This window comes from Leiobunum rupestre, chromosome 6 (assembly GCF_980474605.1).
Source record: "Leiobunum rupestre chromosome 6, qqLeiRupe1.1.hap1, whole genome shotgun sequence".
In the NCBI taxonomy this organism is placed as follows: Eukaryota; Metazoa; Arthropoda; class Arachnida; order Opiliones; family Sclerosomatidae; genus Leiobunum; species Leiobunum rupestre.
In genome coordinates this window covers 64,473,282-64,545,370 of record NC_143389.1, presented here as the reverse complement: position 1 = coordinate 64,545,370, position 72,089 = coordinate 64,473,282, and the positions used below count along the sequence as shown (strand labels likewise).

Below are 72,089 nucleotides of genomic sequence, written 5' to 3'. Positions count from 1 at the left end.
CCTTGACGGTCTAACCACATTTATGAAAAGTGCCACTTACGGTAGAGATAGCTGGCTTGGCAGCGTAACGGGCGGGCGATTCGGCGATTTCGATGGGGTTAGCTTCGATCTGGACACCGGCGGAGCTCTCTTGTTTGGTTCCTGGTTCGTTGGTCTTGATGTTGGCTTGGAATCCATCGGGACCAGCGGTGTATTCGACGATTCTCTGGCGCCCATCGTCGTCGATGATGGAGTAAGAGCCGATGATAATACCGCTGCCATCAGTGCTCTCGGATCGGGAGGATCGGCCGCCGTCTAGCTCGGTTTCGTAGCTGTACGAGTATGGTTCCGGAGGACCATACTTCTCTTCAACGGCCGGCAGACCCGAAACGGCCACCAACAACGCTAAGCAGCAGATAAGCTGCAGAAACAATTTAATGTCTTTTAAAAGTCGGATATATACGTAATAGTACTCTGTTCTAGAAATGGTCTCTTAAAGGGAATGTAATCCTCGCAGAGAAGATCAAGCTTCCATCAATACTCACTCGTGGCGCGACAGTCTAAAACGTAGTTCTAAATCCTGCCGCGAGCATAGATCCTCCAACGATTTTCTATACACCTCGCAACACGGTGGTAAATTGGAAATTTCCACTACGTTCTAGACTGTCGCGCCACGAGTGAGTATTGACGGAAGCTTACCCTTCCCGGCGAGGGTTATAATGCCCTTTAAGATGCTTTCAAACTGGACGGCAAATGAAACGGAATCACGGCGGTAACTGCCGACTGGGCAATTATTTTCCATTCAACTTACTGCTAATGTCAAACTTAATGCAATTTTTTTTCGAAGACGTGATAATAACCTTTTGAATCAACTCAAAAGTACAATTCGGATAATTTTTAGACATAAAAATATATAATTTGGATTAAATTTGATTGAAAAACATTATTTCCACTTTCAATTTCGTATCGAACTACCCTGTTGTTAACAAATCTAAACTATCATAAAACACGAAGTTATTTTCGCTTATTTCAATGATAACCCATGCATGGACTAAATCGAGAAATAAAAATGGTAATTCCTATTTTGGTTCAAATTGAACTAACCAAGAGCTGTTTTGGGTGCAATCTAATTGAAAGTTTTAATCTATAAATGGTTTAAATAAAATAAAACTATCACGAATACTGTTAAAAATTAAGAAGAGATCTGACTTTATTCAATCTGTAAAAATTGAAACTTTGTATTTAGGCTTTATTAAAAATGAACGTTTGAATTTTTTTGAAAATTGGGGCTTTTTAAATTAACCCGGTACTCGCTCTTTCCTGAGATATTATCGTCCGTTCGAATATTACAGAATATCGTATAACCGAATCGAAAGAATACTCACTCGTTGCATGATGAGAGTTGAGTCGTGGGGAAATGGCTGGTGGACGATCCAGAACTTACCTGGCCCTTATATACCTTTCGAGTCGGAGTGTACCCCAGGCTGGCCGCGTATCGGGAGCTCGTGTCCTTGGACGTGAATCGACGATCGAGTCGACTTTTTTTCTTCGTTTAATTTTGTCTCATCGTTCTTCTTCTTCTTTTGGATAAAAGTGGTTTTTTATGGCATCCGAAGGTACGATTCTTCCGTGACCATGACACTAAGAAGAGGATATCACCATTCACGACCCATCCTGAGGAGATAACGGATTTCCCCCCTCTGCGCCAGCAGATACAATCGTCGAAAGAAAGTGGTTAAATCTTCACCGTTATAAAACCGTTCGAAACATAGCCCGTTGCCGCGTTCGCACCAAGCGTTGCAATTACAAGTTATTTTACAGCAAATCGCGTTTAATCATTTCGTTCATTTCTTTTAAGCAGCTACGCTTTTGCTAAAGTTAAACTGTAGACGACAAAGGCTTACAATAAAATGACGAATGAATCGGACAGAAATCAGCGGTGGCGCAAGGAATGTTGGTCAGGTAGGCCAAGTACGTGGGGCCCCGTATTTGTAATTTTCTGGAGCCCTTCAGCGAAGGATTTTGTGGTCATTTTTCACTTCCCAAGCTAGCAAATTGGAATTCCATCCGCATAATTTCAATTTCTATGCTAAATGTAGAATTTTTGAAAAATGAAACGTTATCCCCCCAATGTTTTCGCAAATTTTTAGTTTTATGTGCCCCCTTTCGTAGGATCTTTTAAAATTTCGGAGGTAGAGCATAGCAAACCTGACCTACATGATTATTATTAAAATAATAATAATCAGTTGTATGGTTACTTGTATTTCAAATAGATCTCGCCTTCTCGTCCTTCGTGCGATACTTGTTTAGTGTCCTTTAATATCTACGTAAATACCGGCATGTTTAGTTTCTATATACTCATTGCAGTCGTAGTTTTTTTCAAAATCACGTAAAATCAAAATTGGAATTTGTAAGTAATTTCGTGGTGCGTGTGAGGCGCAATAATTCCGCAACCACAGATAGTTTCCCTACCTTTAAATCTTTCTAAAGAACTAATTTTTTGTTATAATATGTATATAATTTTGTAGAATTCTAAAGGGTATTCTAGGTGTTCGCTATAGAGGCTATAGAAAATATCTTTGAAAATATCATAGAAATCAACATCGAGGATTGGGCCAATTCTATATTCATTTCTATATGTGTATCTTTATAAATCTGAAGAAATAACTGCATTTTGTCTATAGAATTTCATGACTTTTTATGGCCAGTCAAACCAGACTTTTTAATCAGTTGAGCAAGTGCAGCGTTAATAATTTTTATGAAACCATTCTTTTAATTTACCGAAACGAAAGGACTGAACCCTGTCTCCACGCGTAGTAGTAGTGATAAAATTATATTCATTTGTGATTTGCATACCTCAAATTATTAGTACGTATAAGTTAATTTATTTTCCAAGCAATTAATTAACATGAGATCGAATGCGAACAGAAACCGGTATTGCTCAAAAGCCAATAAAAAATAGTCTCGTAATTCCTCCCTCCCGACACCAAATATATTTTTTTCCCATGAGCTTAATTCTTTCGGTTAGATTTTCGAAGATGCCTATCTAGAGTAGTTAATAAGAGATTAACCGACGGTTTCGTTTCGAAAAGAAAGTGTCACGCTATGACAGTATATACCCTTTGAACTGAAAAAACATGTCATGTACTCGAGACCTGTTTTTATTCTCGAAAAGCATGTACAACGTTTGACCGATTCTTCCCTAAAAACGAATTTAACTCGTACACTAGAGATTAGATGCCCAACATTTTTTTCGTCAATATGTCGAATTTTCCATGGCAAGAGTCATAGGCATAAAGTAGCGCGAGCTTTTACTTTATCTACTTTAATTTTGGCTTTAAACGGCTAAGGTAATTAATGGAAGTACCGTACGATAAAAATTCGTCTTAGAGATAATTACTTGGTTTAGACGATCCGCGGTCAACATGGTCGAATGTACCTTTGAGGTGGGGTGGCGGAGTGGTTAGCACTTTCGCCTCGCAGCAAGAGGAGCCGGGTTCGATCCCAACTTGTGGCACTGGGTGAAACTCGGAACAACTCCTTCTGCGTTGAGTTTGCAAGTTCTCTCCCCACTGGTTTAAGGGGTTTTCCCCCGAGATCTTCGGTTTCCCCTTCCATAAAAGCTTGATGAGGTTAACGGTAATAGTTAGTGTAGGGAGCTGTTGGCTCGTACGCGTGGCATGCAGGGCTTGCCACCACCCTCCTATGCATTGTAACCCGGCCACCTGAATTAAAGGCTTTAAAAGTCGCTCGATGACTTAGGCCTAGGGTGGTGCCTTGGGTATTAGCCTAGCTGATTATTATTTTTATTATTATTATTAGGTCTATAGGTCCAATTAAAGGGGCTCCAAAGTTCGGTGGCAAAATGTGTGTAAAGACAGTAAAGTGCGAAATTTACGGTTAACTCTGCCCGCCTCTGGTAAGGCCGAGTGAAGGGTTGGGGGGAAGGAAAAGCCTGCTCAATTTTTTTTGCCACCGAACTTTGAAGCCCCTTTAAGTTATAAGGTCCTTTCAATAATGTATTTGTTTGAACTTAGGGATACAGAGTATGTTGAGGAAAAGCCTCATCGGCGTGTGCTTCAATCACATCGAAGGAAGCCAGGTTTACAGAACCAATGAGATACCTGACCGATTTGGTTTTTTTTAAGGGAGAAGAAACTTTTAGAGCACGAGAGAGATTGGAAGTCACGCTAAAAATCGTCATTCTCCCGAAGTAGAAATAAATATATTTTAAGGTATACTTGGTAGAAGTATATTTCTAGTACACATATGCTTAGGCTTCAGCGCCGTTATAGGGGGGGGGGGGGTGATAATAGCAATATTATATAGTAAACAGACGACGGGTCAAATGTGTAAAAGTTCCCACGTAGTGACGTTACGGAATAGCTTAATTTCAAATAGTTGTATATCTCCTAATCGGAGAAACGTTGCTTGTTGGTTGAAAAAATGTGTACCAAAGTTTGCTGCTCTCACGGCTTAATTAAATGCCAATTAGTTGTATGCTTTGGTTGTATAGTCTGAACGCCCCTTCTGTGTTTATTCATACGGACTATTAACATCGACGAACATTTTTCCAAATACTGTTGCCCAACACGGGTGTAAAAGCAAGTTGCTCTGTGTGGATTGAAAGAAAATTCCACAACTCTTTAGGCACACAAACCCTTTGGTTGACTACATATTGAGCAAAGGTCATACATGCTTTTCACAAAAAAAAACTAAATTTATTTATTTATTATTTTTTGGGTTCTTTGTCAGATCTAATAAATTAGCCCTTTATATTTTTGTTAAAAATTCGAATCCGTCTTGTAAAATGGCGGGAACATAAGTGATTTCCTTAATCAATTAAATACTTTTGGGGGAGCAAGTGAACGAAAATGCAACCATAAGTCTATAACAAAGGTAATTTGGTTGCCCTTCTGATGCGATTATAGGGCTGCAAAGGGGCGCAGCGATTGGCTCGGGGACTTTGAAAAGCCAGAGGCAAAGGTTAATTTCCGAGATGTGTTTACATTTCTAAATTGCCGTTGCGGTTCGAGGCTGTTCTTAATTTGTTACTGGTTGAAATCTTTAAAATGTCGGATATGTAACTGCAATATCTAAGTGTATCAACATAATCAACATTGCGATAAATAAAACTTAATAGATACAACTAAAAAGTATAATCTATCAAAAAGCTGTTTACAGGTATCCGTTCTTGTCTATTTACGACTAACTGGCGCAAGGACTTAGCTGACCTTCGCCCTGGCAGAGAGAGAGACAGATTAGTAGCTAGTATTTCGTTTTTCCGTTATCAAATTCTAACTAAAAGGGAGTTTTATATTACAGAGGTGGTTTCTTTGTATTTTCAACGTGTTTTACGAAACTAGAGTAGGAAACTGTGTTGACCAACAAAATGGGGTGAAAATGTTGGTTCGTATGAAATTTTGGCAAACGGTTTGGCTCTTCATTCACGTTATAAATAAATTCGCAAGTAGATTCTAAACAAAGATGCTTTTAAAGTATAGGCGTCTTTCTTTCTTTCTATATATTTCGCTGGTTGAATTTCTGCCATCTTAGAAAATTGTGGCCCAAATGATAAAAAAACGTTTCCATAAGAGTAGAGTTCTATATGCTGGACTACCCTGTAGCCATCTCGTTTTGGCAAAACTTTGAGATTCCAATTAAAGTGAGTATATCTTTGCAAGGAAGGTCCAGCTTCAGTCAGTACTCATTTGACAGTCAAAATCGTACAGTAGGAAAGTCAAATTTTTCATCCTGCTGCAAGGTCTATAGTAATATGGTTAGGCTATACACTCGCGTCAGGAATTTCTATTGTGCTCTAAACTATCGCGCCACCTGTAAGTATTGACGGAAGATTTATCTTCCTCGCTAGGACTATACTCTGTTTGATGCGTAGTTAAAAGATGTACCGTGGCGGAGTGGTTAGCAATTTCGCCTCGCAGCAAGAAGATCTGGGTTCGATTCCAGCTTGTGGCACTGGATGAAAACTCGGAACTACTCCTTCTGCGTAGATTTTTCAAGTTCTCTCTCCCCTTTCCATAAAAACTTGTAGAGGTTAACGGTAATAGTTAATGTAGAAAGCTGTTGGCTCCCGTGGCATGAAGGGCTTGCCACGTCACTCCTACGCATTGTAACCCGATCACCTGTTTAAGGCATTAAAAGTCACTAGATAACTTGGGCCTAAGGTGGTGCCTTGGGTATTAGCCTAGCTGATTATTAGCTACTGAAAAAGTAACAACCGTATGTATTTATTTGGAATGACGATACTTTACAAGAATACAAAATTGTAAAATCTACAACATATGGAGATATGAATGAGACTCAACCTCTTTATTATAATTCAAACACCTCTAATTGTTCAATGTTTAATTTAATATTAATTTAATTTATGCCCAAGTCCTGATGATTAAAGCTTAGAAAGTAATTAAGGCTCAACCAACGTTTGAGCTTTACTAGCTACCCACGTAAGCTCCGGAAATAGAGCTGGATAAATCCAACAATATTATAGGGAACTAACAGTTCTGCGTCACACGACGTCACCCATGCTTTTTTGAAAAAAAAACAACCCAACATGGCAGCCACAGCCAAAGCTACGGAGAGTTAGTTCCCTATTGGCGGATTTTTGAAATGCCGATAATAAAAAAGACTGCGCATTTTTTCATTGTGCTAAGCGTTCTTTATTTGAACAAACAATATTTTGTACATTTATACTTTACGGATTATATATTCGTAAAGTTTATTTATTAGAAATATAATTTAGCATTTACACGGAGCTTTTTTAATATTTATTTTCTCTGACGAAGCATTTTTGATAAATTAGTGGAGAACACTTGCGAGGAGCGTACGTAGCGTGAGAAAGTCTTCGAAAGTACGTTACACAATTTATAAAATTAAACTAACTAGACAATTGCAAAAACACTAAAAATCACTGGAATCATCGCTGACTTCGTAAAGGAAGAGCGCTATTAGGCTTAGTAGAAAGGTGAAGCGTAACGAGACAGACCACCGTAACCTCCCAAACCTCCGTAACCTCCTAAAGCGTCAACTGGAACGACAACGTATCGGCTTCTTTGTGGTTGGACGGGTGCGGGTCGGATGTAGGTGAGTGGGGCCGGGGCAATGCGCACTGGGGCCCGGACGGCCTATCAAAAAACATGTCATTAGTAACGCTTAATGACTGATTACAGATCCATTAAGCAAAAACCAAAATATCCCTAATGTATAGTGCTACATTAGGTGAAAACTATTCGCCTGCCTTAAGCTGTTCTGAGCTACACCACTAAAAACCTTTTAGATTAAGTCCTAGCAAAAGTGTAGCTAAAAATTGAACGTAGACCGTTCGGCGGAAAGCCAAAAGTATTCGCCTTATGTTTGGTTATTTATCGAAACCAGTAGACGTACTGAAATTGGAGCTGGTGCAGGGGCGGCATCGATTGCGCTAGACCTCAATTCAACATCAGCGGGGCTTTCGGATAAAGTTCCTGGCTCGTTGGTGTCGACGGAAGCCTTGAAACCATCTGGTCCGGCAGTGTAAGAAACGGTTCGGCTGGTACCGTCTGGGTTGGAAAGCGAGTAGGAGCCAACGACTGTGCCACTTCCATCGGCAGATTCACTTCGGGAGCTCTGGCCACCGTCTTCGCCTAAAGCCTCGTAGCTGAAAGAGTACGGCTTTGGAGATTCATCCTACAAAATTAAGCAACTTGTTAAGTAATTATCGGTATATCACTCGGGCTTAAGGGTGTTTTGAAAACTACTTATCAGTTGGAGCAAGGTATTTTGGGTTATTTTTTATTTGAACGTTCTAAGCCTTTATGGCCGATTTCAACAGCTAAGACTTTACGCGCTCGAAATTTAAACGATTTCTTAAAATGAAATGCAATCATTGTTCCTCGCCCTTCCACAGCTAACAACCATTTACCTTGAAAACCAAAACTCTTTTCATAGATTTGAAGGGAATTTGCTAACCCAACGATAAATTTTTAAAGTAGATAATTTGAAGGTTATAAGCCAATGTAATTATCAAAAATCGATGTGCCTTTAAACTCTTTCTGAATCGATACTTACTATAGGCTGAGCATTGATGGCTGCCAAGCAGAGAAGAGCTGCGGTGAACTGCAAATGGAAAACATATTTAGACACATGTCCGAAATTTGATAATGGTCGTGGGGGTTATCTATGCGGCCAAGATTTTACGCATTAAGGAATTAATCCTTGTATGGGTTTTATTTTTGTTGCATTAAGTCTTTCATACCTTTAACTCGTCAATGTAAAATGTTTAACCGTTCAAAATTTAAAGTTACCCTGACAGTAAAATATTTTGCCGAAGAGGCAGTTCCTCTCCTAGTGAAATATATGAACGGTTAACTTCAACGATCCTATTTCTACATTTAATGTAAAATAAGTATTCCCGTAATTTACAACATTTAGTTAAGTTTTAACTTTTTCGGAACCCAAAAATAGGCAAAACTAAAGATTTATAGTGGTAATAAAACCTTTAACTGGCATTTATTACCACGACTTAGCAATTCACGAAATCATCTATGCACGATCAGCCGATCATAACTGCGACGGCTGCCCCCTACAGCATTTCAAAAAGCGACCTTAAGCGAATGGGTCTCGGAATGAACTTATTCGAGGTTAGCCGGTAAACTGGCGCACTTAGTATCCAAAAGCGAATCGAGGATACTTGAAATGAAAACATTTCCATCGAATTTAACCGAAACTTACTCGGAGCATTTTGGAAGAGTTGGGCTGCTAGTGAAGATCCGTTTGTCGATGGAATGAAACGAAGAGTTAGTGAAATGGTGTTGGTGCGCACGGTATTTATACTAATGGTATTGTTAAACCCCCCAAAAAATGTCTGGAAAGGCGACCTTGCCAGTCCTTACACGGTTTTTCCCCCTTTGTGTCATTTTTTGCGCCTCTTTTTGTCGTGATTTGTAGAAAGAAAGCGCCGTCCGTGACACTTACCGATGACACGGCGCAGTCTCGCTGATAAAAACGGCATTTTTCTACGGATGCACGTGTTCGAATTCCGCGCGAGTAAACTACCTACTGGAATTTTTTCATAAATCCTCTGCGCGATACAGATCTTATAAAAATTGTCCCTTTTTCGTTGTTATTCTGTTTTTTATTTCGATTAGATGAACCAGTCTTTTCTAGCTTTGGGAGAAAGTCGTATATCACCCCGCGGAAAGATAGCCCCTTCCATGGCACCAGGTGCTATCTGGCTCCGCTGACGCCCCTACACTCTCATTCCGTTAACTGTTAATTTTTTAAGACGTTTCGCAATTGAGTAACGTCTTCCCGCTGAGAAGAACAACTTTTTTCTCGTCGAGAGATATATCTTTTCGGAAATTAGGGTCCTTGGGGTTTTTATGGGCTTCAACTGCTCGATAATAATAATGCGAAGAGCTCATTCCGAAATAATCAAAGCGAGCGTTGCAAGACTACCGCTGACTTTCGGAAATTTTATACAAACTTTTAATAAATTATTTTGATAACTACTAAGACCGCTATAATGATCGCGAAGAATCTTCCAATATTTCAAGGGCATCGCTCGTTTCGGTTATCTTCAACGGTATTAAGGATCAATCGACTCAAATGTCGAATGGATAAACTCTTTAGTACCAATTAATTTAATTGTCAAAATTTTTAATTATTAGGCTAAAAACAATTAAAGGAGTGAGATTCAATTTTATGTAAGAGTGGAGGTAGTTATTGATAACTTAAAAGCAGTCGGAATTTAAAACAGAAATGCACGTTTAATTAGATACAAATTAAAAAATAAGGAATAATTGTTAGAGATAGAATCGTCACGTGATGGTCGTGAGTTAATTATTTGTCGTGGTGCATTTGATTCGAGTTTATTAAAGCAAGGTTGTTTAGTCTAGGGTAAATTTCACGTAAGCCAAATTTATAAGAAACAAGCTAATTCCAAATACTAGTAGTGTCTGTTATGGGAACAAACATTATCCGGACTTCCAGTGGGACCATCTCGAAAAGTTACAAGATTGCATTGGTTGTAGGTCACACGTAGCAACCTTGAATTAATTAATCCCAGTAACAACGCCATTGCTGGAATTTCCGCAGTTTTTAATTATGTTGTCCAAAATTTGAAAATTGATGTAGCCCACACATAATTTATTTTCGCCATATTAGACAATGGAGGTTAAATCATAAGCCATCCGGAACATTCAGATTTTCACATACGTGTATATGTAATGGAACATAATTTAATGGTTAATGAAAAATTTGAGCAGCGCTGGTTTCAAATGTAGCATAATTATGTGAAATAGTCATAAACTGATCATGGAGCAGTCATTAAATGTAGGTAGCTTGGCCTCAATCACTAGGATGGGAGGGGCTTCGTTATTATGACGTTGGTCACGTTCCACTGCCCAAAAATTGTTTTGATGGACAGCGTTTTGAAACTTGACTAGTTTAATTTTCCAGTTTCAATAACATAACAGCTATCTATCGGTTTCAAAAATTTAGCACTCAATAAGGCAGCGCGTTCTTAAAATTAGTGTCGCGCAAAAGTACCATCTTTACCAATTGCGATAAAATAAAAGTGCGTGTCAAAACTATTAAAGTTGACTGTACTTGTGGTATTTGAAAATACCTTTACATTATTGAAACTGGCTAATAACTAATGGTTTGTGCAAAATCGATTCGGTGAAATTTTATTACGCATCATTTCGATTGAATGAAAATAGTTTAAATATTAACAGTAAATACCTTTATTTATGGTTATCAACTGATTTTATAGGAGTAAAGGTATTTTTCTAAGAATAACAAATAATTATCTTCGCCGGTTAAACCTTTGTGTATCGAGTTAACATCAGATGGTAGAAAGAAAAATTTGATATTCATTATAGAAGCGATTACATCCATGATGTCAGTTAAGCATAGCGTTCGTGAGAAAGTGGTCACTTTGCTTTTATTATTTTTTGAAAATATAAAATTGAATATTTATTAGATTTTAAAATGAATAATAGTTCCATATTCAGAAGATGCTTATAAAACCGGATTTAAACTCCGCATTTATAAGCCTCATCTGAAAAGGGCATAAGAATTTTTTAATCTGAAGCAAGTTAATAATTTAGTTTACACTTTATAAAATTGCTATGGTCCATCTCGATATGTCCTAAAGAATAAGAGTTTTTTTAATTGAGCCTCTCAGTAAAAGTCACTATACACATTTTCACAAAAATGTGTTGCCTAAAATAATGCAGTTACTGTAAAATAATAATGCTACTTCTTAACCACATTACGTTTTATGCTGCCATTTATGAAACAGACCAATAATAAAATGAGTTGTGTTATACTAATTTTTTATGTTATTTATGATAAAACTATAATGTATTGGAGTCTTTTTAATGATTTTGACCGCCATTTTAAAAAAATTTAATAGTGAAATAGTGTATATTTAAGAAGGTTTTCTAATAGTCGGATTTTCAGCACGGAATGCGAACTTCCAGGTTACACCAGGTACTTTCAAGCCTGCTTACTAGCTTCTGTTAAAGGGTCTCCGGTCTCGGAGCTCGGAGGCTGGAAACTGGAGGCCCGAGCCGCCGATGTATGGTTCTACTTCCCGGATAAAAAATATCTAGGCCTGAAATTCTAGCTTAAGGTACTCAGCATACATGTAATTCATTTATTTTTAAGTATGGGGTCATTCCAGGACAGATTTTCCCACTTGTTCACCGAAAACTTGTATTTAGGGTTATTTTAGCCGTAGAAGTCGATTCTGAAATTTTCAGGAAGATTGATTGAGCGGTTGCTGAGATACAGTGTAGTCACATTTTTGAAAATGACATTGAACCCTAGCATTAACCATTTTTAATCTCAGCTTCTACTTAACCCAAAAATTCGAAAGAGGGCTCATTTTAAAGGAATTGAAGAGCGCAATGTAAATAAGCACTTAGGTTCATGCTATATATAAGATAAAATACAAGTAATCAAGTTTTAAATGGTTGACCTTTGACCCTGAAAATAGTCCATTTTTAATTTTCAAAATTTAATTTTTTTCCGCATTCCCTATACGCGCTTTAGTTGCAGTCAAAAAACTGCGAAGGTAATATTTTTTGTTTTCGAGAAAAAAAATTATTTTGTATACCCCTCCTTAAAAAAATATATAGAAATTTAAAAAAATATATACATGGTGTTACCTAAAAACGATACAGAGCCAATTACTCAACATGTGTTTTAAGTAAGAATTTTAAATTTGCAGGTTACATAGAGGGTGCAGAGGGACAAATGTTCAAATTTTATCTCGAGAACCATTAGGATTAGAAAAATGGTTCCAATTAGAAATGTGTTCTACGTTTAATTTTAAGTCTAATCAACTTTCACCCGATCTAATTTGACCAATGGGAAGCCGAGAAATGTTAGACCAAAAACCATAAGGTCGTGTGTGCTATTCTAATCTTAAATTTCTATATATTTTTTTTCTCAAAAACAAAGAATATTACCCTCGCAGTTTTTTGACTGCTACTAAAGCGCGTATAGGGAATGCGGAAAAAAAATTAAATTTTGAAAATTAAAAATGAGCTATTTTCAGGGTCAAAGGTCAACCATTTAAAACTTGATTAATTGTATTTTATCTTATATATAGCATGAACCTAAGTGCTTATTTACATTGCGCTCTTCAATTCCTTTAAAATGAGCCCTCTTTCGAATTTTTGGGTTAAGTAGAAGCTGAGATTAAAAATGGTTAATGGTAGGGTTCAATGTCATTTTCAAAAATGTTAATACACTGTATCTCAGCAACCGCTCAATCAATCTTCCTGAAAATTTCAAATTCGACTTCTACGGCCAAAATAACCCTAAATACAAGTTTTCACGAAATTAGGCGATGTTCGGGTGAACAAGTGGGAAAATCTGTCCTGGAATGACCCCATACGTAAAAATAAATGAATTACATGTATGCGGAGTACCTTAAGCTAGAATTTCAGGCCTAGATATTTTTTATCCGGGAAGTAGAACCATACATCGGCGGCTCGGGCCTCTAGTTTCCAGCCTCCGAGCTCCGAGACCTCAGACCTGCCATTTCTATGAAGACTTGAGGTCTCTAGTCGGGATAGTGACCGGAAACCTGGAGACCGAATGCCTCTAGTCGGGATGGAGACTGGCGGACCGGAGACTGGAGACCCAACCTACCAGTGGAGACTGGAGGACCGGAAACTGGAAGCCCAACCTTCCAGTGGAGTCTGGAGGACCGGATACTGGAGGCCCAACCTTTCAGTTGAGACTAGAGGACTGGAGACTGGCGGCCCAACCTTTCAGTGGAGACTGGAGGACCGGAGACCCAGCCTTCCATTTATTATTTTCGGTAATTATTAATTTCTATAATTATTAATTTCGATAATTTGTAAATTAGTAATTTCGATATTTAGTAAATTAGTAATTTCAGTCACGAATAAATTAGTAATTTCAGTCCCGAATAAATTAGTAATTTCAGTCACGAATAAATTAATAATTTCAGTCACGTAGAAATTAGTAATTTTAGTCACGAATAAATTAGTAATTTGAGTCACGAATAAATTTGTAATTACTCTAATAGTAATATTAAGAATGAAATTCAATTGAGAGTATACTTCTGATATTATTCGAAAGGATTTGATTGCCTTTCAAATAATTCCAGAAATGATGTGGAGTTGCATTCTATAAGATGGCCTCGCGTTTTAGAACTTGCCAGATTTGCCTAGGGCCTCGGAAACCCTGAACTCCTACAGAATACTGATGAATAAGGTTGAATACCCTTGATTTTCGAATATTATTGAGTATTGAATTTTTTCCGTGAGTATTCGATTTCCGTTCATCGTCTAAATAACTTCTGCAAAGACTGCAAATGCCAGAAATCAAACAAACGAATACCATTGATTGTAATTCGATTACGTTTGAATACCACATGATTAGTGCCGATTCCCAGTGATTACTGGTGAACATGCTTATCGAATTCAAATAAACGATTCCCAATTTTAACAAGTAAATACCGTTGATTATTATTATTGAGGATAATTTTCGAGTAGAAAACATTCGAAATCTGCTATCTTGTATTATTTTGAATATGCATTTTATGTACACCGTCGCCGACCCGACTCATATTTTCCAGGATTTTCGCTCCACGTTTTAGCACCCGACTAAAATTTCAGCCCGTACGATCCTTTAGCAATTAAAAGATTGCATCTATTCAATGACTATAATCATTAAATTTGTTTAGTGTACACGCTTCACAATTTAGAACCAGTCAAATGAGTAATTTGAGACTTTTCGTTATCAATATAATAGTAGCTTGTTCTAAACTAGTTTTATCCCCTATTGCAATCCCTTCTGACATTAGCAGTGTACGACAGTTATATCCTAAATGAAAGATTTCATAGGTCCATGGTAGAAAAATAGCGTTTTCAATCAATATTAATCGATTTATATGACAAAAAAGTATTTGCGATAGTGTGGCACGCAAAGGCAGAATCGTAATGTTTGGACTCGAAACAAAGTAAAAATTATTTTAATTTTTTCTTGGCCTTTGACGTCCTAGTTGGAAGAACTGTATTGGAATTTACCGATATAAGTGTGTGTTTGGCTGAAAGTTGTTGAATAAATGTTTATTTACTTTATTTTATTTTATTTGTTTTTTGTTCCCAGTTGTCAATCCCTAATACGATTGCGAAGGACAGCATTGTTTTGCTTACTGGCTTAAGTAGCAGCTGAATCGAGCGGTTGTATGTCCAAAAATATCAAAGAATACCGTATTTCTGTACACAAGCGAAGTTATATTAGACCCTAAGAAATTATTTGACCTTTATAACCTTAATTTTCGACCGTGTCGAAGGAGGTCATCTTGGAAAATGGTCGCCAATTTTTAAATGCGTATTACACAAAAATAATACCTTATCAGTATTCACAAATTAGGTGTCAATCTTTTTCTACGCGTCGTATCGCCTGAAACTATAACCACGTAATTATTTTAAATAAGTCAAAGGACATTAGTAAGTAGTAAATACCAGGAAAAACGACTAAAATTATACTTTTACATGTAGTTAAAATAAAAAATGAAAGGTAGCCCTTTTTCTTTTAAATGGTACCTAATTTTAATCTTTTATATTATTTGAGTATTTATTTATTAAATAATAAGAAACATAAATTAAAAATAATCGTCCTGTTATCTCTCTTGGTTTTGCGAGAAAAGCCACTTTAAGGGGTAAGGGTACCATGGTCATTTATCCATTCGAGAAAAAAGGATAGAATTTGAATCTATACAGGGTGTTAACTGAAAAACTCAAAATGGGTTTTAGCTAGGAATTTGAAACTTTCAGGACACATAGAACGTGCAAGGGGTCACTTGACAACGGAAAGGTCATTTAAAATATATCACGAGAACCATTAGAGATACAAAGTTGGTTTCATTTGGAAAAGTGATCCCCGTCACATTTTAGGTGTAAATAACTTTGATCCTTCCTTATTTGAACAATGACAAGTCAAAGAATTTAAACAAAAACATGAAGGTCGTGATGAAAATACTGAAAGGTTTTCATCGTGGTGTTTTGCATCGCGTTAAAGACATTTAGACTTAAAATTTCAATTTACACACTTTTTAAAAAATAACGTAGGCAACGGTTTAAGCGTCCGTTTACCGTAACAGTAACAGCTGTTTTTAGACTGACCCTAGTAAACTCACAATGTCAGTGAGTTTTTTCCAATTTCATTTTTTAATAATAGTGAATGAAAACATGATTATTGTTTTCGGTTATCTTAGTCTAGTCCACAATTTACGTTTAATGATTGTTAGACAATATAAATTTTTATTAAAAAAATTATACGTAGAATTCGGTAACATAGGAATGCTGAGTATTACTATTAGCCTATAGTGCTAAAACAACTTCTCGTGTGCAGCTAAATTCTACAATATGGTGGCAGATACCAAATTTTTCAGAAAAATGAGGAGAATTCGAATATCGATCGTACTAGTTTGGGGGGCAGGGGCCCCCCTCCAATAGCTTTATAATTAAAAAAAATCATTATTTAATTTTAAGCGAAGCATTTGAATTAAGTGGTAACGACATATGGAGGGTACGATTAAATAGATATTTTGTATCATTTGCAATGCTGGGTAAAGAACGTAACTCACGTTTTACGATCAAAGACTTTAATGTCAGGTACTCAGAAAGTGAAAAAGGCGGCCGTAGTAGCGTCTGGCATCGTGTTCATCAATTTAGTTGCAGATGGATTTGAACAAAATACAATTAAAGTTATATCTATCACTGAACTCCACGCTTTGTATACTTCAAATGGCCTTGACCAAACTAAAGATGACATTATGTCAAGAAGTCAACGGAAAGATTTTTTTATAAGATGAAATACTGGGAATCGAGTTTTCTCCAAACGACGATACGTCTGCTGAAACGGTTATTGATAAATTTGCATCAAACAGTCCTAATACTGGCTGTTGTGTCAAAATAGATTTAACGTTGTCAAATGCGATTTTTTGAGAAATACCCCAAATCCAACCGTACTCCTTACAAAGAAGAATATTATGTTAGGAATAAATTTCGCCAAAATGTTGGTCATCCCCAAAAATGTTCTTAGTTCAGATACGTTCGTTGGTTCCTTGATTTCTTGTATCGCTTGGACCTTCTCTGGGTCGGGCTTCACATCTTCTGAAACTTTGTAGATGAAACTCTATGAATATATTTAACAATGAATATACAACGGCAATAGGGTCGGCTAGTACCTAAAATTAGGGTTGGAGCTTATCTAGTGACGGCATTAGTCACGTGTCCGGAAATATCAAACGATAGAAGCTCATGTAACGTTAAAAGGAACCACATATGGACTGCAAAGCAAAGGATAATAATAATAATAATAATAATAATCAGCTAGGCTAATACCCAAGGCACAACCTTAGGCCTAAGTCATCAAGCGACTTTTGAAGCCATTAATTCAGGTGGCCGGGTTACAATAGGATGAACTATTCTATTCGTTATTATTTTCATCGATAGAAGCTCATGATTTTCAGAGTTTGAAGAAGCAGTGACAAGGCTTAAGGTTGTTAAAATTGCTTTTAACAATTGTATATCACTTACAGCGACTTCTGACATGTTTCAATATGACATTTTTGAAATACATTCATCTGTTAAACTTCATAAATACCAAAAGCATATTATAGCCCGTCGAAGCTAATTCCTGAACAAATAATACCGTCTGCTATGACCTATCGAGGACTTAAAAAACGTCATTTCCTAGTATCTCCTGATTGGAGCTTAGAAACATGTAAATCGCGTCACTCGGCTCATAAGAGTCATAAGCTACCGCCCTTTTCAAAGCGACATCGTACTACGGCCATCTTATACAGTTGTATATTCATTGTTAAATATATTCATGGTTATACCATTATCTGCCAATCTTTGAATAAAACCCCTTGAACGTTGATCATGTTCTTGTATTGTTGATCCTCAAACTAAAATATCATCTTGGTGGTTGATAACACCGTTAATCCATGATAACACCTTCCAAATCTTCAACGAGAGATCGAATGCGCCTTTGATAATGCTCCTATGCTGAGGTTAGACCAAATGGTTAATGGTTAGAGACGTATCGTGCCCAGGGAGTGATGAAAGTTGTCAATGGTATCGATTCTTTGGCCAACGGAATTTGCTAATATCCATGGTTACAGTCGAGCTGGAGAAGTATTTCCCACCTGCTAGTTGACCAAGTGTGTGATAAACAGCTGAAATTTAAAATAGTTCACGCATGACCTATTTTTTGAACTCGGTGTAAACGACACAGATTCTTATGCCTCCTGACGGTTTCACTTCTACCACCATCGGCACACACCATTCTGTGGCTTTTTCAATTTTCAATATGACGCCTTGTTCTTCCATACGGTCTATTTGCTTCTTAACTTTATCCATTAGAGGAATGGCTTGAGTTCTTGGTGACGCTAATGCGTACGGTTGAGCTTCGGGTTTAAGGCTTTTTCACACGAGACAACTTTTTGACCCAACTAGATGAGTCAACTTGAGTTGAGTAAACTAGTTGGTTCGTGTAAATAAAAGTTCGATGAGTTGATCCACCAAAGAAGTACGCGAGAAAAAATGGATCACTGATCCATTTTTGCTGACTCAGCATTTTGATTTGAAAAGTTGGCTCGTGTGAAAAGATCTTAAACCCGGTATTCTTCTTTCACTTTTCCAAGTTGAAGATTAAAGGGAACTCTTTCTTGGCAACCACACTTGTATCTACAGTTACTGAATCCATCTTGGGTGCCAGTCCGAATGCTTCACATAAATTCAAACCAAGTAAAGGATCTTCTAAATCAGAAATGACGTAGATTTTTCTCTTTACTTCAGTATCGCCAAATTACACTTTGGCGTACCTCAAGTTTTTTCAATTCAGTAAGGTTCTTCCTGGTCCAAATAGTCGTCTGTCAGAACTCAGAAGTTTTTCACATTTAAACTGGGACTGGTATAGTGAATACGGAATGGCTGAAACATCAGCGCGTCCCATCATGAATTTATTCATTTACCCATGAATATGGATCAGCTATAGTGCTGTAGGCATCCTCGTCAAAAGGAGGCTGGTCTATAAACTTCGCGCCATTCGTGGCTCCGCCCCTTCTGTTACGCGTCGTCTGCTATCGCGTCTGAACGAAAATTCCTAACCTCGGCAACGATTTATAGAATAAACCGTGCCTCGGCGATTGAGTTGGATGGGTTCGAGCTTGTTCGAGAACCAATGCCTAAGAAAAATGCCAAAGTAGCGCGTGATATTGAAAATAGTTTAACTAAAATAACAAACAAGTGAGGAATCATTATCTCAAAAAGTTATGACCAGGTTAACCTTTGATAAGGAAGAAGGACTTTTTTAAAAATCCTCGACTTCAACTGGTAGAATATTTTGGTTCAAGTTCCTTGACAGAAAATGAATGTTTGACCACCTGCACCACCCATTCATCTTCAAAATGTGATAATAATCATTATTCAAATATTTTGAATGAACTTAAAATAATATTTGAAACTGAGTTCCTAGCTGTTGGTAATGATAGCAAAATTATACAACCTGATAAAAACATGCAATTTGAACCAAATTGGTATGCTTGTCTAGAAAGATTTCCTTCTGTGTTTTTGAAATGTGATTCAATCTGTGCCCTTACCAAAAAATAAGTGGTCTAGGAAATACTTTAAGTTGTCCAGATAGAGCAGGGAAAAATACTGTAGAATCTTCTCTCTTTATTTCAAATGATGATAAGCCTAGGCCAGAATGGTTACTTAACCTTGCTTAACCGAATTAGTTTTAGGTTGTTGTGAGTATCACAAGCGGTGGAAAGAATAAGTTTCAAAGGATCCACCTTTGAACATTACATATTAGTAGAGAAAACATTGAAACTAACTTTCAAACTTATTTAAATAACAAATTAAACCGCCCTGACTATAAACAAACCCGCAAAGAAAGGACGATGGCAAAAGCATTGAAGCAGACGATTTTTTAAGGGTGCGCTCTTCGAATTCCAAAAATAAAATCGTAACCTCCGATTGGTTTATTTAAAACGTTGAATGACGTAAATCGAAAGTTAGTCCCTCCTTTTGACGATGAAAGTACCATAGCTATAGCCTACGGATCCATATTCATGGGTAAATTATAAAATTCATGGTCCCATGTAGCACAGCACAGTCGGTTAGTGGTCTGAGAGTCGGATAACGATCAGGTCGGTTTACCCGACTACAACCGACACCAGCCCGACATATAAAATATCTTTTAATATTGGTCCAATTTTCCTACTCTTTCCCCAAAATAAATAAAATTCTTAGAGATTAGTCGGGCATTGTTATTTTTTCAATTAATAGTCGTATTAGCCGACAGCTTCCCAGCTTCTTTTAGGCTTACATTATACAGTCGTTATTACCAACTTCGGTTTCGTTCTTGGTACAACTCGTTCCCGTCAAACTGTCAAAGGTCAATTTAAACGGCTCTATGTATTTATATATACGTGGGCTTTCCGAATATCAAGTAAGTTGTAATTGCCGACTTTTTTCCAGCGCTAAATAGGACTACCATTTTTAGTCGGTACTACCGACCTATACTTTTATTATAGATAAATAATTGGTCCAATTTTTCCACTCTTTACCGCCCGTAGTTTAAATAGATTTGGTCGAGGGGCTAACCACTCTTAGAAAGTCTGTACACCGGATTACGCTTAGATTAGCACTGCCAAGGCAGGGACTTCAAAGATTACGCGTAGTCCCATTAGTACAGTCAAAGGTACGGCTCTGTACACCGATTACGCGGAGTGATCAGCCCCTCGGATTTGGTTGAGTCGGACTTGCCGACAGTCAGTTATATTGACCGACTGTTTACCACCACTAATTTTAACCACCTAATAAAAGTCGTAAATAACGACCTTGGATTTTCCTGCTTACAAAGTATATGTAAGATTACGGATAGACCATACCCTTATCAATTTACTATAGGGTTTACTGACCAAAGACTTTATATTCGACATTTCGCTTAAAAACCCGACCGTACACCAACGCTTCTTTGAGTGGGTGGGTTTGTAACTCCCTTGAATTATTGCTTAACGATATTTGGCCAAGTAATTTTGAAAAAAGAGGAACATATTTTGTAAATTAAGTAAGATATATACATTAACAATATCGTATATTTAATATAAAGAGGCTTGTTTTACTATACTAGAGCTGACACGACGGTTAGCGTCCACTTTTAAAATCCTAGCTTATTTGCCTGGCAAAGTATCTCATAAGAAAAAAGTAACGCGCGAAATTGGCCTGAAAAGTTTTCACCTACGCTATTTCTAATCAGCTGTCTCCTCGGCTGTCCGTGGAGAAGATCAAGGTCATATTACGTGTACCGCGTGATACATTTTACCAAAAGTGACATAAGACCCAAAAGTGTGTCAACTCTACCTTTGCGCCCGTTAAAATATTTACTGAGAGCTAGTCTCACAATAGACTACATAACCTACTATTTGGAATAGTACTATCAACGGTATATTTAGTCTATGCTCTGGCGCGATTTTCTCTCTTCGATTTACTCGCCCGTAGACATACGTTCTAAAACGCCTCACTCGGCGGCGCTGGAGTGGAGAAAATTACAAATTTTGATGACGTTTTTTCAACCCCCTCTCCCACTCCCTCTTTTTACTTCGCGACAAGCTCCCATTAAACATTATACCCTACTGACACACTTTTGGGTCTTATGTCGCTTTTGATTTTACGAAGGAAAACTGTTACTTTTACCTTCGGAACAACAAAAGCAGTGGTGTAGTCGGGCCAGGGCGTCGCCCCGGTGCTTTTTTCAAAGGCGGGGCGGCGCCCTGCCTTGGTTTTTCCATTTTGCCAGGGCGCGCCCTGCCTCTTTTTTTCAACTTTCCAGGGCGCGCCTTGCTACTATTTCGTAAATAATTTTTCTCGAATAAAGGGTGTGTGAATTTATTATAAATACCATAAAAATTTCAAATAGTTACCTAGGTACGGCCAGCTTCGATCACGCTAAAAATCGAAGTTGAATGTACATTTATAGGTTTTAGGTTTTATTGTTGCCGTATAATTCAATATACCCTTTTGAAACAGGGCGGCTCCAGTGGGAGCGCAGCATTAAAATTACAAAATAAAATAATATTTACAAGGTAAAATAGCTCTTTTTTTTCTTTTTTTACAAACTTTGAGCTTTAAAATTTATGTTATTTACAATATTTACATTGGTGATTAGGAGAGCGACCGAAGTTTGTTCCTTTTACATTGCCAGATATCCAGGATTTTCTGCACCACAGCAAAATCCCACTTTGCACCCTTAAGTCCAAGAATTACGCTAAGCGGGTTCCCAAAATTATCTGCCCGCCAATCCCAAATAGACTGGTCCACTTCTGTCTCAGGACCTTCCAACAGTACATGGTACAGGTCTTCGTCGACTAATCCACATAGCTTGCAAAGTGCAGTGCAAAAATTCGGACCTAACAGCTCTACCTGACGTTTGCTGGTAAGAAGAGCCCCAGTACGGGCTTGGAAGACGAGGCCACTTCCCCATGAACCATTGTAGCTGCTTTTTGACTTTATAATGGCACAAGCTTTCCTTTCCACCAACTTGTGATTTCCAGAGTACTAGCGCCCGTTTCTTTACCTCCTTTTCCACCCATTCCTTATAGGAACTCGCCCGGTCTCTCTTTGATCCCCCACAAAATTGACGGTCAATACGTTCAATGGCACGCGTCCACTCCGTACTCAGTCCACCTGCACGGATATACGTATACATTTTACAAGCTAAACGACTAAGGTGCATAAATTTGAGCCTTCCCAGGTACTTAATCTCGCTACGAGCCTCTCTTGTAGCCATTGTATTCCATCCCATTTCTCCGTCCACAGCAGTATTAGCTGAAAATGGGCCTGCATTCAGTGCTATTTTGCCTACCAATCTTTAAGATCGCTCTAGTATGTTTCTAGTCTTTGCCTAGTAGCATATACTACTTCATTGCCATATGTTATGGTTGGAACCGCTACACTCTTCCAGAGTGTGCGGCCTACGGAGTATTTCTTGTAGGAATGTTCTGAGAGATTACGGACCGCCCAACGCCTCTTATTGCTTTTACTAGCCACTGTCTCCTCCATAGTTGTTAGGTAATGGTCTTTGCTACTAATAGTTATCCCAAGGTATGTATAACGAGTCACCTGTGGCATAAATTTTCCGTTGAGGACATAGGGCTGGGGGTCATTTTTATCCGCGTAAAGGCTCATTGTATTTGATTTCTCCAGGCTGAAGACCAAATTTCTATTCCTGGCAAAATCAGAGCATACGTCAAGCAGTGGCCGTAGATCGGAGTGCTTGTTTGAGAGCAGTACAATATCATCTGCATAAAACAGGCATGACACAACCAAATCAGACCGGTGGTCCATGGACCCCCGAAGCGTAGCACCGCAGCCAGCGTCCATAAGCACGTGATCCAAATCATCGAAATACATTGAACAGCGTGGCGGACAGCGGACACCCTTGCCGTAGGCCAACGCGGCTCTCAATTTCTTCAGTTTTTCGTTCCATTTAGGTGGTAAGTATACCTGCACTCCGTGTACAGCGCCTCAATTTCCGATTTCAGTGTATCCGGAACTGCCTTGGAATTCTGACATTCCCACAATTTGTGACGGTCAACGCTGTCATAAGCTTTCCTTAGATCCAGAAATGCAATTTCCAGCTGGGTAGACATTTTTTTAGTTAGATCAATTCGCTGTGTGATGACGAATAAATGGTCTCCAATCTGTGTGTCCTGACGAAAGCCGCCCTGAGCGTCGCAGAGCACACGATTGTTCTCCAAAAAAGCAGTGAGGCGACCCTTTAACAGCATAGCATACACTTTGTAGATTACCGAGGGCACAGCAATGGGGCGATATGAATTTTTACCTTTACCTTTATAGATAAGCGATACCCGTGCAGTGAGCCAAGACTGGGGTATGGTTTTACCTCTCTTAATGGTATTTAAGAGGAAGCATAGTGTCGATCTTGCACCGGGTCCCAGTGCCTTTAGACACTCCGCATATACGCCATCCATTCCCGCCACCTTCCCTGTCTTCAAAGTGAACAGAACCATATTTAATTCCTGGATGGAGAAATCATCCTCGGGGGTTGATACGTAGTTGGTGTTACTTGGGGATTCTGTAGTCAGATTACAACTCTTTATGGCATTATCAGGCATTGGTACTGATCCTGACAGTAACTCAACCTCTAGCTCTGCAATGTACTCCATGATTCGTATAGAGATAGTTTTTTTGTCCCACAATAGTGATCCATTCTTGGCCCTAATCCCCTTGAAAGTCTTTTCCACTGCCCGCCCCTGTTTTTTCAAAGATTTCATGTATATCCAGAAGTTCTCAGAACTTTCGCCCTTTGTCTTTGGCAGCTCTCTCAATTTCATTTTCCATTTTGAAGTTGACTATTTTAATTTCCCTTGCTATCACAGCTTTTGCATTTTCCTTAGCAGCTTTATAGGATGTACAGTGACCTAGAATAACCTCACTTCTATCCTCTTTGGCTAGGGACTGTCGATGTGAAAATCTGCCTCTAGTAGTATGCTGTTATGATCACTTGTCACGCTTTTTGAGCCAGCTTCATCAATCTCTATTTTTGTAACAAAATCCTCCAAGGCCTCATTATATAAAATATAAACCACTGTAGTTTGAACTCTCGAATTTTGCCAAGTATATCTTTCCTTACAGGTAGGAGATAGATTACCAATTGTCAACCCAAACTCTTCAGCAAACTGCTTCAGTTGACGACCAATTAAATTCTCTGTCCCATACTCTGATATGTGACCATTGAAGTTACCCATTATGCATACATTGTGTACATTCATTACTGCTTCAACAACATCACTACTAAGGCAATCAAAAATATGCGTATTCAACGTCTTAGCTGCTACCGACTCTCCTGTAGCGCCAACTTCGATTACGTGCGAAATCGAAGTTGGCCGTACCCAGGTAGCGCCCCGGTTCTTTTTTTCTTAGGACTACACCACTGAACAAAAGCGTTGTCTTTTTGTCTCGGGCGGGTTATCGCGTACCATTTTCTTCTAAAATTTATTGTCTTTCTTTAATTGAAAATTTGATTCTTATTGGAAATACACAAGCACGTAGATATAGAAAGTCTAAGGGGGGGGGACGAGTTATTACACAACCAGATGAAATCGCGAGCGTAGCGAGCGCGAAATTTTTCGTTAGCAATAAGTTCAATAACGCATATTTAAAGTACTGGCTAGACTTGGGACGAGTGACAATGACATTTCCGCATGTGTTTTTTTTTGGGTGCGTTATAAGCCTGGAATTGTTAACGGTTAGGTGTTTTTGGTTTTTACCTCTCCGAGGGTACTTTGTACCCTGGAGGGGTTATGCAATCACCGTGTCCGTCTGTGGGTCTGTCTGTCCTGCGAACGCGTTCGCATTTTCCGTGCAAAGGTTAATAATCATGGCGTACGCAGTTTCTCGAAATCTCTGCGTTCGCAGTTTCTCGAAGGGTAGGCAAAACCACCGTGTGACGGTGAGCGTTAACGGATTATTTTGCGGTTTGGTTTATTACGTTTTTGTAATATTTATGCGTAGGTTGTGAATGTCGAGTTCGTGTTATGACGGTTGTGGGTGTAGAGATTGTGGTGTGTCTGTGTTATGATTGTTGTGGATGTTGAGTCTGTTGTGTTTGTACGGGCGTTTTATCTCCAACTTCTTCTTAATGACTTTGGGACGGACCGAGTGCTGAGTGTAATGCTACCTCTCAACGTCCAATGGCAGGGTTTCCACCAATTGTACACGGTATTCGTCTTAGTATCAATTTGCGATTTATTAGCGCCAGCCGGGAATCGAACCCGGGTCTGCCTTGTGCAAGAGATTTACTCTAACCACTCAGTTAGGTACTATAATTTATTCTACATCATTTTAAATATTTATAAATTATATTAATCTTATATTTAATGAAATATTTATAAATTATATTAATCTTATATTTAATGAAATATTTATAAATTATATTAATCTTATATTTAATGAAATATTTATAAATTATATTAATCTTATATTTAATGAAATATTTATAAATTATATTAATCTTATATTTAATGAAATATTTATAAATTATATTAATCTTATATTTAATGAAATATTTATAAATTATATTAATCTTATATTTAATGAAATATTTATAAATTATATTAATCTTATATTTAATGAAATATTTATAAATTATATTAATCTTATATTTAATGAAATATTTATAAATTATATTAATCTTATATTTAATGAAATATTTATAAATTACATTAATCTTATATTTAATTAAATATTAATAAATTATATTAATCTTATATTTAATTAAATATTTATAAATTATATTAATCTTATATTTAATTAAATATTTATAAATTATATTAATATTATATTTATAAATTATATTAATATTATATTTATAAATTATATTAATATTATATTTATAAATTATATTAATATTATATTTATAAATTATATTAATATTATATTTATAAATTATATTAATATTATATTTATAAATTATATTAATATTATATTTATAAATTATATTAATATTATATTTATAAATTATATTAATATTATATTTATAAATTATATTAATATTATATTTATAAATTATATTAATATTATATTTATAAATTATATTAATATTATATTTATAAATTATATTAATATTATATTTATAAATTATATTAATATTATATTTATAAATTATATTAATATTATATTTATAAATTATATTAATATTATATTTATAAATTATATTAATATTATATTTATAAATTATATTAATATTATATTTATAAATTATATTAATATTATATTTATAAATTATATTAATATTATATTTATAAATTATATTAATATTATATTTATAAATTATATTAATATTATATTTATAAATTATATTAATATTATATTTATAAATTATATTAATATTATATTTATAAATTATATTAATATTATATTTATAAATTATATTAATATTATATTTATAAATTATATTAATATTATATTTATAAATTATATTAATATTATATTTATAAATTATATTAATATTATATTTATAAATTATATTAATATTATATTTATAAATTATATTAATATTATATTTATAAATTATATTAATATTATATTTATAAATTATATTAATATTATATTTATAAATTATATTAATATTATATTTATAAATTATATTAATATTATATTTATAAATTATATTAATATTATATTTAATTAAATATCTGAGTATTTTACTTTATTTGATCGTGTTCAGGAATTGAACTCGAGTAGCAACGTCACAATGCAGATAGTTTACAGCCGAGCCATTGATTTCCTTAAGGAATATAAAAAGTAAAGAAACCATTATGATAAGGCGGGTTTTTTACCTTTTAATAACGCTTAGAAAAAGGATAATTATTCAAAACTCCCGCGGAAACTATATAAAAGTAATAATATAGCGCCACCGTGTGGAGAACTATCAATCAAACCGGGTAAAAAATATAATCTCTTCAATTTTTCGAACTTTAGTCAAATCTCGAGGGGTCAAAAAAACCACAAAATAAGGGTATATAAGGCCGTTGCCGTCGATTTAGTCTTTCTTAGTTCTTGGCGGTCAGAACCGTCAGACGAACTACTACCTGGTGTCGGTCAAAAGTTATGAGGTAACTTTGCGGTTTTAATTAGTATGTTCGGTCTTCGGTCAAGGAAAGACTTAAATTGTGTTTCGCGTTTGGAACGTGAGCGAATGGACTTAAGTGTATGAACAGTGCGTGTTTAAGACTGAAAGTGTTAAAGTAATTGTGAACTAACTCAAGTCAGCTGTAAGATAAAATTGATTGTTATTATTTTTTGAATTGGAATAACCTAATTATACCCTTGAAATTATCAACTCAACCTGTGAGGCTAATTAAGTAGATTGGAAGATATTAGTAGTGAACAGCTCCAGCTGTTAATTAAGACAAGAGTTTATAGTAAGGTAGTTTGAATTTAGTTAAAATTACTCAGTATAATTTATGATATTTACTTAAGTGTAAGTGTAAGGGTAAGTGTGTTTTGGTTTATTTTTCAATCACGATGAACTAAGACAAATCTAGTCTTGGACACTTGAGTACCAGTTCTGCACAATTACTTAGGAGGGATATATATTGTTGGGTTATTGATGAAAGTTAAATCTAGAACGTTACATAGACTGTTCTGAATAAAAATAAACATTTATAATTTTGCATAATTCTGGTTGCCATTTTATTTCTAATCACTCGCCCACAACTTTAAAGTTCTGGCAATCCCGAATCAACTAAATTTGCGATATAACGGCGACGGGAAATAATTCTCGTAAATTTATCGCGCGGCCTTAGGGAATATTCTTTTAACAAAATTTCGATAAACTATCGTTAAATTAAAATCGGCCCCATTCCGTTAAAATTATAAACCAAAAAGCGAACGGTCGTTATAATACCCTCTGTAGCTATTTCTTTCATTAAAATTTGCTTTGTATTATTTTCAACTGACAAACTTGTACTGTAAAAAGGGTGTAATTCAATTGTGCATTGTTATAGTACGTCTAACTCACTGTTGTAACTACTTAACTTATGATATTCTGAATAAATTAAAATTGGTCGTTTCGTCTCAATTATTCTAATTATAATTAAATTTTATACCGGGCGGGATAGAACTGGGATAACATTTTTAACAAATAACTCTAAATTGCGGAGATATATCTTTAAGGGTTATCTCGAGAAATTAATACCACTAGGAACAATTCTTCCGAGGAGAGGTATATTTTGGCTGGTCAACTTGTTAAAGTCTACATTTTTTACGTATGAAAATTTAAAGGTTAAATCTTGATTTAGCGCAGTCAGCAGATAAGATGGTTAAAGGGTAGATCCTGTTAGTTTTTTGTAATTTATTTCGTTTTTTCAATCGTGTATTTTTATCTATTGTGTGCTAAGCGTAATTGTTCATTTATGAAGAAAATATCGAGTTGTATACATCGTGCGCTTACCTTTATGTTGGTCTGGTTTTTAGCTGGGTCATCATTACTTCGTAATTTATTTTAAACGTTTTCTCGACTGATTAAGATGTTTAATGCAGTTTATCAATTAGGTTCGTTGGTTTTTATTTATAAAGAGCCCTAACTATTCCGTCTACGGTCGTTTATTCAACTGGCTTTCTGCGCTTTGTGAGTGGTAAGTTTTTCGCTTCTTGTTAATATATTTTTATTGGTGTGGATATTTGGACATCTACGATTCCTAATGCAGTCATTGATTTCCTGGGTGTGCGAGTCATTATATGATATTGGAAATAGAATGGTATTGGTCCTTTTCATGCGGTATGTGTTACAACGTCAACAGGAAGTCTACTAGTCGTCCACTACCAGATGTCGAATATAGCTATTCTACGGTATCTTCATCAAGGGCGAGTGTTGAAAAAAAATGAGCGTTAAAGATGCGCCAAGTATTTCGTAAGCGAGAAAAATACAAATACCCTCTGTAGATATTTCTTTCATTAAAATTTGCTTCGTATTATAGTTAATTGATAAACTTGTTCTGTAAATAGGGTTAAATTCAATATTATTGTGCATTGTTTTATTACGTCTAACTCACTGTTGTAACTACTTATATTATTCTGAATAAATTAAACTCGGTTGTTTCGTCTCAATTATTTTAATTAAAATTAAAATTTTATACCGGGCGGGATTGAACCGGGATTACGTTTTTAGTAAATAACTCTGAATTGCGGAGATATATCTTTAAGGGTTATCTCGATAAATTAATACCACTATGGACAATTCTTCCGAGGAGAGGTAAATTTTGGCTTGCCAACTTGTTTAGTAATCACATTAACCACAGATGTTCAAACTAGAACCTCTCGTGTTTCCCCCTTTTTTCTGGACCTAAAAGAAAATGTCCCGAAATATTTCCATTTGACAAACAAACTTCGTCTCAAATACTATACTTAGCCCAAAAAGGGATGCTACCATAAGTAGTTGTAGTTCAAAAGAAATATTAAACCTACATGTAAGAAAAAAAAAGATAGTTCAAAACAAAAACGGCTTATTTATTAGTAGTATAACATAGGTACGTGAAATAAGTACTAGTTAATTCAACTGTTTAAGTCCGGTTAAGCGAAATAAAAACTTGCTGTACCCAAAGAACCAGAAACCAGAGGAAAGGAAACAAAACAGAATTTTTTCACGTGCAAAGCGGCTTGATTTTGTACAGAGGTGCGGTATTTTTCGGTGAACCGCTGATACTATAAATATAAATAATTGCATTAAGGTGAATGTGCGAGAGACCTCAGTAATTAATTAACCAAAAGACCAAGTAGGTTCAAGCTTAGGAAGTCAGAGAAGCTAGAATAAAAGTAATCCTAGGACAGAATCCCTTAAGAAGGTAAGGGAAGAGGAGGAACTACTGGATTTTCCCTTAGATTTTTCTAACGCCGCACAGTGGGGCAAACTGAGCCCAAACCTGGCCAAAAGTCAAAAAAATAAATCGCGCGTATTAATTTTATTTTAATTTATAATATTTGTTTATAAACCACCGCACAATTTACCGGTGTTTGATTTTTGACTGCAAAATTTTATTCTCCACCAGGCTCCTTAGAAGTAGTAGATTTGTTTTGAAAGGACATCGCACTTCTTCTATGGAATTTGGCTTTCGACAGATTTTTTTCAAATTGAAACATGTTGTTAAGCTTGATCAAAGGAGCAAAATTATCCATTGCCATTTTTCCCTAGCCCCTATAGTTTGTCCTGTATCAGCGGTCAAAAGTGGACAAAACTTAGCATAGTCTATTTGTTAAAAGAAGTCACGGCCCATAGGTTAGCCCTCTACGTTCGCCCGTCGCTAGTCCGGGCTCACTATCAAAAGAGTTTTCTTGACAAGATTTTTACACCTCTACTTCATTATTATTTCTTTTCTCGCAACTTATTATTCGATGAATTTTCGTACGTGGAATTATTTGATATTCAATATTTTATGAGCAGTAATAAAATAAAATAAAACATAACATAAAAGAAATACTTAGGAAATCAGAAAATATATGATTAACCGTTTCGTTGAATCCCACATTCAACACTCGCTGATAGGATAGAAACAGTCACTCCACAACAGATCAAACACTTATTTATCGATACAGTCACGTAGTCAGTCATAGTCACGGTCACACGACAATTAAAACTCAATATTTAACTATTTATTTACTGTGTTCGTTTATCTTGCGATCAGAACGAAACCAAATCCGACGCTCTGTTTTGGTAGCACCCCGAATCTTGGTAAGAAAACTCTTTTGATAATGAGCCCGGACTAGCGACGGGCGAACGTAGAGGGGTAACCTATGGGCCGTGACTTCTTTTAACAAATAGACTATGCTAAGTTTTGTCCACTTTTGACCGCTGATACAGGACAAACTATAGGAGCTAGGGAAAAATGGCAATGGACAATTTTGCTCCTTTGATCAAGCTTAACAACATGTTTCAATTTGGAAAAAATCTGTCGAAAGCCAAATCCCATAGAAGAAGTGCGATGTCCTTTTAAGTAGGAGTTTTTGCTTAGTTTTTGGTATACATTCAGGCTGGATTTAAAAGGTAAAGATATTTTGAAGACATAGTTCAAGGTCATCGATGTTATCATTTTTAATTGTCCCCCAACACGTGTTAAGTGTCACAAAAATTTTAAATTAGTACAGGAAACGGTTTTGAGATATTAATTTTGACCAGGTTTGGGCTCAGTTTGCCCCACCGTGCGCCGGTTCGGCCTTTTAATCCAAAAACAGATGATAAGTAATAAATGACTTCGTGCTTAGTTTAAACTTTGGTCAGATGTATCACTGTTTATGGACAAATTTGAATATGTGAGAGCTGACAGCTTAATCACGCCGATTTTCAAATAGGATTTTCTATAAAGTAACATTGGCCAGTGGCGTCGAGACCCCCTTGGGCCTACCTTTGACTGTACTAAATTTCCACCCCCTTCTCAACCCCCTCTTAACCTTCACATACTTCGACCCCCTTTATTTTTACGGTACGGGGGTATATAAATCCATTAATCCATGTCCCCCGCCCCCTTAACGAATTTCTGACTACGCCACTGACATTGGCGTTCTAGTTTTGATGTTGCTGCTGCGTCACGGGTGATGTTCAACTACGAAAAGGCCAGGACATAAGGGTAAATTCAACGAGGCACCTAGCTGTTTTTAAGTATAAACTGAACTGAATCTCTACGTATTTCGTGACGAATGAGCTACATAAATACAAGCTCAGCAAGCGTAGCTTATTTTGTGAAAGACCTATAAATTGGTTAACTGTCGTCGCTAAGAAGCCGATGCCACAGAACAAAAAAGTAGATGACGCCCATTCGGAAAATAAACTTGCTAGAAAATATATCCCGATTCGTTCTCAGCCTAAGCCTTGGATAATGTTTTGTTGCAGTTACGCGTTAATTCTGGTATTCAGATGATTAAAAAACAACTAATGAAGGAATTGATTATTGAACTTCATTTCGAGTCAAGGCTTAGTATTGAATCGGCGCCAAGTTTAGCGTACTATCAAAAGTGGATAGACTATGGCGCTAGTCACAATTTCGGCTTTAAGCTATGATATTATTAAATATTATTAAATCGGGGCAACCACAGTCTTCCTTAGACATTCCAAGTTTATATATGTACAGTTCTCAGTTGCTTCGTATTACTCACTCCTAGCTGTTTGTTCAACAAAATAAAAAATATGGGATTTTGACGTTTTCTTAACCAAATAATTTTGGTAGAATGAACAGGATTAAGGTCCACACTGGCGTTTGAAAGATTTTGGTGAAAATCGAATACCCCCCCCCCTTTAATACCAGATTTGGCCCATCGTATTGTGGGATTTCTCCAGCATTATTTCCGGAACTCATGCTGGAGGTAAAACTCAAACGGTGCTGTGGCCCTTTAAGACCTTCCTGGGTAAGATAACTATCGTGGAACAGTATGAGTTACGCGTCCTCTGGCGCATTAAATTTGACATAATTGTACTCTCTGATAAAATGTATAATCTATTTACGTAGATGTAAATTTTTCATGGCTTAATCGTATTGACCTTGAACGACCGATATCAGCACGACTCCTCCGACTATACTTGACGGCTCTGACGTAAAATTATCGTACTTCATTTTACTTCGTCTCGCTGGTTTAGAAAATTTTCTGTCCTAGATCGAAGTTTGACTAGGAGAGGACTATTCATTTAATTAGTAAGTAAATGTTTTTATACTTAACTTAAAGTATTTAGAAGTTTAGGCTATTTTTTAAAATAGCCCCGCCACATTTTCCCCACTTTTTAGTTCCACCTAACAAAAGTATACTTATTAAGGGGAACTTAATGGTGCAAAAATTTTTAGCCATAAATAATACATTTTAAAGATATACTAATTTTAAAGATGTTCGGGGCGTAGAATTCACTCCGCGGCGAAGAGAGCTCTCCGTCGCGCCGTTTTTGCCCTTGCGAAAATCAGCCAGGGAGTAGTAAAGGCGCCAGTAGGACCACAACATTCGCGAAATATGCAGTTGTAGAGACGTGGGGTCTAAGGATTAAAATGACGGTGCCCAAAACAAAGCTTTGTTAAAGGATTAAAATGACGGTGGGCTACTATACAGATAGGAAAGAAACATTTCACAAACCGTATTCATTTTCCGCTAACCATGTCCGATATCGGGTCTTCGTTATTTAACGCCATATACGTATAATAATAAAGTATTTAAACAGTATGAAATCCACTAACTGACCAAGGATCCGTTAAAATTAATCGAGTGCAACAACCCACAGATTACCGACGACGAGGAATTAGGGAATTCATAATCTTCACTTAACATTCCGTTTTCAAATATTTAGCTGTTCTTTTTCTTTTGTAAACTTCGCTAGTTTTTTAATGCAAAACACTTTTTTTCGGAAATTAATACTTAAGGAGATATAGTTAATGGGGTTTATATATGCACCCATGTCAAAAAAGTCGTTGCACATGAGCCAATTCTGGTAGGAATTATCCACCATCTTGGGAAATATCCACCATTTTTGTAACACATTTAACTAGAAAACTAACCAGTCGAATTGAATTCTACGTGACATAATTACCTAAAACTTTAAAAGCGACGTTGTTGCGTATGATCCGAATCTGGTGGGATTTCACCTATCTTGGAAAATGGCTTCCATTTCTATAATTCTTGTAGCCCAAAGTCTTTCTTATTCTACGCCTCATAACTATGATAATAATAATAATAAAGGCTTTTTTATTGTCTGAGAATTATTACGTCAGACAGGGATATCCCCTTCAGCAAAGCTGATTTCCAAGGGGGTCCCGTATTACTTTAAGCAAAATGTATAAAAATTGAGAACAATAATTACATATTTTAAAGTGACAATAAATAAGGTACAAATAAATTAATTTGTGATAGCACTGCGTAAAGTACTTTTGAAGTTTCTTTGGCTGCTTCTTGTACTATGATTGTGAATAGTAGTTGCCATACAGAAGAGTTCTAGAATATAATCAGGAGCGCGGCCATAGAAGACTGTGTGCACAAATAATGCTAAATGCAGATCACGCTTTGCTTCAAGCTTTGAAATTGATAATATGTGAAGAGCGTCTGTGGTTAAATCCTGATTGCAAAGCCTCCTCGTGGCGAGAGCCGGGCAACGTATGGCTAATAACCTGCGGCTGATTTGCACAGGTATCACTGTCCCTATCCGGATTGTCCTTAATGGGGTCACTGGTGTCGTTCGCGGCTGCCGGGCCTGATTTCTGGGCTTGCGCGCCAGTTCGCATCGCCCCCTTCGCCGCCAGCCGGAGGGGTGACAGATGTGTTCGTGGTTGCTGGGCTCGGACTTTGGGTTCGCGCGATGGTTCACTCCATACCTGTCATTTGATAACCTTATCGGGGATGGTTTTTGCAGTGGAAGATAAAGTCTCTCTAGCCCTCAGCTGTGCGAGGATGGGTTCTCGGGCAGGCTCATGGTGTCGCCTTTTGTTGGGCCGTGATGAGGGCGTTTGTTTGCCGTATGTGAGCCTGTTCTTATAGCTGTCTCACTGGCCGAACGTGGTTGAGTGTTGTGGGCCGCCGTAGTACCTAGCGGAACGGCGGGGTACAAATACATAACTTTATGTGGTTGATGATCTCCAAGAGCGGCCAAGTATTGTTTTGCAAATTGCATTTAACTGATTTTGTAGTTTATTTAATTTGGTAGTTTTAGCGGAGGCATAAAGTATGTCTCCATAGTCATACAGAGGCTGAATAATTGAACTAAATAACATTCTTAAGGTGGCAGTGTCTAAGCTTGGTCGTAATCAACGAATTATCCATGATCTTTTGTTAACACGCTTCAATGCTGAGTTAGGTAAACTTTGAATATTTTACCAGGTCGTGAGAATTCTTTTTATGAAACAACATAAAAAAGGACTTGTTGGGGTTTAGGACCTGTTTTCTTTGAAATAAAAGTTGTTGAAGTTTAAGTATATTTTCATCGAAGGTTTTGATGAATAATGATGGGTCCTGATTGGAGGTAATCATTGCTTGATCATCAGCATAGAGTAGAAGGAGACAGTCTGGGGTTAGTATAAGATGTACATCATTGATATATATCGAGAAAAGCAAGGGTCCCAAAATACTACCTTGTGGGACACCATGTATAATTGGCAAACTTGAAGACGAATGTTCTCCAATATTGACTCTTTGAGATCTTCCATCCATATATGAGAAGAACAAGGCTAAAGCTTCATCAGTAAGGCCAAGGAGTTTGATGTCTGATAGGAGGATTGCATGATCGATCGAGTCGAAGCCTTGGCGCAGATCAAAAAAAAACAACTCCTACAAAAGGCTACAATGTGGCCAAAAGCCATTCTGGTTATGATTGTTTCAAGCAAAAAAGGACAACAGGTGATAGTAGAATATCCTGGACGAAAACCAGATTGATGTTTATATAAGAGTTTGTTAATTGTTAGAAATTTAAAGAACTGGTCAAGTGCCGCCCGTTCCAGTATCTTTGAGGCACACGGAGGGATTACTACTGGCCTGTAATTGTCTGGGTTTGTTACATCACCATCTTTGTGTATTGGGATTACTATCTCCTGAAACTCTAAAACCAGCATTATTCAATTATTGTACAAAGGTTATTGGCGAAAATAACAGCAGCTTTGATTTCTTAAGATGGTTTCTTAACGGGTTCTCTAACCAATATTACCAGTTCTCTGATCAATGTTACCAGTTCTCTGACCAATGTTACCAGTTCTCTGACCAATATTACCAGTTCTCTGACCAATGTTACCAGTTCTCTGACCAATATTACCAGTTCTCTGACCAATATTACCAGTTCTCTGATCAATGTTACCAGTTCTCTGACCAATGTTACCAGTTCTCTGACCAATATTACCAGTTCTCTGACCAATATTACCAGTTATCTGACCAATATTATCAAAAGTAAATATTTAGCTAAAGTCTAATACTATTGCCTCGACCTGCGACATCTTATTTGAGGGGTAAAAACTTCTTGGCTTTGGTGATGCCTTCCCCCTCGCCAATTTTCAGGAACATTACGTCGACGTTCAGAACTTCAGAGCCCCATGTAACCGTAGTCTGACCAAACAACCCGTATAAATAGAACTGATAATATTAGTGAGAGAACTGTAAATATTCCCCTGTAGAGTTTTAGAGTCGGGCCGACGTCGGCTAGTGTCTTAAAACAGAAAGGTCGGCCTACTGTCGGGCCACCCCACTCTGAAAAGTCGAAATGTCCTAGTAGCAAAGTAGTCGGCCGACCGTCGATCGACAAAAAAATTCGACTCACTTCCGATAAAAAGGACTATGGACCGACTCAGAAAGGACTATGGGCCGACTTAGAAATGACTATGGGCCGACTCAGAAATGACTATTTGCCGACTCAGAAATGACTATGGGCCGACTCAGAAATGACTATGGGCCGACTCAGAAAGGACTATGGGCCGACTCAGAAAGGACTATGGGCCGACTCAGAAAGGACTATGGGCCGACTCAGAAAGGACTATGGGCCGACTCAGAAATGACTATGGGCCGACTCAGAAATGACTATGGGCCGACTCAGAAATGACTATGGGCCGACTCAGAAATGACTATGGGCCGACTCAGAAATGACTATGGGCCGACTCAGAAATGACTATGGGCCGACTCAGAAATGACTATGGGCCGACTCAGAAATGACTATGGGCCGACTCAGAAATGACTATGGGCCGACTCAGAAATGACTATGGGTCGACTCAGAAATGACTATGAGCCGACTTCAAAAAGGCATATTTCCGACTCGGAAACGACGTTGGGCTAACTTCATATACATACAATTCCGACTGTGAAACGACGTTGCGCCGACGTCAAATTAAATCGCACTTCGGAACTCCCACTTAATACCAATTTGATGCCTTAACAGTAATTTAGTTGAGATTGAATCGATAATAATTTTCAATAAAAATGAGCTATTTATATTAATAGAACTAATCCAAACAATATACAACTCTGAAAATCTTTTGGCGAAGTACATAGAATTAATATAGTAGTGATATAGAAAAGAAACATTTTAATTAAGCTTCTAGATTTTAATACGTAAAAACATTTACAATTCAAATACTTTTAACAAATATCATTATCTTTTGATGTTGTAGTCTATTTTATATGTTATTTATAAAACACATGACCTTGTAATTGCCAAGGCCTAACAGCTCATGCAAAACATTGTTCACAAAGCTATAATTAATTGATATAGATATTATTTATATTGATATATTATTGAAAGACTTACTTTGTTAGTTTAGATTTAATGTATTTCTGAAGATTTCAATGATTTTTCCATTAATTTTCAAGACAAAATTAAGCGCACAAGTCAACAATTACACCTCTTTTTTTTTGCTCGTTATGAGCCATTGTGACGGGTGGGACAATACAGTCCGCTCGTCCACTTGATTAATCAGGTGCGAGATATGTGTTACGGCCACGCCAACGGGGGGATAATTGGGGATAGGGTTGGGACACCCGTGGCGGAAGTATGACAACCACCCGTTGGGGGATTAGTGGTCGTCCTCACACGGTCTTCCACAAACTCTGCCTCCCGGACGCCTGGGATTACAGGAGTGAGCCACTACTCCCGGCAATTACACCTCTCATCTCAAACGAGTTCGCCAATAAACTTCTAACATGCTGCTAGTCCGGAGATGGCGCTGCGAAAGTATTAACTGGCGTGTGCTTTTGAATTTTTTAAACTATGAAGCGTTTGAAAAACGTTTGTGCTCGTATCAATAGGCCTATTTATTAATACATTTTAAATTTTTTTAATCTATTTAGAGTATAATTAATCAATATCAATAAAAATCAGAAATTAATATTTTGAAATAATATCGTAAATCGCAAACCCCTGTAACACATGAAGTAGCCGACACCATACCGTGTGACTCTCAAAAAAAAAGTAACACATGAAGTCGGTTTAGATCAAAGACTATATACGCTTCGCTTACTAGACAGGCGTCTCCATACAAAAAACCTGTTAACCCTTTCGAAACCCGGGAGAAGCCTTTTACCAGCCGTTAGAGGCGCCACTAGTAGCACTCTGAAGCGCGGGGAAAATTTTGACCATCGTCTGCTATTGTATGCAAGTTGAGCCACTGAACACGCCAATCTATTTATATATAGTCTTTGGTTTAGAGTCGGGGTACGGCCGAAAAGTCGGTTTATAGCATTGAGTTGGGAATAAATATAGGTACAACTAAATCTGGCTGGCGCGGGACCAATTTCGTTCCATAAGGAGACTTTATCAACTTTATCGTTCTACCGTGCGAAATTGAAATCTATGATTTCTCGTTACAAACAAACCTTTGAAGTTGTTTAAAAATAATTTTATTCTGTCAACACGATTCTTTTTAACTCAAGTTACGGTGAGTTAGCTAATAATTATTTATTTTTAGCCATATAACTTTACAAAATATAGATGGCGCTACCGCCTAATTATAAAGATGAATTTCGTACAGTCTTATCAGAATAGGTCCCGCGTAACCATAGCAACTGGAATGGTAATTTTAATTCTAGCAGTATTATTCCCAATTCAATGGTTTATAGTCGACGACCAAATGCCGACCTAAAAACGTCGAAACGTTTTTCGACACTAAAACCGTAAATCCTTTTTGGGACTATTTATGGTCGGTATGCCGACCATTATCCAACTTAAAATAGACCTTACATTTAATTATTGGATTCGACATTAACTTTATGAAACCGACCATATTTATTTAGGAAAAGGGGATATTCTAATTATTTTCTGACTATTTGATGATGATGAATTTTTTATTCACTTTTATTTTTTCTTCAAACTTATTTGTATTCGAAAATTTAATAATGAGATCAGTTTTGGGTCGGAAATAAGCATTAATATAAAGTCGGTCCGACGTCCTTTCGGAGTCGGTTCTTAGGTCTATTAATTGGCGGTAAAGAGTCGACGTTTTGTAGTCGGCCGACCATTTTACCCCTACGACATTTCGACCCTCAATCCAAAGGTCGGCCGACTTTAGTGTTTAGTACCTTTTGCCGACGTCGGCCCGACTCTAATTTGCTACAGGGGAAGTAATTTCTTATGCAAATTAATTTCTAAAAATTAATTAATCATAATTAGTAAAAATTAACTTAAAGTATAATTATACAATAAAATACAATTATTTTAAAAATATGAAAAAAATACATGTGTGGTCCTTATCAACTTCAAGTCGGCATATCGACTGTACATTAAAGTCGACTTGCCGACTTTATAAAGTCTCAAAATGGAAATTTGTAATTTTTGGGGTTTAAAAAAATTGAACAATTTGAGTCGGCATACGGTCGTCGACCTGAAAACGACTTTTAGACCCATACCCGACTCTTGACCGACACCCTAATGCTACAGGGGTTGGTCATAGAACTGATAATATAAAAAGTAAATATTTAGCTAAAGTCTAATACTATCGCCTTGACCTGCGACATCCTTTTTGAGGGGTAAAAACTTCTTGGCTTTGGGGATGCCTTCCTCCTCGCTAATTTTCAGGAACATTAAGTGTATCGATGTACTCCGCCGCGGTAAAAATAGTTCTCTTTAAAATACGGGAATATTAAACTTTCGCTTACGATAATTTTATAATTTATTTTCCAAAATAAAGTATATTAAGTAGATATATGATTGAACCTAAAATACGACATTTTAAAAACAATAATACGACTTTTTAAAATAGATATACATGTAACTTAAATCGGAGCCTTTAGTAAGCCTAATATGACGAGATATCGCGTTAGCCACAAATTTGTCATGTGGAGTATATTACAAGAAAACGAATATTTAAACGGATTTAAAACTTAACAAGGTAAGAATTTTAAATGACATTAAAATTTGACTTTTTCGTGGTTTTTAATTAGTTGACATTCAATTCTATAGCCAGAAAAGGAACATATTAATTGGTTTCATAAAAAATGACTAGCCAAGGGTAAAGTATTGAAGCATTATTGAAGAATTATGAAGATTATTTTTTCGAACTGGATGTAACCTATAAAGCTATTTGCGAGTCGTTGTTGATGGATGGAAGTCTTTAGCAAATACTAGATAAACTATACTTAAAATACAAAAGAGGATGGAAACATAACACTTAAAATTTCGGTTTGGGTTTGTTTACTGACTGAAGCGTTTGCTCTCATTTCAAATTCATCCCTCAAATAAAAATTACTAAAAGCACTGATTTAAGTTACATGTGTATCTATTTTAAAAAGTCGTATTATTGTTTTTAAAATGTCGTATTTTAGGTTCAATCATATATCTACTTTATATACTTTATTTTATAAAAGAAATATTTTTAATATAGAACTAAAAATCATTCATTTCAAAATTCTAGTGAAACAATATAAAAATACAGTGCGAATAAATATTATTTAAAATCAACATGTAACCAATTATGGTAGAGAAAACAAACATTCCTCGAGTGAGGAGCCCGGCGGAAAAGTGTTCAAAACCGAGGCTGCACTGCCTCGTGGTAGTGTTGTACGGCGATTGCGATTCTCTGTACTAGGTAATCGGTCGAACGCGGGTCACCAGAGACCTCCCGAATTTTGCGACCAATTGCGTGTATTAATTCCAGGCCGTCATGACCGAAAGATCCCAGGGTCTCGACGGCAATGGCCTGGAAAAGGAAACGATTCTCTAACCCCGAGTATTTGGCTTTTTTCTTCGATTCGGCCTGGGTAGCTACCCAGAGTGGGTCCATTGAAGAGTTAGCCAAATACGATGTAGCTAAAGGATCCGCGCACGTAAAGGCCCAGACAAGGACTTACCGCCGGACCAAGGGACTAACGACATGCCGTCCGGGCGTTTTCCATCATTACGCGATAGACCAGGTGGGGGAAGGCACGCCAGCGGAAACGAGAGCGCGTCTCAGGATATCATTGACCGCGCCATGGCGAGAGAGCCGACCGGAGCTTTTCTTGCAGCTCAATCCATGCGAGACAAAGGAATCAAACTGATTGCCGCAGTTGCACGTGTGGGCCACGCAGATTTGGGACCCCAACCGAAGACCGACGGCGATACGGAAGGAATCATCATCCAAATGAGTATACCGATAGGAGCTGGGCTTTATCCCGGTCAGTTGAAGCCCGAGCGGTTAAAAGTGATAAAGTTTTGTAGATCACAGGGCCTTCCCAAGCGCGTTGGTATTTCCATAGATCTGGCAAAGGTATACTTTCAACAGTGAGGAGTTCCCACTGGCGGACGGCGTCAAGAAATACTTGGTCTTCCAAATCGGTGAAGGAATCTGGGAGAATTTCACGAAGGAGATCAGAGACGCTCGAGAACGAAGACAAAAAAGCGGGGAGAGCTAGCTTGGTGGCATGGCGGATTCCAAGGCCCCCTTTAGCCACCGGAAGCGAGGACTGTTCCCATGGTGAAAGTTCCATCAAAGTATTGGTGACCTTTTCAAGGGCTAAACGTAGTTTGTTATCAAACGATCGGAGGTCGGTCTCACATCGCCATACCGGGGCGCTACGGAGGGGGTAAGACAGCTTAGGGATGGCCATGGAATTTTTTAGCAGAAAGAACCCGTGGTGAGGTGTGACCTGCTCTAAGTTCTTTGTCATAATATCCAGAGCTTCGATTTTACTCGAGAGACAGGCAGACATGGCCTCATCGACGAGAGGAGTGCCCAGAAGGATGAATTGGGATCGTGGTAAAACTTTAATGCCCGGGGCCACCGCATCGAACATAGATTGGAAATGGGCGTCGGTGAGATCACCACGGTTGAGAATGAGAAGCTCGCATTTCGACGGGTTGAGCTAGAGGCTGACGTCAGAGGAAATAGTTTTTAGGTTGACTAGGTCATCGAGGACTACACCTGGTTCTCCACCCAGCGAAGTACCATATGTTCAATTCTGAAGACATACCGGAATAAATAAATAAATTATCAAATTATCACAAGCGAAAGTTTAATATCCGCGTATTTTAAACCGTGGCGGAGTACATCGATACACTTAATGTTCCTGAAAATTGGCGAGGAGGAAGGCATCACCAAAGCCAAGAAGTTTTTACCCCTCAAATAAGATGTCGCAGGTCCAGTCGATAGTATTAGACTTTATCTCAATATTTACTTTTGATATTATCAGTTCTATGACCAATATTTACAGTTCTCTTACTAATATTATCAGTTCTATTTATACGGGTTGTTTGGTCAGTCAATGAAACTGGTTTTGTATCCCATGATATTGTTTATCTGAACGATAAAATGCGCTGCTTTTTCTTTAAAACTGGGTCAGTAGAACCTAATCAGACAGGGCTCGTACAGAACCTGGATATCCTGGAAAACCGGGATAAGTCAGGGATCTGTAAAATGGAGGTATAAGGTCAGGGATTAAAATAAATTCGTAGAAAGTCAGGGATTTTAATTAGTCAACCGAACCCAGCATTAACATAGCACTTTTGACCTAAAATAATTAAAAAATGTCCAAAAATATAACCAAAAAGGTCATGGATATTGTAAAAAATTGGTCAGGGATAACCTGGAAAAGTCAGGGATTTTATATCAGAAATTTTCGTACGAACCCTGTCAGAATCCCAGGCTATGAAAATATAAAAAACCGGGTTCCTTAGTATAAGTAAAACAGGCTAGCTGGAAAATCGATTGTGGTCTTTGAATTTTGGTCTAATTATATTCGATGGCTTATAATCGCTAATCCTCAAAAATCAATGTCTAGAAAGCGACGTCTAATATTATTAAAACGACCACTAATATTAATACAAACCATTAAAAGGCCATTACTGAGAGGAATGTCCGTCTTATATTTTATTCTTCTCATAAATTCCACTTAAGTAGTTAAAAATTCTGCTAGTTTTGTTAATAATGTTATATTTAGAAAGGGACGCGACGCCACGCATCGATGATTCTTTATCTTAAGTCTTCAACGCTTGTCACAGAGGTTTGGTAAACGTATTTCTTTATGAAACCCCAAAAGGAAAAAATCGAGTGGTGTTAGATTCGGGGACCTTGCAGGCCAACGAACAGGACCTTTTCTTCCGATCCATCTTCCAGGAAACTCGTTGTTTAGATACACAACCACATCACGATGCTGGTGAGCTGGCGCCCCATCTCGCTGGAACCAGATACTTCTGTACTCGGCCAGAGGAATGTCGTTCAACTCGTTGGATATTTCGTTTTGAAGGAAGTAGTTTTTCCGTTCAGGCGATTTGGCAGGAAGAATGGGCCAATAAGTCTGTCACCTAACAGACCAGTCCACACATTTAAGCCCTGGTCCATTTTTTAGTTAACACCCTGTATAGACCTCGTACCCTAGATTCGAAAACAGAGAGCTATCCGATTGTGAGTTTTGTAACGGAGCGATTACCCACTTCCGGCACTTGACATCCGAAAAATCGGGATCCAGCCACCACCGGTTGCTGCAGTCAAAGATTATATAGACCTCGTACCCTAGATTCGAAAACAGAGAGCTATCCGATTGTGAGTTTTGTAACGGAGCGATTACCCACTTCCGGCACGTGACCTCCGAAAAATCGGGATCCAGCCTCCACAGGTTGCTGCAGTCAAAGATTAAATAGACCTCGTACCCTAGATTTGAAAACAGAGAGCCATCCGATTCTGATAGCGTTTTCCATTGGGAACCTCCGAGCACTCCCGGAGTGCTCCAAAATCAAAATCGTATTCCATTGGGAAAAAAGAGGCAACTCCGAGAGGGAGGATCGTCTTCCATTGACCAAGGTACTCAATCCCGGAGTGCTCCCGGAGTGCTCCCAGCTGCCCCATCTCAAGAGTCGGAGGGAACCAAAAAGGGCTCTGAAAAAGTTTCGTATTTCATTGGGAGTTACCAGGGCGAATCCTCTGAGCGCCTCCTAAAGATAGCAGTGACGTCATTCAACAAATCCGGATCACACTCGGAGGTTCCCAATGGAAAACGCTATGAGTTTTGTAACGGAGCGATTAACCACTACTGCAATGCATGTAGTCAATAGCGTTTACCCTCTTCCAGGCGGAAATCCAAAAACGTTCGCTCCATAGTTACCACGGTAACCAACTATAGATAGCCTCCCTATTTACTCCTGTTTACAGAATAACGATCAAAGATAATATAAACCTCGTATCCTAGATTCGAAATAACTGCCTCGCGTTTGGTCAATAGAATAAATTTGCTCCATAATTACCATGTACAAAGTTGGCCGTTATAGGACAACACAGCGACCGATAAAGGCCAATTTTTCAGAGGTCACGTGTCGGAAGTAACAGAAGCTTAGTTACAGAAATCTCGCAGAATTCGAAACTAGGAGTTATTTTCTTTGTCCCGGTGGAGGTCGATTTATCGGAGGTCACGTCAGTGGCGCCGATCGCTTTTTTCCCCAATGGGGGCCGAAGCTCACTAATAAACTTGGAATGAGGCTGCTGGCAACACTTTCTTGCTACGGATGCTTAAAAGTAAACGGCCTTTAACATCAGCGGTTTTACCAATGAGGCAAAGCCCCCATTGATTTTTCCCAATGGGGGCTTCGGCCTCGCCGCCCCCATGGGATCGGCGCCACTGGGTCACGTACCGGAAGCAGTGGGGCACCCAGAATTTTTTAATGCCACAATTTGAACTTGGCGTGCAACACAGATGGATTTGTTGAAGTAAAATAACGATCGTAAAATATTCGCCAGAATATGTTATTAGAGAGTTTAAGCCAGTCTACACGTTTTACAAGTCAAAAAAAATAGAGATAAGGCCAACGTTTGCTTATAATTACAACTTGTAATTATAAGCAAAAAAACGTGTTGTGAGGGATTCGGTCATCCATTTTTTCTTCTTCCCAGGGAGGGGGGGTCACCTCACCCCTCCCGGGTGCACCACATGCCGGAAGTGGGTAATAACTTCGTTGATTGGATAGTTATCTGAATTCAAATCTAGGGTATGGAGTTCTATATTATCTTTGTACATAGTTGGTTACTGGAGCTTATTTTTTTGGAGTTCCAGAAGGAAGTGGTTAAAACAGTGGCATAGCCAGGATTTTCTTTCATGGGGGGGGGACCACAATAAAAAAAGTTAAAAAAAATATTTGCATGTACGACCATATTTTTCGGGTGAGGCATATGCCCCCCCCCCCTAACTACGACACTGGGTTAAATGCTATTGACTACCCGGAAATCAGTGATTTTGAATCTAGGGTACGAGATCTACATTATCTTTGCTTGAACTGTCTATAACCAAAAGTAGCATAAGATACAAAAGTGTGTCAGCTGTACCTTCGCACCTATTAAAATATCTAGTGGGACCTAGTCACACTATAGACTACATAACCTACTAGTTGGAATAGTACTAGCAACATTATATTTAGTCTACAATCTGGCACGATTATCTCTCTTCGATTTACTCTAAAACGCCTCACTCGGCGGCGCTGGACGTATTTTCCGATCCCCAATTGTTTCCCTTTTTTACTTTGCGACAAACTCTCCTAACTACTATACCGTTCTGACACACTTTTCGGTCTTATGCTACTTTTGCTATAACATAAATCGTTCACCGTCTTCTACTTGTGCGATAAACTCGAATAAAACTTTACTTTATTCCTCTACCAAAGACCTTTATATAGTTTAAATTTTACCAAGGAGAATATATTATACACTGGAATTTTTAGTATTAATTTGGTACGACTCTTCACGTGTAAGTTGCTTGCGCGGTGAGTATAAAAACAACTTTATCAGACCGCGTGGAGGCTGCCCGTAGTAATATAAATAGATGGCGCTAACGGTTTCGAAACTCCGATACGTAACTCTAGTTATAAGACACATTTATGAAATAATTTTCTCTGAATATTCCCCAAAATCCCAAAAAATGCTATCCGCGCAGCTCTTTAGCAATTTTGGTGTCTACTTAAGGAATTTTGCGGACACCATATTGTGATCAGGCTCGTTTTAAATAACAAACCTTTTCGTCTGCTTCTGCGTCGTACTCGTTGTTGACAGGCTGACAGCCTTAATTTTTTCGGTCTCTTGGCTTATTTAGGTTGCTAATTAGCATTGTAAGTATTTAATTACCTGTTGTGTTCTTAAGTTTTTGATTTTATAATTACATTTTACTGGAAATAAAATAGCACACGGAATAGTATAGATGTGTTTTTATTCTGAACTTTAAAGTCTAAACATGGGGCACCAATTAATTATTTCCCTAGAGGATACAACTTAAAACGCCCAACAGGAATAACGACTAGTAATTCCAGTAGTGGACTGATCTAGTACTTAAAATCCGAAAAATTTATGCTAAACGGATACATGTCTGTAATATAAAAAAATTTAATTGCTTAAGTTAACTAATTTAATGTCCCAACACTTAAAATAAAACATGCAGAAATTATGTGATGGAGGCAACTACTATGATACTGTAATGATCGAACCCTTATTTTTGTGCTACACTCTTACTGCTGATGAAAACAAACTCCACTTAACCATAAAAGAGTGTAGGGAGCTGTTGGCTCGATCGCGTGGCATGCAGGGCTTGCCACCACCCTCCTACGCATTGTAACCCGGTCACCTGAATTAAAGGCTTCAAAAGTCGCTTGATGACTTAGGTCTAAGGTGGTGCCTTGGGTATTAGCCTAGCTGATTATTATTCTTATTCTAACCTAGATTAAAAATTAAATACCATCCCCCATTTTAACCCCTTCTATTATTGATACATTTTCCTTAGATGAATGAAAGCACATAAAGGGATCAATTTTTCCCAACATTTTCAAACTTCATTTGTCATTGAAAGCTAAACTGCACATAAAAAACCCAATTTTACAAATGTTTAATTTATTTTCAGAAGTGAACAGACATGGCAAATACAGCTGGCCAAGTTATCTCCTGCAAAGCTGCTGTGGCCTGGGAACCTTCAAAGCCACTTGTCATAGAAACCATTGAAGTGGATGCACCTAAGGCTGGAGAAGTCCGTATTAAGGTTCTTGCGACTGGTGTTTGCCATACTGATGCCTATACGTTACAAGGATTGGACCCAGAAGGTGTTTTCCCATGTGTTCTTGGTCATGAGGGTGGAGGAATAGTGGAAAGTGTTGGTGACGGAGTGACATCGGTGAAACCTGGAGATCATGTTATACCATTGTATATACCTCAGTGTAGAGACTGTAAATTTTGTAATAGTCCAAAAACTAACCTTTGTAGCAAAGTGAGAACTACACAAGGAAAAGGTCTTATGCCTGATGGTACTGTTAGGTTTACTTGCCAGGGTAAAAAGCTTTTCCATTTTATGGGAACTAGTACATTTAGCGAATACACTGTTGTGGCTGAAATATCAATTGCTAAGGTTAGAGATGATGCTCCTTTGGATAAAGTTTGCTTGTTGGGTTGCGGCATTTCAACTGGCTATGGTGCAGCTATAAATACAGCCAATGTAGAAAGTAATTCCAATGTTGCCATTTGGGGATTGGGAGCTGTAGGGCTCGCTGTGGCAATGGGTTGTAAAGAAAGAGGAGCTGCAAGAATTATAGGCATAGACTTAAACCCTGATAAATTTGAAGTAGCTAAATCTTTTGGTTGCAATGAATTTGTTAATCCCAAAGATCATTCAAAACCAATTCAAGAAGTTCTCATTGATATGACAGATGGAGGATTAGATTATACATTTGAGTGCATTGGTAATGTTAACACTATGAGAGCAGCTTTAGAATCTTGCCATAAGGGGTGGGGACAGTCCATTATTATTGGAGTTGCTGGTACTGGACAAGAAATTAGCACAAGACCTTTTCAATTAGTGACAGGAAGAGTGTGGCGGGGAACTGCTTTTGGAGGGTTTAAAAGTAGAGACGCTGTCCCAAAATTGGTTGAGAAGTACATGGATAAAAAACTTAAGGTTGATGAATTTATAACTCAAGTTGTTGAAATGCCTGATATAAACAAAGCTTTTGATTTGATGCATGAAGGCAAATCTATTCGGTGCATTGTAAACATTCAAAGTTAAGAAATTTAACCCAACTGTTTGTTTTACCCTTGCATTTTATGCCATATTTCTATAATGTTTACATACATGTCAAAGTCAATTGGACTTTTGTATGGAGTATATCAAAAATAAAATAATTTTTGCATTAAATAACTATTTAAGCTATACACTACATTTAAAGATCCTACTTATTTCAACTAATTATTATTCTTGGAAAAGTTAATTTTTCTTGGCATTTTTGGGGGAAGGTTCAATAGTTATAAAGAAGCAGGCAAATGCTAAAAAACTAGCGATGCACTGATATATCGGCCTATTTTTCTAATATTGGTATTTGCCGATAGCAGTATAAGAAAAATATTTCAAGGAAAAACTTATAAATAGGAAAATTCTCTATTAACTATTCAATTTGTGACAGAAAATATGTATCACATAAAATGAAAAGAAGCATTCGGATATGAACTTTCAAACCTTTTTTAAATGAATAATTAAGTATAAAATGGTATGACAGTGCACTGAACCTTACAATGATTTTATCATACCCACTACTGTTATGATAGATAACTTAGTTAATATCGGCTGTAGCCATACCGATGCACCCCTAAAAAAAACTTGGAGCAGAAACTAATACATGCATTAACCTTTACTTGCGACATAATCCATGATTTTGAAACTATTGCATAAATGTCTGACATTCAACTTACAACTTGTTAGTTTAAGCCCTACTCATATATCCAGATGCATTCTCAGAATGATTAAAATGGATTCTTTGACATACCAAGTGTATACATATAATGGAATTTCCTGGTGATAGGAAGTAAAAAAAATGGCCACTGATATACGGAAAATGTTTGCATATTAATTTAAAATATATATCTTTTATTTATACCAAATTTTAATTTATTTGAGTACAAAAATTCTACTAAATAGTAAGAATTGACAAATAAAATTTTCAATAAGCTGTTTCTTTATTTCTGGAATTATGAATCTGATAAACCATTGGTAATGAACTCATTTACTTTATCTTCAAGGAAACTTAATGGACCTAAAGACTGTAAGACAACATGGTGAAATTTTTTCAGGTTAAATTTATCTCCCAGTTTATCTTCAGCTCTTTTCCTTAATTCTTTTATTTTTATGTCACCTATTTTATAAGCACATGCTTGACCAGGCCACATAATATAACGGTTTACTTCTTTTACGACATTGGGCTCAACTGCAGCACTGTTGTCAAGCATAAATTTAATAGCTTTTTCTCTTGACCATCCAAAATAATGTATTCCCGTGTCTACAACAAGCCGACAAGATCGAAAGATTTCTTGCGACAACTGTCCAAAGTGTGAATAAGGATCTTTATAAAGCCCTAACTCATTTCCAATATATTCACAATATAAGGCCCATCCTTCTCCATAAGCACTAAATATTGCAAATCTACCAGGTACACTGAAATACTTTCTATCCTCGTGAATTTTTCTAAAAAGCGGAACATTATCTTGCTCAATTATAAATGAACATTGAAGGTGGTGTCCAGGAACAGCTGAAATAAAAAAACAAAAAAACAAAACCTTTTATAATGGGTTGCTAGGATGGAAATGTTAACCATGCCAAAGATTTTTACCTTCATGCAAGGCTAAGGAGACCATTTCGTATTTAGGCGCCTCTTTGGGGTTCCAATCATTTATGTAAAAAGCACCAGGCCTGGATCCATCATATGATCCAGCTAAGTAAAATGCAAGTGGTCCCTGTGCCTGCGACTCTGGCAATGAATCAATTTTCAATTCGGCTTTTGCTATACTGCAATCATCAAAAAGTTTTCCCAACTTTGGATAGATATCGCCAAAAACAATTTTTTTATAATCATGTTTGATGTCTTCCCTTTTTGTATAAAAAAAATCTGGGCTAGACCGAATTTTATCAGAGAATTCCTGGATGGTTAATTCAAATCCCAAAGAATTTATAATATTCTTCATTTCTTGAGAAATACGTTTTACTTCCTGAAGTCCAATGTTGTGAACCTCTTCAGGTGCAATATCACAGCTCAAATGAAATTTCAGGCACTTTTCATAGTATTTTTTACCATTTGGTAACGATGTTGCAGCAATTTCTTTTCTGGCATTTGGAATATATTCATTCTTCAAAAAGTTATATATTTTATCAAATGAAGAATATAAACTATTTCTTATGGCATCTTTTGCTTCATTTTGCAAATTTTTTACTTCTGAAGATGAAATAGTTGATGGCATATCGAGAAAAGGCTTGTAAAAATCTGATGATTCTATTTCTGTTTTAATGATCGATTGAATTTGATCTAAAACCGGTAGCACGGAGGAAGAATGATTAGTGGAATTTTGCTTTATTCCTATAGACATCATTTCAATCATTTCTTCAGATTGTTGCGAAAATGAGCAATATCGTGAAATTATTTTCTGGAAATCTTCAACAGTGTCTTTCTTCATATAGGAAACTATCTGTACGAGTTCACACTGTGGACCTTCGAAGTAACTTATAGGTGCTGTGTGCCAGGTGAATTCATAACCTTCAACTAACTGGTTTAATTCAAATTGGAACAAAATAAGATTGTCTAAATCAGTTGAACTCGAAGTAGACTGAAGTTCAGATGCCTTTTCCAAGAATCTCAAGCACGAATCCCGTCTTTTTGTAAAACCTGCCTTGCTATAAGACTCAAGTTTATCATCAAAATCATGAATTCCGATACATGTTGCAAATTCTGGAGTGTCCTGCATTCTCCATTTCATGAAATTTTCAAAAAATGTGGCCACTTCTTTGCTGTTTTGTCCCATATTGACCTATAAGAAAAAGTTATTTAAAGGTTTATCGTGTATAATAAATTAGGATGAAATTAAGGATTAAACTCGAAACTGGTACTACTAAATTGTTTCAAAAGACCTGTTGTTACCCTGGATTAATGAAAAAATTAAAAAAAATTACCAGTGTATTTTTACAATTGTTTCTCAAATATTTCCGAATAAAGAACCTGGAATGTTTTTAGATTAAAGAGGTGCTTGACACTGTTAGGGGTAAGTTATCTAAACTTGGTTTTGTAAGCTGAACAAGAATATTTTTTATTTATGTTCAGTTTTATACGACAAGAAAAACCACGGCAAATTTGGGCTAGCCTCTCCTTTTATCTGAACCCATTTAGTTTCTTATATTGAATATCCTAAATAGTGGGGTTCATTCCCTTCAAAATGATTTCGCTCTATACAGACCAATTTTGAAAGTCAGTGGGTGAAAATTTTAATTCCCCCTATCTAATGAAAATTTGCTTCCTCTTACATCATAATGTTGTCTTTCCTTAAGTTTGGGAGAATGGGAAGTTAGCAGATTCAGTATACAACATTATGACTTAGGAAAGCGAGTCTTTACAAAATAGGATCAAAATTTCCATATTTTTTGCTCATAGTCATTTTGACCTTGAATGCCCTCTAACATAAATGTCCAGGTTTTTGCCTTTAAGACTTTTCAACAAACCCAGCACTTTTCACCCAGAATACACCTTTTGCATTTTTTTAGCTTGTAGCAAGATTTTTACTTTGAACATTAGCAGCTAATGCCCAGGTTCGCTTTCGTAACGTCACTTTTCAAATTAAGTACCACTTCATAGAGATTTCAACCTTAAAAAACCTTTTGGAATTCAAATTCACATAAAACCTGCTATAGCTCCCACACTATAGAAACATGTATAGCTTGATAACTGATAAGACAAAAAATGTGGTGCATAAAGAAATACATAATTTTGATGATTATATTAGAGCTATTGCTTTCCTGTAACATTAGTCCATAACATCATTATAGTCATCATATATGTGGTTTTACATAATTGCTTAAAATATATTAAAATTGTGCACGCATTCCATGATAGCATCCCAATGACGTTAGGAACTTACGAAAAAAAACCCTTTTTACTTCCAAATTGAAAATATATCTGCAGTTTTGATTAAGAAACTGTTTTCCGACTCCTCTCAGTGTTCTCGCGCAACTTCTAATCTAAAGAGAACGCCGATTCGCCGAAAACGTTTTGAGAACAAACTCATGGTGTCGAACGCCGAAAATAACAGACACCAAATTACGAGCTAATAATAATGGCCATTGTTTTGGGAATTGGGAACAGGGTTGGACCAAAGAATATAAAGCCCCAGGAATGGAAGGTGTAGCTCCGTCTAGTGGAACTTATGCGCCTCTCGTTTTTAAAGAGAGACCGGGTTTCGGAAACCGTTTCCGGTTACTCTGATTTGCTTTGCCGGAAGTTTCTAACTCAACCAAAACACGCGGCCAATAATATCAATCCAAAGAATATAAAGCCCCATTCCTTTGCAGGCTTGGAAATAAGCGGGGGTCACTGGGTCAAAGACCAGTTTATTAATTGCTCAGACCAGTTTTTTTATTCAAAAGCTAGGGGTTAACTGGTCCAGTGTCCAGTTTATTAATTCAAAATTATCTACCGTATTATTAACCAACTGGTCTACGTGACCACTTACATAATTCAAGAGTTGGGAGTCACTGGCCAAATAGACCAGTTTAGAAATAAACCTTATTTCCAAGCCTGTTCCTGGGGCTTTATTATAGAGTGTTGTCGTCTGGTACGATTTTGAAAACTTGTAACGTCACAGCTGTAGTGTTAATAGTGGCCGCCATGACAGTTACCGTTTTTTATCAATAGGCAAATTACAATGGTGACGTCACAGGGTTTCAGACAACAACTATCTATTGTTTGATCAATAGTTCAATTCCTGGGGTTTTATATTCTTTGGTTGGACATAAGGATATTTTTTTTAGCAGTCAGCCTGACTAGTGAGCCTCCTATCTTAATTTTTTTTAGTAGTCGCTGACCAATGGGGGTTAAAATTGGGGTATGAAAACAAGAAGGGCAGCCAAAATTTGGCTCTACCCGTCAGAATTAAAATATGATTTTATTATCACTTGAATTACACGATGTGATTTTTTTTCAATGGAATGAGAATTATGAATTTATGATACGCCATATTCGCCATTATTTATGAATATTTAGGTACATTTTTCAGTAGTCAAATTGACTAGTGCAGCGGTTCCCAAATTTATTTTGCTATGTAACCCTAAATTATCCACATAATTCTGGTGGAACCCCAACTAATTTTTTTACTTATCTTAAAAGACTCTTGACACAAACAAAGATGGCCGCGCTGCGAATTCCCGGAACCCCTGTGATCCTTACACGGAACCCTAGGGTTCCGCGGAACACCTTTTGGGAACCGCTGGACTAGTGAACCCCCATACTTCGATTATTTAGTAGTCAGATCATTTATTTATTTTGGTAGTCAAATGCCTTATGTCCAACCCTGGTTGGGAATATAATTTTTTTTTGAAAACCACTTATGGTGTCGGCCCAAGGTTCGTAAAAATACTTCATATTATGGTGTCGGCCAGAGACCTTAGACACCAAAGGGAATATAGTACTTATAGAACCAGAATTTGTATTTTGATTGCTGAGGGCCCTTTTTTGAAATCACGTACGATTCCTACAAACTGAGACAGTCGGCATTAGTTGGTGGCGTCATTTAACGCAAGCCAGCAATGAGAATGATTTAAACTAGCGGCGCTATTTATCACTAGCGTGAACAGAGTATAAGCAGATAATACTTAAAAAAAAATACAATATTTTATTTGAAAGATAGAGGACGCCACCAACTAATGATAGATTTGAGCATCGATACATGATTTTAAGAAAGTGTTTATCTGCCACCGCAGATTAAGTTGTGACTCTCTAAGTACTATATTCTCAACCCAACTCAATTATGATGAAACAAAGTAATTTTTTAAGGGCCGTAATATGATGCATCAAAATAATTATAGACTCGGAAACGTTCATAGGACCCACTTCTTAGATGGCGCCATTAGCTTCGCCAATCTCATAGCTGGCTGTATAAAGTTAGGACTATAGGAGGACTCAAAAATTAATCAGTTTGTATTTCTACTGTATATTTTTTTTTTTTTTTTCCCCACTGTCCCTATCTAGTGGTGTGATGGGGTCACTGGAGCCTGTGGGGGGCTCCATACCCGGCTCTCAAGGTCATGTGATCGGGGCGCTGGGTCACTGGAACCTCATGGGTGTTCCACACTCGTCATTCTGTGACCTACTAAGGAGGGTAGTTTGCAGTGGAAGAGGAAGCCACTCTAGTCCTCAGCTGTGCGAGGGTGGGTCTCGGGCAGCCCATGGTGTCGCCTTTTGTTGGGCCGTGATGAGGGCGTTTGTTTGCTATATGTGAGGCGGTCAAAATGGCTGTCTCACTGGCCGAACGTTGTTTCGCAAAGCGCACTTTTGTCCAGGGCTGGTTGTTTAAGGTGGCCGCTGTAGTGCTTAAGGCGGAGCAGCGGGGTACAAATACATATACTTATGTATATTATTTTTGGCTCTCTTGAAAACCCTAACTGCAAAGCCTCCTCGTGGCGAGAGCCGGGCAACGTATGGCTAATAACCTGCGGCTGATTTGCACAGGTATCACTGTCCCTATCCGGATTGTACTTAATGGGGTCACTGGTGTCGTTCGCGGCTGCCGGGCCTGATTTCTGGGCTTGCGCGCCAGTTCGCATCGCCCCCTTCGCCGCCAGCCGGAGGGGTGACGGATGTGTTCGTGGTTGCTGGGCTCGGACTTTGGGTTCGCGCGATGGTTCGCTCCATACCTGTCATTTGATAACCTTATCGGGGATGGTTTTTGCAGTGGAAGAGAAAGTCTCTCTAGCCCTCAGCTGTGCGAGGATGGGTTCTCGGGCAGGCTCATGGTTTAAACAGACGAATTTTCTATATAAGGTAGATTACTCCCTCTACACCTCCTTTCGAGGAGGAGTAAAAAGTATAACGTTTGAGCTCTGGAACAAGCGAGCAAAATTCGGGACAGGGTAAATCTTACCCCGAGAACAGGCGAATAAAACGTTTTAGGGTAAAAAGTTTACACTTTTTATCCTGGCACAGGCGAAAAAAAACACCTATAAAAGGGGCTCCAAAGTTCGTTGGCAAAATGTGTGTAAAGTCAGTAAAGTGCGAAATTTACGGTTAACTCTGCCCGCCTCTGTCAAGGCTCAATTTTCTTTTTTTTTTTGCCACTGAACTTTGGAGGCTTTGGAGCCCCTTTAAGGCTTAGCCAAAACAAGACGTTCTGTTAACAGGTGAAAAGTTTCCATTATTTCAACAAGCACTAAATAAACAGTAATTAATTGCAGGTCCTGGCTCTCGGATATATTACTTCTTGGCGACTTCTTTGAAGAGGTTTTATTGAAGTGCCTATTGGACCACAGCACAGTGACAGAACCCTCGGTACGATATACCATCCGAAGGCTGGACCGTACTGCAATAAAATACGAATGCAACGAAATTTTGGAATTAAAATAAAGTTTTTGAAATACGAGTCGTAATTGTATACGGAGTAGAATAACCCCTCCGTACGTTTGAGATAGAGTTGCGTGGGGCCCATTTCTTGCTCGGTTGGTCGCTGTCATAAGTGCTCCCCCTTCCCTCACTTAAAGGGGCTCCAAAGTTCGGTGGCAAAAAAAAACGAAAATTGAGCATGCTTTTCATTCCCCCTAACCCCTCACTCGGCCTTGGCAGAGGCGGGCAGAGTCAGCCGTAAATTTCGCACTTTACTGACATTACACTCATTTTGCCACCGAACTTTGGAGCCCCTTTAATGGTCGTCAGGGAACTCCCAACCTTTCTTTTTAATCCTTTCTTCAAAAATATACCGTGCCGATAGTCAAATCGTCAAATGTTCGAGTTTTTCTGGAAAATGTTTCACCTTTGTGTTGACTAATTTATGACTTTGTTTTGAAAGTGTATGCTTCGGTTTTTGGGAGAATATTTTTACTGGTAAGGGAATTTTACCTTGTTATATGATTTATTAGTGTATTTTGGGGGGCTAGTGATTGTGGTAATAGGCTTCGTGCATAGTTTAAATTTTGGTCATATGTATCGCCGCCTACCCACCAAGTTTTAAATTGAATATATCAAAGCTGTTTGCTCGTTCAAATTCTCTCTGCACAACAGCTAAAAGATAAACCAAAAAACATTTTTTCACATATTTAGTTGACGAATATTAAGGCAAATGGCGCTATATTTCCTAAGCTCGAAGCCTATTGCCAAGCCATGATGAATAAGCCATCTTCCGAACAACTTTTAAAATTTCCTAATATAAGTTGTAAATCACAAATAAATGTAGAACTGTATTGTAACTGTTGTAGATGCCTAGATGGCGCTAAACTACGAGCGTTAATAACTGTAAGAACACGTGACAATTTCCCGCCTAGTTCCCACTATAAATACCGCCTGCCTATATTTCTAAGGGCAGACCAACGATCTCCTTCATGTATGATTAAATGTAAATAAAGCCTTAACCATTCTTTTATACAACGACTGCTGCCTTAATAAGTCTTACAACATGTCAGAAGTTTCACCCATGCTGCCTCTACTTTGCCTAGCCAAGCGGTTCTCTTTTGCTGTCCTGCCACTGCCACAATGGCTGCCCGCTTCCGTGGACCTGACCATTTTGATCCTGGGACCTCTAATCCGGCTGCTGCGTGGATGGCGTATCGTAATACCTTTAATTTGTTCGCCACAGCATCGAAAATCAGTGATGAAACGGCTGAAACGCAAGTTTCAATCTTTTTATACACTGTTGGTCCGCTTGGGCAGAGGGTCTATGACTCTCTTACTATACCTCTCCCTGCTAGACGCACGGTACCCTCTTTAGAAGAAGTTTATTCTGCTTTCGACCACCATTATGAGCCGTATAACAATCCTGATTCACATCGACATCCCATTTTTCCACACTCGACAGAAACGACACCAACCTTTTGATGAGTTTTTGACCGATCTCCGTTCCCAGGCCCCGAACTGTGACTTTGGGAACAGAACTGACTCTCTGCTTCGCTATCAGATACTTGCTGAGGTACACAACGCTGCTCTTCGTAACACCTTGTTTTCGCATCGGAATCTCACTCTAACCCAAGCCATTGCCATATGTCAAGCTGAGGAGACGTCGGCTACGCACGCAGGATTGGTCGATACCCTGCCGTCTTCTGTAGGAACAACTGCCAATGTACACACGCTCTCCAGACGCTCTTCCTCTCAGTCGTGTCGTTCCCAGTCTCACCGTTCATCTCATGGTCTCCGCCCGAATCTAGGACCTCATGACCACCACGTTTCCCAGCCACGAAGTCATGCATCTCAAGGATCTTTTGGGAGATCTTCCTCTCGTTTCTCGCGAAATACTGAACTGTGGATTACTCCACTCTCGTCAAGCGCGGTGCCGGCCGCTGCCTCTTTGTGTCACAACTGCTCTCGTCGGGGCCACTGGGCGAATTTATGTCGAAGCAGGTCATCTAATACTCATCTCTTAGATGCTCAGACCTTCCCACATTCGATACCTCATGACGACAGCCACACTACTTATCACCACATACCGCCCACTTACCACGATCTACACTCACTGGAATACTTACCGCCTGTATGCCCGCCGCCCGTCGAGACCGACCATCAGGATGCCTACCAAACAAGCACCCGGCACCCGGATGGTTATTTTCTGGAACTACCTGCTTCTTCGCCCCCCGAATCCTACGACTTCTCATTATACATGTATATGCTCACCACCATATGCAGCGTCACTAACGGACTTCAAAAGTCTCCAATCAACGACGAATGGTATGAACGGGTCATTATTAACAATTACCCAATTCATTTCAAACTAGATACTGGATCTCAAGTCAATATAATTCCTGGACACATCTATGATGCAATACCACGAAAACCACCTCTGAAGCCATCATCTCGTCGTATTATTGCCTATATTGGCCACACCGTACCGATCTTGGGAAGTATTGACATGATGTGTACCTCCTTTGCTGCTACGATCTCCTTGGAGTTTTTTGTTACCCAAGGACGGGCAACGCCTATCCTGGGTGCATATGCATCGGAAGTACTGGGCCTTGTTCAGCGTATGAGAAAGACTTTCATCCCACAGCCCCTTGCAACCTCTGAATTACAAGCACACAAGAAACCCACCGACATTATCCAACAATATGACGATGTCTTTGACCGTGTTGGGTGTCTTCCGGTTGAGTATCATATAGATCTTAAACCCAATGCAACGCCTCATGTCTCTGTATCTCATAAAATTCCACAGGTTCTAAATCAACCAGTTTACGTTGAACTACAACAAATGCTTAAAGATGGTATCATTGCTCTAGTCACCGAGCCCACTGATTGGGTCCATCCCATGGTCGTTGAGAGAAAGCCCAATGGAGGAATTCGTATTTGCCTCGACCCACGTAAGCTCAACCCTGCCATAAAACGGAAACACTTTCCAGCGCCGACGGGTCAAGAGATTTTTTCCGAACTTCATGGAAGCCGATTATTCACTGTTCTTGACGCAAAGAGTGCCTTTTGGCAGGTGAAATTAAATGAGCAAAGTTCCTTCCTATGCACCTTTGCCACTCCATTTGGAACATTTCGCTACCTTCGCATGCCCTACGGCATCATTACGGCGTCTGAAGTTTTTCAAGAAGTGATGCATACCATTTTTCTTAGACATGAGTTACCCGATACACACATCTCCACCGACGACTTTTTACTGAGGGCGAAAGATGATCTACACCACGCCCAACTTCTTACTGCTGTTCTTGAACGAGCACGAGCATCTGGTCTGACGTTCAGTAAGAAGAAGCTCCAGCTAGCAGTCTCCAAGATTAAATACTTGGGACATATCATCAACCCAGAGCAGATAGAGATTGATCCAGACCGGGTCAGGGCGATAACTGAACTACCTCCCCCTCAATATAAACGTGTACTTCAGCGTTTCCTGGGTATGGTGAATTATATTACCCGATTCCTACCATCATATTCGGAAAAAGCTGCTCCTCTACGGGACTTACTAAAAAAGGACAAGGAGTTTCTATGGACCACCAACCTACAAGTAACATATGATACTCTAAAACACTTACTCTCTTCAGCTCCTGTCCTTACAGCCTTCAACCCTGGGAAACGCTGTAGGATTACCGTTGATGCTAGTTCAGATGGTATTGGTGCTGCCCTCCTACAAGACGATAGACCAGTTGAGTATGCATCAACAACCTTCACCGACACTCAGCGGCGATATGCTCAGATTGAGCGTGAACTCCTTGGACTTGTCTATGCGTGCGAAAAGTTTCAGTACTACATCATGGGGAGACATGTGGACATTGAAACCGACCACAAGCCCCTAACAGCAATAGTCCATAAACCACTACACTTACTCTCACCTATTGCATTTTAACTTCACTTTGACATAGGTCCCAGGATCTAAGCTGAAGATAGCCGACACCCTTTCACGTGCACCTTTGGCACACAAGATGCTTAACACCACGGAGATGGAGGGGCCCTACGTTACAATACACACCCTTACATCTCTTTCGGACGAGAAATACTCTGCACTCCAACAAGCCATAAAGGATGATTCGACCTACCAGACGATCTTGGCGTACATTTACAACGGCTGGCCATCATCACAAAAACGGGTTCCAGCAGAGGTTTCCCCTTACTGGCCATACCAGGAGGAATTGCATGAACAGAATGGTATCATCTATCGGGGCACACGCTTGGTCATACCCCCCTTATGCGACCGGACGTGATGAAGCAATTACACTCGGTCCATCAAGGTATAACTGGCAACTGCTTGTCTCGCGAAGGCCCGGCTACACGTATTCTGGCCTCAGATTGCAGAGGATATTACTAGATTCATCAAGGATTGTCAAATTTGCCGTACTCGTGATCCAGCAAACTTCAAGATTCCGGTTCACCCTCATCAAGTTCCCTCTCTTCCCTGGGAAGCGGTAGCGACGGACCTTTTTCAACTTGGCAATTCCAAAATGATAGTCCTGGTCGACTACTTCTCGAAGTTTATAGAAGCGCAAGAGCTACGAACAACTACGGCTGACTCAGTAATAAATTTCCTAAAACTTCACTTTGCAAGGTATGGTGCACCCCAACGATTAATTACCGATAACGGTCCTCCATTCTCGTCATACAAATTTAAAGGTTTTTTACTAAGATGGAGCGTTAACCATATTACCAGCAGCCCTAACTATCCCAGATCGAATGGTATGGCCGAGCAATCCGTGCAGACCATCAAGAACCTCCTGACGGAGGCACGAAGGGAAGGCCATGACCTACAGTATGTCCTCCTAGAATACAGGATCACTCCTGTGGGTAAACTTCCCACACAGGCGCAGATGCTTATGGGACGCCAGCTCCGAACGAACAATACTACCTCAACCGCTACGCTTCAACCACAATTTCCGATCGGTCATATCAGGGAACAACTGAATCACAGACGCCAGTCTATGATCAAAGTCGGAGAAAGTCAGCGACATCCTACTTCACTTCACCTGAGAGTAGGAGACAGCGTATACTATCAGGCTTCACATAGACTTTGGGAACCTGCACGAATCGTAAAGATGGCAGAAGAGCCACACTCCTACGTCATCAGGACTGAATCTGGGGCAATCTTACGAAGGACAAGGATTCACTTGAGACCCGCACCGTCACAACAACGATATCCTGAACTTGGCGTTTGTGGCACTGTGCAACCCACATTGTCGAGGGTGTCATACCAGCAACCGACATTGTCCTCATATGGCTGATGGGAAGACAACCATACTCCTATTTTATTATGCTTCCGTTAAACAAGGAGAACACTGCACCTAACCCCAATCAGGCCATTGGTGCCCATGGTCAGGTACCTTTGTCCACATCACCATCTTGCCGGCCACGAATACCAATGCAGAACCGAAACAACCAGATAGAGGAAGACCGTCGAGAGCTGCCTCTAGCTTCCCTGCCAGCTGAAACTAACGCACTTCCCAGCACGATAGGAGCCCGTCCATGCTCAACTGACCGGCCAGATCCTTCAAAGGGGAGTCCTCGAACTTATCGGACGTCGCAACCACACAAAGGGAATGTCCTTCCTTCAACCACCGAACAGATTCCGGTTTTACCATTTCTACCGACATGCCCTCCTTTTTCACGAAACCAATCTGCGTCAAACCAACATGAATCCACGATTGAAGGAACTCGGACAACACGTTCAGGCCGTGAAGTCAAGAAACCTACAAGACTAAATATCTAAAAAAAAAGAAAGAGTTGTTGTATATGCCTAGATGGCGCTAAACTACGAGCGTTAATAACTGTAAGAACACGTGACAATTCCCCGCCTAGTTCCCACTTTAAATACCGCCTGCCTATATTTCTAAGGGCAGACCAACGATCTCCTACATGTATGATTAAATGTAAATAAAGTCTTAAAGAGAAAGTGTCAGAATTTTCTACGTATATGAAGTTTTTTCATCAATTATTGAAAAATATAGTAAAGAAAAATATAGTTATAAAACATTTGGTATAAATATAAATATTCACGATTAATTTTAAAATAGAAAGATGCCGTAACTTTTTTTTATCACATACTGTCTACGTCATAGATAGGTTGATGTTTATTGGTTGCTACTAGAGCGAGCTGGAGATAGAATTTTTAGGGGATTACAGGAGGAAATTTTAGTCCCATCGCTTTCACACGCTTTAAGCTAGACCCTCATTCGATTTAAAGTAATGGAAAGATAAGCCACTTTTGTTGTTATTATTACTGCAGGAAGGAACTGCACAATACACTGTGGTGCCCACGGTCTGCGATGCTTTCGGTCGCATCTTTCCGTAGAATATAAATATTGTTATAATGACTACGTATAAGAAATAATGATATAATTTATAAACAATACCTTGTTATCGATTTTTTATTAAATTTTTACTTTGAAAATAATATTTTTACACGTAGCCGGCTCGTGAAGTCGTGATTCGAGAATCTCAAACTGTGTGGTCCGCGAGAAGAAAGTCAAAAAACGCGCTTACAAATCCTCTACGCGATAGTAGAAAAAGACTACTGGAAATTCCCCGCCGCTCGAGCGTGCCGAAATCGACCAAACTCATGACGTCAAAAATCTGTGAAGTTTTGCGCGGCTATTGAAATACCATTATTTTACATTAAAATATAAAACTAAATACTAATTGAAAGTGCTAATATGTATATATATTCGGATACAGGACTTAAAAATATATCATAACGTGTACGCCAAAGAACAAAATTTTAAATTATTCTGAGTTGGCACTATCTCTTTAACCATTCTTTTATACAACGACTGCTGCCTTAATAAGTCTTACAACAGTAACTACTCGTAATTTTTGGATTGGGTGGTATAAACTCCACCCATGGTCAACGATTGGGTCACCTTTACGTGACCCAAGATTACCGGATGACCCTTGAGATCAAAACCAAGGATCTCTGTGGAAAATTGTATCATTATTATTTTTCTATCAATCCGGGATCTCAAATTAATCCTCAACCTCAACTTAGCAGTGTTCCGTAAAATTAAATCCCTAGATTGGGTCTTGGCACTTTTACGATTAAAAGAGTTCGTAGTTGAATCAATTAATTAAATCAGTCGTTATTTGCTCGTAAGGTCGTGCTACGTGCGAATACCAGCTATATCGTTTTTGGATCCTTCGTTCGTCGCTGCTATCTTCAACCGCCTAGTCTTCCTCTGTAGCCAACTGTACTGAACTCTTCAAATTCCGTTTCCGAAGGTGACGCATCGGCGGTCGATAGTGAAAATAGACGCTTCAATAAATCATCCTCCCAGGAAATCGTCAAGAAGTAATATTTCTGAGAGCCAGGACCTGCAAGTCACTGTTTATATAGTGCTTGTTAAAATAATGGAAATTTTTCACTTTGCGGCAGCAACAAGCGTTCCCCATGGCGTACCCTTTTAACCAGGTAGTTTTTTTTTGACATATTAAGGCTTGGTAAAACCACGACGTTCTGTTTACAGGTGAAAAGTTTCCATTATTTCCACAAGCACTATATAAACAATACCTTGCGTGTCCTGGCTCTCGGAAATATTATTTCTTGGCGATTTCCTGGGAGGATGATTTATTTAAGTGCCTATTGTGATAAGTACAATTAATCGTTATACATGGCTGGCTGGGCAAATAGTTTTTATAAGTTTTTTCTAGTATCGTTTTAATGAATTTCTATAGTAGTAGTGTCGGGGTTTTTTTAATGAGGGTTGGGATTGATGATGCATGTGGGTTGGGATTGTCGGGGAATTGCTACGTTATTTGTCGATGTTGATTGAAATTGTTTAGGTGCTTCATATTGAATTTGTTTAAGTGTTTAATGTGCTAGTAAATGACCATTGGCATAGTAATATCTCGTAGTCAATTAGCATACCCTTAGCTCTATTCTACCTTATGTCTTTGTGTTCTTATTCAACTTTGTTTTTACCTCTCCTAGGGAACTTTTGTCCCCTAGGAGGGGTTATACAATCATCGTGTCTGTCTGTGTATGTGTGTGTCTGTCTGTGGGCTGCGAACGCGTTACCGGAGCAAAGTCGAAAAACCGTTTTTGCAGTTTAAAGGTTGGCAAAAACACCGTGTGACGGTGAGCGTTACGGAGGATTTTGCGGTTGGGTTGGGTGCCGTTTTTATTTTTTCGTTAAAGCTCACCGTCGCGACGGTTTCTGTTGTAAAGTTACTTATTAGCTGGTAACCATGTTATAAATATATAAATATTGCTAGCGGGTAACCATGTTTAGGATATACGAGACTGCCGCATATAAGTGAACAGGCGAACTAAGAATGAAGACAGAATAAAGATTCCTCATCTCAAACTAAGCTTTCTACTTATTTATACTTATAAACAAACAACCACAACATGGTGTCAGAAGTTCGGAATCCTCGCTCTCTTCCCCGCAAGTAATAGTTTCCTGTTACGCCGTTTATATTGCTTTCCTTCGCCGTTTTCTTCTCCTCTTCGCTAAGCCTTGCCCGCCTCATGGCGGCCGCTACTACCGCTTTTGCTGGGCCCGACGCTTTTGCTGCCGACCCCAACAATCCTGCCACTTCCTGGGCGGCGTATGAAAAGAAATTCCGCAACTACACCATTGCCACTCGCCTCACTGATTCCTCCAACGTCGTTCAGGTTGCTACGTTTTTGCATTTTGTGGGCAATGATGCTCACTCTCTTTATGAAACCTTTGATATCATAGTGCCCAACGATGGTGAACTAACACTTGACTTGGTGTTCACGGCTTTCGCTGCTCACTATGCACCGTACAAAAATCTGATAGCCACGCAATTTGACTGCTTAACGACCAAACAATTACCTCAACAATCATTCGATGATTTTTTACCATAATCAAGACTAAATCTCGCCTTTGTGAGTTTGGTCTGGCTACCAATTCTCTTTTATGCCCTTTGATTGCCATGGGCATTTCCAATGATGATCTCCGCAAGCGCATCATCAGCAAACGCAATCTCACGCTCCCTGAAGTCGTTGCTCTGTGCCAAGCCGACGAAGCTTCGTCCCTGCATGCCAAAACTTCGGCACCCTCTACATCGCATACTTCGCCTCCCTACTCCTCTGTTTCTCTCGACGCCCTGCACAATGCTCCCATCCGGGGTCACTACCCCCGCCGTGGCGGATTTCCAGGCCGAAACTCGAACCAACCAGGTTACCGCCCTGCCTTCCAAGGTTCCCCGCAGCCTACTGGTCGTTCCCGGACCCTCCCATCACCAGTTGCACGCCCTCAACCACCGACACACTCTCCCGGGACACGTCCACCTTTCAACAACCGCCACTCAGGATTGGCAGGCTGTCGCAACTGTGGCACTGGTCACCAATCCAGTCAACACTGCCCTGCTGCCCAGGCGATTTGCTATCATTGCCAACGCCGAGGCCATTGGGCTAGCCATTGCCGCTCCATCCATCGCTCCGCCAATGCCATCACTGCTCTCCCCACTCAATACTTTCATCAATCCGAGTATACACAGTCCGACCACTCCTTTGATGTCGGCCAACTTTCCCTCGGTTCCCCTCACCACGATGGCACTTCCGGGTCACAGTTCTGCGAGCTAGAGTTCTCCTCCCCCACCAATGACCTTGACTACCCTTCCCACTACGGTGATTTATGACTGGACTCTCTGACCTCCACCTTATACTGTAACACCACACGCATCAACCTTTTCGACACTGATGAATGGTTTGATACCGTCTACCTGATGAATCTGCCGGTATCCTTCAAACTCGATACCGGCTCACAGGTAAACATCATCACGCAATCCCTTTATCACTCACTCTCGGTTCTACCACCCTTACAAAAACCACTGCACAAGATCTCTTCCTACTCCGGACATGAAATACCCATATTGGGAATACTGACGATACAATGTGCTTCTGACCATGCCAATGCAGTTTGCACGTTCTTTGTAACGACACAGGATACGACTCCCATTCTGAACGCTGCTGCGACTGTTCAACTAGGCTTCATAATCCGCATCCAATCACCACTACGTTCTGTGATGCCTTCCCCACCTCCACCATTGACTACCCACTTGGTCCAGAAGCCCCACGCGGCCTCGACAGACCTGTCTCCTGTGGTGTTTGAAGCCCAACATATAATCACAGAGTATGCCGACTGCTTTGATGAAGTAGGAAGACTACCAGGCACACATCACATAACACTCAAGGACCATGCTGTTCCATTCATCACGGCCGCGCGCCAGATACCCCAAGCGTATCACTCCAAAGTCTATGCTGAACTGATCCGAATGCAGGAGCAAAGAATTATCACCCCGGTGACAGAACCAACCGATTGGGTAAATGGAATGGTTCTCGTATCGAAACCAGATGGCTCAATACGAGTCTGCCTCGATCCTCGAGAATTAAACAAATATATTAAAGCAGAACCACACCGCACGGAAACAGCGCAAGAGATCTTTGCCGACCTACACGGCTCCGAATGCTACACAGTTTTGGACGCTAAAAGTGCATTTTGGCAAATCGCACTCGACAAGGCGAGCTCTTACCTTTGTACCTTCAGTACACCGTGGGGGCGGTTCCGGTTCTTAAGACTACCCTATGGGATTTGCACCGCAACGCAGATCTTCCAAAATAAAATGAGCACCATATACCCGCCTAATCTATTCCCTAATGTAAAAATCTCAACTGACGATTTTCTGCTAATTTCCAGGCACAGTTTGCAACATAATCACTTGCTTCGACAAGTCTTGGATCAAGCTCGCCTGCACAACCTCAAGTTCAGCACGTCTAAGATACAGCTGGCGGTAGAAAAAACCCGCTACCTGGGACACATCATATCCCCTTCCGGCATACAGGCAGATCCATCCAAAACAGCGGCAATAGCGGAGTTACCATCCCCCGCGGACAAACTCTCCTTACAGAGGTTTCTTGGAATGGTCAACTATCTCGCCAAATTTCTTCCAAACCATTCACAGGAGACAGCTCCACTACGCGCGCTGTTATGAAAAGATAACGTCTTCGTGTGGGATGCAAACATGGAACACCACTTTCATCGAGTGAAACGTTTACTCACCACGGCCCCAGTACTGGCACTGTTTGACCCCGGAGTACACATGACAATATCCGTTGATGCCAGTCCCACCGGTGTCGGCGCGGTACTCCTTCAGAACAATAAGGCTATTGAATACATCTCTACGTCGTTCAACACCACCCAACAGAAATACGCACAGATAGAGAAGGAGCTACTGGCTATGGTATATGCCTGCGAAAGGTTACACTATTACGTGGCTGGCACACACTTCACGGTGCAGACAGACCACAAACCGTTGACTTCCATCATCAACAAGCCTCTCCAACTACTGTCTCCACGCCTACAACGCATGGTACTTAGGCTGATGCGTTATAATTTACATGTAGTGTATGTGCCAGGCACTCAACTACCGGTGGCTGATGCCCTGTCAAGAGCGCCCCGGCAAACCACAGCCATCAATACGCAAGAACTCGAAGGCCCCAGTGCCGCAGTCCACACGTTGACAGCCTTGTCATCATCTAAACAAGAAGCTGTCCGGGAGGTCATCGCACAGGATGCAGTCTCCCAATCACTCATGCAATTCATACGCTGTGGTTGGCCTTCTTGTTTTGACAAGCTACACATCGCTTTAAAACCTTACTGGGCTTACAAAGATGAACTTCACGTATCGGACGGACTACTATATAGAGGCAACCGACTCAACATCCCTACTCCACTCCGAAACGATACCCTTGCCAAGATACATGCTGCCCACCAGGGCACAAATGCATGTATCGCCAGGGCCAAAATTCATGTCTTCTGGCCATCACTGACCGCTGACATAACTGACTATGTGCGCACTTGCCCAAAATGCCGGACACGAGACCCTGCAAACTTACCGCTATCAATGAGCCCCCATCCTATACCACAGCTGCCTTGTGAAGTGGTAGGCACAGACCTTTTTCATGCCCGCAACACGAACGTAATCATTTTGGTAGACTACTATTCCAAATTTGTGGAAGCGGCGGAGCTGAAACACACAGATACCAACTCGATCATACAGTTTCTAAACCCACACTTTGCTAGACATGGTGCCCCGCAAAAACTGGTCTCCGACAATGGACCCCCATATAATGCACAGGCTTTTCGGCACTTTCTAGAGCAATGGGGTGTGCAACATATCACATCCAGCCCACATTACCCCAAATCAAACGGTATGACTGAACGAACTGTTCAAACTATCAAGAACATGATCATGAAGGCGACTCAAGAGGGCCGTGACCTCCAATACATTCTTATGGAATACCGTTCCACCCCCATTGGACATCTGCCATCTCCATCCGAGATGTTAATGGGCCGTCGCATACGGACACCGCTAACCACCACTATGGCACCGCTTCAGCCCCACTATCCAACGGAACACATTCGCGCTACGCTACAGGCTCGCCAAGCCAAGATGTTAGCACAAGAACGAGGACGTCGCCACCTCTCGCCAGAAAGTCTAAATATTGGTGACAGGGTTCTCTACTATGCAGCACACCGAACGTGGCTCCCTGCTACCATAATCGCCTTGGCTGAAGAACCACACTCATACATAATTCAAACCCAGAATGGCAAGTCCTATAGACGAACTAGACACCACCTTAGAGTAAGACCCCAAACCTCGCATCACCAACATGAGGGACTGACAAGTCGACAACTCCACCAACAAGCGGCACCCTCAGTACGCACACCGCAAGTGACAAGCCCAATTGTACAAGTCAACCACGGACCGCAGCCACATGGCATCATCCCTGACAATCAATCCCGCTTGCCAACACAAAATAATTTCCAACCTACCACTCCACGCGCACCTTTCGCCTCATCAATCACCACTGACACCAGCTTCTTGGCACACCTGCCTCCTCCAATGCTGAACAAATCCTACCAACCGCAAATAACAAGTAAACCGCAGCCTCGGGTTCCACCACCTCCATTCTCTTCCCCCAACACCATCTCAGGAACCCCGCATCCTGTAGTTCCTGGTAACTCACCGCGACCATTGGCATCACCACAACGACATACCACCCCAGCTGCAGCGGCCACATCCCAAAAAACAGTCTTGAAAACCCCAGAGATTCGTTCGGCAAGGGGCAGGCTGATCAAGCAACCATCTCGATATGAACAATAACAATCACAAAAAAACCAATAATAATAAATAAATAAATAAATAAAATAAACAAAAAAAATTATAATAAAGGAAAAAGTTGTTGTAAAGTTACTTATTAGCTGGTAACCATGTTATAAAAATATAAATATTGCTAGCATGTTTAGGATATACGAGACTGCCGGATATAAGTGAACAGGCGAACTAAGAATGAAGACAGAATAAAGATTCCTCATCTCAAACTAAGCTTTCTACTTATTTATACTTATAAACAAACAACCACAACAGTTTCAACTCAGTTTTATTGGAAAGTTTGTTTTTTGAAATTGTTATGTGTAGTGTGGGAATGTTGACTTTGTGTTATAGCGGTTGTGGGTGATGAGTTTGTTGTGTATGCGTTTAGTATGTATGAGTGTTTTCTCTCCAACTTCTTCTTATTGACTTTTGGGACGGACCGAGTGCTGAGGGTTACGAAAAACGTCTCAACGTCCAAATGGCCGGGTCTCCACCAATTTTTTACGGTATTCGTCTTAGTATCAATTTGCGAGCCCTCCTGCATGACAGGTGAGTGTTCTACCACAGAACCACCGATACATGTTACGGTTCAAAGAAAATTATAAGGTCAGCTTAAGCGGAAGAGTATATTAATAGTTTTTAAAGTCTACATTTTTTACGTATGAAAATATAAAGGTCAAATCTTGATTTAGCGCAGTCAGCAGATAAGATGGTTAAAGGGTAGAACCCGTTAGTTTTTTGTAATTTATTTGGTGTTTTCAGTCGTATATTAATTGTTACCTATTGTGTGTTTAGCGTATTAGTTTTTAAGCGTAATAGTTCATTTATGAAGAAAATATCGAGTTGTATTCATCGTGCTCTTACACTTATGTTGGTCTGGTTTTTAACTGGGTCGTCATTACTTCGTAATTTATTTTAAACGTTTTCTCGACTGATTAAGATGTTTAATGCAGTTCATCAATTGGGTTCGTTTGTTTATATTTATAAAGAGCCCTAACTATTCCGTCTACGGTCATTTATTGATATACGAGCTGTCGTTTAGTCAACTGGCTTTCTGTGCTTTGTGAGTGGTAAGTTTTTCGCTTCTTGTTAATACATTTTTATTGGTGTGGATATTTGTACATCTACGATTCCTAATGCAGTCATTGACTTCCTGGGTGTGCGAGTCATTATATGATATTGGAAATATGACGGTATTGGTCTTTTTCGTGCGGTATGTGTCACAACGTCAACAGGAAGTCTACGAGTCGTCCACTACCAGATGTCGAATATAGCTATTCTACGGTATCTTCATCAAGGGCGAGTGTTGAAAAAAATGAGCGTTAAAGATGCGGCAAGTATTTCGTAAGCGAGAAAAATACAAATACCCTCTGTAGATATTTCTTTCATTAAAATTTGCTTCGTATTATATTCAACTGATAAACTTGTACTGTAAATAGGGTTAAATTCAATTGTGCATTGTTTTAGTACGTCTAACTCGCAGTTGTAGCTACTTAATTTATATTATTCTGAATAAATTAAACTTGGTTGTTTCGTCTCAATTATTTTAATTAAAATTAAAATTTTATACCGGGCGGGATTGAACCGGGATTACGTTTTTAATAAATAACTCTGAATTGCGGAGATATCTTTAAGGGTCGTCTCAAGAAATTAATAACACTAGGGACAATTCTTTTTTTGGCTTGTCAACTTGTTATTATTATTCTAATATCGTGTTTATTCTAATGTACCAACGAGCGTTTAGATGATATTTTTGGTTGTTATTCACATTGCTGTTGTCATTTTTAACTCCCAACCTTGCAAATTGCCACTATTTTTTATATCCCCTGACTTACAAGGAGACGACCCGAGGTGTAACGCACCGATTTGGTTCAAACTCGGGGGATTGGTAGACCTTCATGTAACTTGAAACACCCTAAAGGGAAATGTCTCCATATGCAACCGTTTTGCCATGGCAACCAAAAATGTTTTTGACAATACAAAATGGAAATTTTCCTATTGAATATAACATGGGAATCTGACCAAATGTAAGGGTACCGGCAAAGATTTTAATCAACTTCGAACTTTTTCATTATTTTCTTATTTATATTTTCTATTTTTAGCATTTTCAAAAATGAAAAGTTTTTACAGGGGGGTACCCTTAATATTGGTCAGATTCCCATGTTATTTTCAATGGAAAATTTCCATTTTGTGTTATCAATAACATTTTAGGTTGCCATGGCAAAAAGGTTGCCTATGGAGACATTTCCCTTTAGGGTGTTTCAAGTTACATGAAGGTCTACCAAACCCCCGAGTTTGAACAAAATCGGTGTGTTACACCTCGGGTCATCTCCTTGTTAGTGTCATTGGTTATTGTTTCCTTATGTTTAATTTTTAGTTTAAACAGTAACCTCAGCTAGGTCGTGAAGCTAGTGGAAGCTTGTTTGCAACCTACAGAAATTTACAATGATAATGTAACCATACGACGAATGAAAATGGAGTGAAAGAGATAGATGCAACCGGGAGACATGATCAGGAGTTGACGGCGGTTGCCGCGGTGAATGGGCCCCGGCGTCGTGAACACAAATCCCGTTTTTTCCAATAATTCCCGCTTTCTACCCACCCCTAGAATTTTCTCTCTGGCGTTCTCTTTTTTTCTCGGCCGTCGCGTGAGATACCTTGGAGTAGAGAAGTTTACTGGAAGGGAAAAGAGGGTGGGATGTCTGTAAGCTCAACGTTACCCAGAATCCTTTGCTTCGCGGTAGGAGCGCCTTAGTGTCGCCCTCAATCGGATTTTTATTGAAATAAAATTGTAAATATTCGCCATGCTTTAGTTTAGAAGCTAGGAGTAGTTTCGAATTTTTTTTATTTCCGATTGCATTAGTTCTTTTTATAACGGCCTGTTTTAGTTTAAAGTTGGGATATCAACACGATCACACATATAGCAAATTTTCAAAAATTATTAAAAAAATGAAGGTAAATTTTGTTCTATTATCTAATATTATAACTATAAACCAAGGTCTAACAAGTGGTTTTTCTCTTTTACCAATTAAAATTATTAATAGCTGACAAGGTTGAGAAAAAGTCGACTGCAACAAAAAGGAAATCATCCAACACAACAGTTCCCATTGCTAAAAAATATTTAAAGGGAGCTTTTTTCGGGAGCACATGGATTATTTATTGACTACCAGTGCAAAACAAATGGAATCTATAGGATTTAGGAGAATCATTCAAAGTAAGTATACAGTTTTAAACTTTGTAGTGTATTTTCTATATTAAAATTTATTTCCTTATAGGAATGCATTAGGGAAATTATTTTGGAACCCCAGAAAGTACGCTTCACGGAGGAAGTGTTTGACCATCTTGATGTATTTAAAGAAGCTTCAGAGCAATCAAGCTTCATCTCGTGATAAGTTAATGACTGATTGTTTCTCGATTAATTGCAGTAATCCATTTACAAGATTTTTCCAAAGTTGCATGGTTTTTACCAGGTTTTGGAACTGGGTGGAATGTTATATTTACATGGTATCTTGAATCACTTTTGCAATTTTTATAACAGCAGTACTTTTTCATTATGAACAATT

At 38.8% G+C, this 72,089-nt stretch overlaps 4 protein-coding genes across 7 annotated transcripts in view; 1 reads left to right on the top strand and 3 right to left on the bottom strand.

Moving 5' to 3' along the window:
* Positions 1-2,320, bottom strand: part of LOC149942971 (cuticle protein 16.8-like) — a 3,167-nt gene extending 847 nt beyond the window's left edge. Inside the window, exons 1-2 of the mRNA XM_090179566.1 lie at positions 2,315-2,320; positions 41-400 (exon numbers count right to left, since the gene is read on the bottom strand). Of these exons, the coding sequence (XP_090035692.1) occupies positions 41-400; positions 2,315-2,320 (366 nt within the window). The remainder of the gene's footprint in view (positions 1-40; positions 401-2,314) is intronic.
* A 4,484-nt stretch (positions 2,321-6,804) lies between these two features.
* On the bottom strand, positions 6,805-8,754 carry LOC149942970 (cuticle protein 16.8-like). Its single transcript, XM_090178781.1, has 4 exons — positions 8,707-8,754; positions 8,044-8,091; positions 7,381-7,662; positions 6,805-7,121 (listed from the first exon to the last, which is right to left on the bottom strand). Exons 1-4 carry the CDS (start codon positions 8,713-8,715, stop codon positions 6,951-6,953), a joined length of 510 nt encoding a protein of 169 aa, XP_090034907.1. The 5' UTR covers positions 8,716-8,754; the 3' UTR covers positions 6,805-6,950.
* A 23,884-nt stretch (positions 8,755-32,638) lies between these two features.
* Fdh (alcohol dehydrogenase class-3 Fdh) lies at positions 32,639-48,092 on the top strand. Of its 2 annotated transcripts, none has more exons than XM_090177271.1 (2): positions 32,639-32,746; positions 46,839-48,092. In XM_090177271.1, the coding sequence occupies exon 2, from the start codon at positions 46,851-46,853 to the stop codon at positions 47,988-47,990; it is 1,140 nt and encodes a 379-aa protein (XP_090033397.1). In that variant the 5' UTR covers positions 32,639-32,746; positions 46,839-46,850; the 3' UTR covers positions 47,991-48,092. The 2 variants fall into 2 exon arrangements, with proteins under 2 accessions (XP_090033397.1, XP_090033398.1); XM_090177272.1 differs by lacking the exon at positions 32,639-32,746 and adding an exon at positions 45,948-46,056.
* A 776-nt stretch (positions 48,093-48,868) lies between these two features.
* On the bottom strand, positions 48,869-52,117 carry LOC149942968 (uncharacterized). Of its 3 annotated transcripts, none has more exons than XM_090177268.1 (3): positions 51,520-51,543; positions 49,585-50,773; positions 48,869-49,503 (listed from the first exon to the last, which is right to left on the bottom strand). In XM_090177268.1, exons 1-3 carry the CDS (start codon positions 51,526-51,528, stop codon positions 48,947-48,949), a joined length of 1,755 nt encoding a protein of 584 aa, XP_090033394.1. In that variant the 5' UTR covers positions 51,529-51,543; the 3' UTR covers positions 48,869-48,946. The 3 variants fall into 3 exon arrangements, with proteins under 3 accessions (XP_090033394.1, XP_090033393.1, XP_090033395.1); XM_090177267.1 differs by lacking the exon at positions 51,520-51,543 and adding an exon at positions 51,484-51,507; XM_090177269.1 differs by lacking the exon at positions 51,520-51,543 and adding an exon at positions 51,875-52,117 and having other exon boundaries at positions 48,870-49,503.
* Between the last annotated feature and the right edge of the window lie 19,972 nt (positions 52,118-72,089).

Bases quoted from the DNA above. Each gene is read 5' to 3' on its own strand.
- LOC149942970 (XM_090178781.1), bottom strand. The intron at 7,663-8,043 runs GTAAGTATCGAT...TTAATTTTGTAG, and splicing joins CCATCAATGCTCAGCCTATA to GATGAATCTCCAAAGCCGTA. The intron at 7,122-7,380 runs GTACGTCTACTG...GTTTTTTGATAG, and splicing joins CTGCACCAGCTCCAATTTCA to GCCGTCCGGGCCCCAGTGCG.
- Fdh (XM_090177271.1), top strand. From the start codon at position 46,851: ATGGCAAATACAGCTGGCCAAGTTATCTCCTGCAAAGCTGCTGTGGCC.
- LOC149942968 (XM_090177268.1), bottom strand. The intron at 49,504-49,584 runs GTAAAAATCTTT...TTTTTATTTCAG, and splicing joins CTCCTTAGCCTTGCATGAAG to CTGTTCCTGGACACCACCTT.